Consider the following 60,948-nt stretch of genomic DNA (forward strand, 5'->3'; position numbering starts at 1 on the left):
GATTGTCTTTTCTAGTGAATCACGTCTTCTCATTATGTGTTCAAAGTAGGATAACCTCAGTTTCATCATTTTAGCTTCTAGTGACAGTTCTGGTTTAATTTGTTCTAACACCCAATTATTGGTCTTTTTTGCAGTCCATGGTATGTGCAAAGCTCTCATCCAACACCACATTTCAAATTAGTTTATTTTTCTCTTATCCCCTTTTTTCTCTGTCCAACTTTCACATCCATACATAGAGATTGGGAATCTCTGTTATCTTATCGGGGCCTATTGAAGACCTTTCTCTTTCAACAAGCCTTTTAAGTTGAGACCTTATCCCAGTCTGTGTCTGTGTTGGAATTGGTTTTTAATGTTGTTAAACCTTTTTTTTTAAAAAAAATAGATGTTTGTTTCGCTCGAAAATGCTTGGAAGTTGTTTAAAAACACTATATTAGAAGCTCAACTGGAGTGCATACCGCAGATCAGAAAAGGTACTGCCAGGGCCAAGAAGATGCCAGCATGGTTAATGAGCAAAGTCAAGGAAGCTCTTAGAGGCAAAAAGTCTTCCTTCAGAAAATGGAAGTCTTGTCCCAATGAAGAAAATAAAAAAGAACACAAACTCTGGCAAAAGAAATGCAAGAAGACAATAAGAGATGCTAAAAAAGAATTTGAGGAGCACATTGCTAAGAACATAAAAACCAACAACAAAAAATTCTATAAATACATTCAAAGCAGGAGACCATCTAGGGAGGCGATTGGACCCTTGGATGATAAGGGAGTCAAAGGTGTACTAAAGAACAATAAGGAGATTGCAGAGAAGCTAAATGAATTTTTTGCATCTGTCTTCACAGTGGAAGACATAGGGCAGATCCCTGAACCTGAACTAACATTTGCAGGAAGGGATTCTGAGGAACTGAGACAAATAGTGGTAACGAGAGAAGAAGTTCTAGGCTTAATGGACAATATAAAAACTGACAAATCACCGGGCCCGGATGGCATCCACCCGAGAGTTCTCAAAGAACTCAAATGTGAAATTGCTGATCTGCTAACTAAAATATGTAACTTGTCCCTCAGGTCCTTCTCCGTGCCTGAGGACTGGAAAGTGGCAAATGTAACGCCAATCTTCAAAAAGGGATCCAGAGGGGATCCTGGAAATTACAGGCCAGTTAGCTTAACTTCTGTCCCTGGAAAACTGGTAGAAAGTATTATTAAAGCTAGATTAACGAAGCACATAGAAGAACAAGCCTTGCTGAAGCAGAGCCAGCATGGCTTCTGCAAGGGAAAGTCCTGTCTCAGTAACCTATTAGAATTCTTTGAGAGTGTCAACAAGCATATAGATAGAGGTGATCCAGTGGACATAGTGTACTTAGACTTTCAAAAAGCGTCTGACAAGGTACCTCACCAAAGACTTCTGAGGAAGCTTAGCAGTCATGGAATAAGAGGAGAGGTCCTCTTGTGGATAAGGAATTGGTTAAGAAGCAGAAAGCAGAGAGTAGGAATAAACGGACAGTTCTCCCAATGGAGGGCTGTAGAAAGTGGAGTCCCTCAAGGATCGGTATTGGGACCTGTACTTTTCAACTTGTTCATTAATGACCTAGAATTAGGAGTGAGCAGTGAAGTGGCCAAGTTTGCTGACGACACTAAATTGTTCAGGGTTGTTAAAACAAAAAGGGATTGTGAAGAGCTCCAAAAAGACTTCTCCAAACTGAGTGAATGGGCGGAAAAATGGCAAATGCAATTCAATATAAACAAGTGTAAAATTATGCATATCGGAGCAAAAAATCTTCATTTCACATATACGCTCATGGGGTCTGAACTGGCAGTGACCGACCAGGAGAGAGACCTCGGGGTTGTAGTGGACAGCACGATGAAAATATCGACCCAGTGTGCGGCAGCTGTAAAAAAGGCAAATTCCATGCTAGCGATAATTAGGAAAGGTATTGAAAATAAAACAGCCGATATCATAATGCCGTTGTATAAATCTATGGTGCGGCCGCATTTGGAATACTGTGTACAGTTCTGGTCGCCTCATCTCAAAAAGGATATTATAGAGTTGGAAAAGGTTCAGAAGAGGGCAACCAGAATGATCAAGGGGATGCAGCGACTCCCTTACGAGGAAAGGTTGCAGCATTTGGGGCTTTTTAGTTTAGAGAAAAGGCGGGTCAGAGGAGACATGATAGAAGTGTATAAAATTATGCATGGCATTGAGAAAGTGGATAGAGAAAAGTTCTTCTCCCTCTCTCATAATACTAGAACTCGTGGACATTCAAAGAAGCTGAATGTTGGAAGATTCAGGACAGACAAAAGGAAGTACTTCTTTACTCAGCGCATAGTTAAACTATGGAATTTGCTCCCACAAGATGCAGTAATGGCCACCAGCTTGGACGGCTTTAAAAGAAGATTAGACAAATTCATGGAGGACAGGGCTATCAATGGCTACTAGCCGTGATGGCTGTGCTGTGCCACCCTAGTCAGAGGCAGCATGTTTCTGAAAACCAGTTGCCGGAAGCCTCAGGAGGGGAGAGTATTCTTGCACTCGGGTCCTGCTTGCGGGCTTCCCCCAGGCACCTGGTTGGCCACTGTGAGAACAGGATGCTGGACTAGATGGGCCACTGGCCTGATCCAGCAGGCTCTTCTTATGTTCTTATGTTAAAAATGTTTTAAAAGATGTTTTGTTTTAATATATTTTAAAGTCTGTTTTTATGATGACTTAAAGTGTTTTTAGTGCTTTTGTTTTCCGCCCTGGGCTCCTACTGGGAGGAAGGGCAGGATATAAATCAAATAATAAAGAAATAATAAAGAAATACTATATGGGTCTATTGTCTGACTTGGTACAAAGTAGCTAGAAAGAAATTTAGGACAGCCTAGCAAAGGAGCCTGCTCTATGAGCTAGAGGGAACCCCAGCCAAGAAGAATGAAACCAGCAAGATATTCTCTTTCTTGTGAATATACAGGATCAAGGGTTCTTACGTTCTCCCCTTTGTCTGTTGGGTATTCAGATTCCTAATATGTCAGACTTAGTGCTCACCTCAGCTTGCAGATTTCCCAACAGCAGTTGTCTGAATAGGCAGACTAATGGTTGGGGATTCCACCCAAGAATTCTTGGGTCTTGGAATATATCAGGAAAATAATGGGAGTTCAACAGTAGAGTATCTTTTTATTTCTTAAACATTTAAACACGTCTCAACATCTTAACACAAAGTTTTACATGAACAGATATAGCTGGTCCCAGGCTATGGTCTGAAGTCACATGAGGCCACCATGTGCTGAAGCTAAGTAGGTCTGGGTCTGGTCAGTGCCTGGATGGGAGACCATCTGGGAACCATATTTATGCTGGCTTGGGTTCCATAGTGAAAGAAAGGCGGGGTATAAATGTAACAAAATGAATAAATAAATAAAAAGTCAGAATCAAACAAGTTACATTACAATATATCTTAAGTCTTCTATTCTATTACCTTTATAAGTAGCTATAATTCTGATCAAGTAAATGAACAAAAATCTCACCCACCACTTGAGAGTCAAGCCTTGGACTGTCGACAGCAGCTGCAGCATCTTTGACCGGGCAAATGAGCACTGGTAGCTTGCTGTACAAACTCCTCTCCTTTTATATGCTTTATTATCAATGACCCAACCTTGCTTATCAGGGTCATCAGCCCAACTGCCTTCTCTGGGAGATGGTGTCTGGTCTGCCTTCTGTGACAGACAGCAAGAGAGAACTAGCTCTAACTAACTAGTTTACCTATGCAGGTGTCAAAGACTACATTTCCTGAGTCTCCATATAAGACAGTTTCTCCAAGAGGCTTCCAGACAATGTTGAGTCTTTCCTCACTTTGTTTACCTAAAAGTGGCCAGGCTGGCAGACTGCTCAGAACTCAACTTCAGGCCAGGGAACCAAGGGGGAGAAAATGCCCAAGTGTTTTAACACTAGACAGCATGCTAATGATTATTGATGCATTAATACATAGGAGGGCTTGTGGGGATAATACCATGTAAAATAATGGGGGCAGCCCATGGCAAAGTGTCTCTGCCCCAGCACAAAATGTCAAGGTGAATTTAGCAGCAGAGAGACTTCAGCAAAACCCAGGCTTTAAATAAAGTAACTCGATAAACTACCCCCGCCCCCCAAAAAATGCAGGTAGGAAGCCTGCAGGGGCAGAACACTTTCAGATGTTTTGCACTGTTCATTACCTGTACGACTATCTGCCTATTGGACAGAAGTCATGGATGTGCCCTCAGTGTAAGGATCTCCTAGCTCTCTAGGAACGAGTTTGTTTCCTGTAGGCCAAGGTAGCTTATCTGGGGAAGCTGAAAGAGGCAGAGAGGTTGGTGGATGAGGTCTTTGGCGATGTTATAGCTGTGTCTCATTCTTAGGATGCTAGCTTCCTTGCTGTAATGGAGAACAAGGGCCTCAAGGAAAAAAGCATAGCTCTGAGGAAGGGGGAAATGATCCCTTAGAAGGGTCCCATTCTTTGAGGGATGAACAGATATCCTCTCATCCCAGGGATTCTTATCCAGGGGGTGGTGGAATCCTGGTAGGGGTTATTTGATCATTAGGAATATAGTTGGGTGTGTGATGGGTGTGATTTGCCTGCCTGGCCCTGGCATGAAGGTTGCAGATGTAGCCTGTTGTCTAGATAGCCTGGTAGATAGTGCTGGGGAGGGGTCAGTGGTTGTGGTGCACATTGGCACCAATGACATGGGGAAATGTTGTGATGAGGTCCTAGAAGCAAAATTTAGGTTGCTAAGCAGGATGCTGAAAGCTGTTGTGCATTAGCAGAGAATTTAACTATGATGCAGCCAAATTAAGGTAAGTGTGCTGTGTGATATATCTGAAAGGAGCAGGCTTTTACCCTGCATTCAAATAATTGAGACTTTAGACTTTGTAAAACAAGAAAAACTACTTTATTTATAGATATACATAGTTGATAGAAAAGGCATAACTAGTTCTAGTGAACTAACTATGTTGGAGGCACAATGGCCAGGCTTGGACATTCACCCCATGCTAGAGGAGAGGAGCAAAGACAAAGATGTCTCCTCTCTTTGACTGGATGGAGACGAAGAAGAGTTTGGAAGGAGTGGTCAGCTTCCCTAGTGGTATCTGTTTACAAAGATAGGTGCACAGGTAAAGACAAACAGCCTAGCCATCTGGAGGAGTCTCTCTCCTCAGGCATGCAAAGACACCAAATGGGAGTTACTCTTGCCATGCTTCCAACAGGAAAGGCATCCCAGGAATTCCCCTTCTTCAATCTGAGGATTGTTGAGATTTGTGAGGTGGAAAGTCCCACAGGTTTCTATTCTGCTTCCCAGTTGCCTTGGCTTGCTCTTCCTCCTGCCCAGAATATCCCAAGAGATGGGAAAATGCTCCATTTTCACAGCCCTCTAGGTTGGATTTCATGTGTCTGTTGTGGAAGCACCTTGTTCTTGTTTTGCCACTAAAGGAAGCACTGAAGGTTAAGCAAAGGTTAATGATGAAGGACAAGGCCCTCCAGGATGTGGAGTTTACCTTTGCTTCTGTCAAGTCACTTCATCCTTGTCTTTCTTACCTTACCCTGCATGTTCCTTCCACAAGAAACCAGTTAACCTCTAAGGTGCCCCAGCACTCCCCACCCACCCTAGTTACAAAGAAGTAGATGAAGTGCCGGATGCCTGGAGGAGAGCTAATGTTGTCCCTATCTTCAAAAAGGGCAAGAAGGAGGAACCAGGGAACTACAGACCAGTCAGCCTAACATCAATCCCTGGAAAAATTCTGGAGCAGATTATAAAGCAGTCAGTCTGTAAGGACCTTGAAAGCAATGCAGTGATTACTAGGAGCCAACACGGATTTATGAAGAACAAATCCTGCCAAACTAATCTCATCTCAGTTTTTGATCGGGTAACCTCCATTGTAGACTGTGGGGATGCTGTGGACATAATATATCTCAACTTCAGCAAAGCTTTTGACAAAGTGCCTCATGATATTCTGATTAGCAAGCTAGCTAAATGTGGGCTGGATGGAACAACTATTAGATGGATCCACAGTTGTCTCCAGAATCATACTCAAAGAGTGCTTATCAATGGTTCCTTCTCAAACTGGGCGGAAGTAACAAGTGGGGTGCCACAGGGCTCGGTCCTGGGCCCAATGCTCTTTAACATTTTTATTAATGACTTGGATGAGGAGGTACAAAGCATGCTTATCAAATTTGCAGATGATACAAAATTGGGGGGCATAGCTAATACCGTGGAAGACAGAAACAAAATTCAAAGAGATCTTGATAGGCTGGAGCATTGGGCTGAAAACAACAGAATGAAATTCAACAGGGATAAATGCAAAGTTCTACACTTAGGAAAAAGGAACCAAATGCACAGTTATAAGATGGAGGATACTTGGCTCAGCAGTACGACATGTGAAAAGGATCTTGGAATTGTCGTTGATCACAAGCTGAATATGAGGCAACAGTGTGATGTGGCTGCAAAAAAGGCAAATGCTATTAACAGAAATATAGTTTCCAAATCGTGTGAAGTACTAGTTCCCCTCTATTCAGCACTGGTTAGGCCTCATCTTGAATACTGTGTCCAGTTCTGGTCTCCGCACTTCAAGAAGGATGCAGACAAACTGGAACGGGTTCAGAGGAGGGCAACAAAGATGATCAGGGGACTGGAAACCAAGCCCTATGAGAAGAGACTGAAAGAACTGGGCATGTTTAGCCTGGAGAAGAGAAGACTGAGGGGAGATATGATAGCACTCTTCAAGTACATGAAAGGTTGTCACATAGAGGAGGGCCGGGATCTCTTCTTGATCGTCCCAGAGTGCAGAACACGGAATAATGGGCTCAAGTTGCAGCAAGACAGATTTCGACTGGATATCAGGAAAAACCTACCTGTTAGAGTCATACGGCAATGGAACCAATTACCTAGAGAAGTAGTGGGATCTCCAACACTGGAGGCATTCAAGAGGCGGCAGGACAGCCATCTGTCGGGAATGCTTTGATTTGGATTCCTGCATTGAGCAGGGGGTTGGACTCGATGGCCTTGTAGGCCCCTTCCAACTCTACTATTCTATGATTCTATGAAGTATATTTACTGAACTGCTAGCACAAGACATAAGACTGACCTGAAATATTTTCAGTCCAAAGGCTTCCAAGACAGCTAAAGACACAAGACAGTAAAGACAATAAAAATAGAAAAAGCAGTCATAAGAACAGTTGAAAACCAGAATTAAAGAGACTGAAATTTTTAAAATGCAAAGCCACATAGCTGATAAAGGAGCAAGCAGCATGAGTCTCAGTTGTCACAATGCCCTAAAAACTCATCAAAACAGCTGCTGCATTTTGAACCTCCTGTAGGTTATGGACATTTTTAAAAAGTAACTCCAGGCAAATAACATTAGGTGGTATTCAATGTTTGTCCTGCTCTGAAGTTAACAGACATGACTAGCCTAGTTTCATTAATTTCAACTGGTCTACTCTGAGTAGGACAGTTTAATACAGCCCCTAATCTAGATTTTACTAAGCCAGCAGTATGAATGAGCATGGCCGGATCTGTCATTACCAAGAGAAGCAACAAATAGTCTTGTGGCACCTTAAACATGAACTCATTTATAATGGCATACACTTTTGTGGCCCAAAGACCAATTTGTCAAATGAAATCTTAGTGGGCAGGTGTACATACGTAGGAGAAAAATGCAAGGTGGGAGTTGAATGGCAAAGAGATACAAAAAGTATAGTAAGTGACAGATTGGAGACAATTGACTCAGCATTGCTTGTTGTATGACCACTTGCAGTAGGGCAGGAAACTATTGTTTCTATACAGACCCAGATAAATTGTAATGAACTTTTTGTAGTGCTTTATTTCAGCTGTTTTACTGGAGCCTCTCTTTGAAGCTATGAGTTTGGCCACTTTAAGGTCAGTAACAGAGTGGCCTGGTAAGTTGAAATGTTCTCCTACTAGCTTCTGAATATTGCTATTTCTGAGGTCAGTTCTGTATGCGCTTATTCTTTTGTATAGGGAATGGCTAGAGTGCGGACGCCATTGCTGGCAAATGATCACACATATCGCACTGGCAGAGAAGCAGGGAATGAACTGCTGATGACATTATTAGGCCCAGTGATAGAGTTGCCTGAGTAGAGAGAGGAGTTCAGATGGCATCTGGGTTTGTTGCAGGGGCTGGTCCCTGCATCTGTTTCTCTGCTATGGGGCTGGTGGTGGTGGTGAGAAGCTGCTTTAGGTTGGGCGAGGGACTGTGTCCAGAAAGTGAACCTGTAGCATGGACTGGTCTAGGCTCAGGTTGATGGGGGATGGGGGAGGGGTGGGTGAAATTTGCTGAAGTCCAGGTGGAACTTCCCAGGTGCCTCTTGTCTGCATGCCCAGAAGCTAATTATGCCACCTCCAGATCTCAGGCAGAAGAAATGCTTCGGCGTGGGCGGGGAGGTGGGGAAGTGCTATTCCAAGTCAGCCATGAAGATGTTGGCACACTGTGACTATCCAGGGCTGTGCCCTTGATCTGAAGGGACATGTTCTCCCCAAAGCTGAAGTAATTGTGGGGAAGAACAAAGGGGCAGAGTGTGGTAGTTAAAAGAGTCTCCTCTCCATCCACTGAGGACAGAAGAGAGATAAGGCTTTCCTTTTCATGCACTGCCTTCCCCATGTGGATCCCCCACAATGACTGCAATTATGTAAAACAAATAAACAGAAGCAGACATGAGCATCTAGTCACTGATTTGAGGAGGAGGGATATGGCGGTTGGGGAGAGGGGCCTCCTATGGAATTGGTGGTTGATTGCAAGGCACCAAATGGGCATTAGGTGGCGCTGTATCACTGAAAGGAGCCAGGCAGCAGCTCCTGCTGTTTCTCTGTTTACTGCCCCTTGTTCTTCCAGGCTCCCCCTCTGATGTTAGAGTTTGCTGCACTTCAAAGGGCAGCTAGAATGAGGAACTGCGGGACTGGAATACATTTAAAAACCAGCCCAGCCAGCTGAAAAGCTAACCAGTGTGGCTAAAAAATCTCAAGGAAGATCAGACACAGATTGTTTCCTTATTGGCTTTTAAAAATGATCTGACTGTAATACACACGACACTCACCATGCATGCAGGGGCAGCTTTGGAGAGGCTGCATTAGAAAACAGCCCTGGTGTGTTTTGTCTGTTTTTCTTGCTGCTTATGTCCTTATGGACATTTTGCTGTATGATGCAGAATCTGTACTTGTATTTCTCTTCTTTTATGTTATTGGTTATTGTAGAAATATAAAAATTAAATAATTTTTAATTTTTAAAAACCCAACCCAGTGTTTCTCTGGGTTTGAATAAGAGCTATGGATGATTTTGCCTAATTCCCTTATAAAGCCATGTAAGCAAGAGTCTGTTGGGTTTTGTGACATAAAACACTCTTATAGTTCTGTCTCTAGCAGAGTGTAAATGGCAAAAATGGAACAAGCCTGCCCACCCACCCCCTCACACAGACTAGCTGAATAAAGCAAACAAGTCTTCTTTAGTAAAAATATACATAAAGCAGTTTACTCATGACCTTTCATATGTTTGGGAAATGCAGGCTTTCCCTTGGAGAGAAAAAGGAAGGAATAGTTTATTTATTTATTTATTTATTAAATTTATTAGTCGCCCATCTGGCTGGTTGTCCAGCCACTCTGGGCGACGTACAAGATAAAAAACAAATGTTAAAATTTAAAACCATAACAGTAAAAACCTAACCCACCCCAAAAGCCTGCCTGAAGAGCCAGTAAGATAGTAAGTTTAGTTCATGATTAATAAGTGTTCTGTTAGAACAGCCTTCATGGCTGTTCTCCCCTGTGGCTAATGGAGGACAAGCAAAAAGGCAATAAGAAAAGAGTAGGAAGAGAAGGGGGTAAAACAGGAAGTTCTATCACTGCAGGTTGGGGCAGAAAACCTTGCACTGTGTGAAGAAGGACTTTCTACTGACTGTCCTGAATCTTCTGCTGATCATTTTCCATGGGTGATTCCAGTTTCTTGTTTTATTTGGGGAGAGGGGAGAGAAAGTTCTTTCTATCCATTTTTTGCACCATGTATTATTTGGTAAACCTTTATTGCAGCTGTCTCTCCTCCTCCTAAATGAAAAGCCCTAAATGTGCTACTCTTTCTTCATGAAGAAAGGGCTCCTGCCAGGAGAAAGGGCGGGATATAAATCAAATAATAAATAAATAAATAAGGGAGGTACCACAGCTCCTTTACTTGTTTTAATGGCTTTTTCTGCACCCTTTTCAGCAATTTGATATCCATTTTGAAATGCAATGACCAGAACTGTACAAAAGGTTGTATTCAACTATCTTGAATACAGTTCAACAGTTACTTGAATAAAACCCAATGTGGCCACACCATAGATTTGTATACATTTATATATATCAACCATTGTTGCATATCACTAGGAAATGGGAACATTCCCAGCCCTTTGTATTCTGAATACAAAGGGCATGCTCTAGCACTGGGCTATGACCTTTCCCCAATCAATAAATCATTTGACTTCCACCATCATGGTTGCTGCTGCTAGCACAGACTAACACAGTGAGCAGCTCACAGTTGAGCCCAAGGCTTATGCACCTACACTTTAGGGCATAGCCTTGAGTTCACCTACAAACCAATCACTTTAGGGCTTTTGGGGATTTCTCTGTCGGGGGAAGCAGAATCACTGTCACGCCGTCTGGGCACTAATTTCTCACCTAGGCTGAGTCCTTCCTGCCATCCTCCTAGATGAGCTCCCCCCCAGCTGATTCACACGGCCCATCTGGTAGTGGAAGGCTGTGGCCTCCCCATTTGTGTCTTCCACTATGGGAACTCCTGGATGCCTGGCTCAGGACTAAGTTCAATGTATGGCCACCTAATCCATCCAGCACAGCTGGAGGGGCTCCGCCTTGCCCAGACCTGCAGGCCAGGAAGATGCATGACTAGAAGTCCCAGGGCCGTGGGTGGGGCTGCACAGCAGATCTAACTCTCACCCAAGAGCGCCCCCTCCCTCATACAAGGAAATGAGACCAGTGGGGGGGGGAGTTGCCCAGGGAGGATGTGGAATCTCCTTATAAATATCAGCAGGCTTACTTTATTTATTTATTTATTTATTTATTTATTTAAAGCAATTTGTATACTGCTTGAATATAAAGACCTCTAAGCGGTTTACAAAACATCAATAAAACAGTTAAAAACAAGTAATTAAAAGATATTTAAATCAATTAAAACAGCTGCTAAAAGGATTAAAACAGGTCAACATTTACGTATCTGGGTAGGCTTAGCCTCCTTGGATCCTAGTGAGAGAGAGTTGGCTGACCCCTTCAAAGTCCCATGGAAATTTGGAAAAGATCCCATTAGAAGTCAGTACCTGCTGCAGTGACCCTTCCTTCCTACCCACTCTAACAATCATTCCTAAGCTCCCCCACAAGATATTTGTGGGCCAAAAAGCCTCTCCTCCCACAGTTTACCCATAGAACTCCCCCCCTTTTCCTTGCAGACAGAGGCTGATTTGCATGGCACCAGCTTGCGCTAATAAACCCTGTAGCCTCAGGGTAGCCAAGCTGCCCAACAGCTGCTCCCTTCATCTGGAAGGGGGGGGGAGGAGGCTGGACTTGGAGAACCCTTTTCCTTTTCTGCTGATGCTCTGTGCCCCTCCCCCCACCTTACCCAGCTTCCCACCAACCAACCCTGCCAGATGGTTCTCTCTCTCAGTCTGTGCAATGGGGCAACCACCAGTGGCTCAAATGTGGTTGCATGTCAGAAACTTCTGCTCAGTACAAAAAAAATAGCACACTAGAAGCCCCCACCCCATTTTTCAAAGACGTGGAACTCATTATGCCTTTTTTGCTGACAGTAATTCAAAGGTAAAGATGCACTCCCTGTCCTGCCAGTTCCAGTGTGTCTCCACCTGTCTCTTCTGAAAACGGGGGCACATGACAACGCTAGTCAAATCCTGCCCCTTTTTACTGGAAAACCTGGTGGGAGCCACTCGAGTGAGTATAGATTTTGCAACTGATTGGCAGATCGACCTGTTCCCCCTTCAGGTGTGGTCGGTGGAAACGCTCTTCGGCAGGCAACTAGTGTGTTCACAGCCTTGATTTGATCTTTTCTCTCCTCTCCACCTTAAGAAATTAGAATAAGCACACACACACACACACACACAGAGGGGTGTAGTCATCCAGGGTCTTAGGGGAGTCTTAGACCCTTTACTTTTTTGGGAGCAGGGTCCCAGAAGGGTCCCTATGCCTCCATCAAGCCAATCAGCATGAAATGGGAGTGTGGCGGACACTGATAAGAGTCTTCTAACATGTTTCCTTGTCTTTTCCTGCAGATTTGAGGCAATCAGAGTGAAAGGAGGTGAGTTAGCCACTGAGAGGACTCTTCTCAGTAGCCAACACTGCTCTTTTATACTTATTGGATCCTAGGGATGTCTGTTATTGTGGGAGAAGGCATTAACAAGGATCTCATTCTGAACCATGCAGCAAAAAATGTGTGTGGGGGGAGGGGGTGGCTGTCACTAACTAAAAGGAACCCTGCACTTCTGAATTTGTCACTACAGTATTGTCTGTCTGTCTATCTAAATAATTCTAATCGTGAACAGAGAAGGCAATCTGAGAGCCAAACCTGTTTGCAACAAGCTGTGCAGCTCTAAGGATAACAAAAGAAGTCACCCACCCTCAGCCCTTTGGGAACAGTTGCACGCATCCGTCCCATTGATAGGAGACTCCAGGATCCAGGCCCGTTATCTCTGCGATGTCTGTGTGACTCTGGGAGGGGGTCTTTTTCTCATCCAAGAATGATGCAGATTGCCCTTTCCAGGAAAGCTTTGATATTGTGCTTTCCTTTTGGTCATGCAACTTTTAGAAAAGGACGGGGGACCTTTTACAGCCTGAGGGCCACTTTCCCTTGCGGGTAACCTTCTGAGGGCCAAATACCAGTGGTGGGTGGAGACAGAGGCAAAGGCAGGCAGAGCAGCCACTTTAAATGTTCAGGGACTCATTCTGGCCAGGCAAAACAAAAGCACTCGGGCTGTGAAGCAGAGCCAGTGAGGGGTGTGGTCTGGGAACAGAGGGCGTGGCCTGGGGAGAATTCCGAGGGCCACATAGGGAGGCCCAGAGGGCTGCATTCAGCCCCCAGGGGTGGCCTGAGCTCTCACCCCCACTTTAATAGGTAGGGGACCATAAGCAGGACCACGGTGAGAGGGGCAAGTCCCCCCCCCAAATGTGAGTTGCCTCCAACTGCTGGACCACCTGGGGAAATGATAACAGTTTATAAATGGATAATAAACTGGATTTTTTTATTTAAAAAAAGTTGTGATCCTGAGCATGCTAATTGGAGGGCATGGTAACTCTCTCAAAACTCAACTGGACTCAGGGCCAAATGAGACATAGTTTTAAATGCATAAGGACAACAAAGGTGGACACTTTGTAAATACCGCCTGAAGGGGGGTTTGAGTAGTGTTGGGGCCACAGAGGAGGGGAGAAAGAATGTAACTTTTTCTCCCCCTGCCTTGGTTTTGACAAATTTCACCTCTCCACCCATCCCAAAGCTGCTACCTGCGCTGGGACGGGAGGAAGCCCCCAAGGGTGCCAGTAGAGGCTTTGCAGAGGACTAAACCCTCCCCCCGCCCTGCAACCCTGACGCTATTGACATTATTACCGTATACAGGAAGGCTTTGAGATTGCATTTTGCGCTCCCTTCTTTGTCCTGCGCATTGGACTACCACAAGCGGTGTCAAATCTCTGGTGCTAAATATTCACCAAACAGCCAGGAAGATCCTGTTATGACCAATTACTGCTTGGTGAATGGTCAGTTTCTTCTAAGCCAGGGGTGGACAGGCTGGCTGGGGCTGATGATGGGAGCTGGAGACCAACATCATCTGGAGGGTCCCACACCCATTCTGAAGTTTTGACCAGAAATGTCACAGGCCCTAAAATGCCACATATATGTTGTGGGGTTTTGACCTCATAGGTTTTGTATGCATATGTGTAATATCTGTCTATCTGTCTATCCGTCCGTCCGTCATCCATCAGTAGGAGCAACCCGTGCCAGGGAATTATTTTCCTTTTCCTTTGGTTGGTTTATGACATCTGAACCTGTTGGACTCAGTACAAAGCCAGCCAACCTGCCAGCCTCTTGCCATTAAGTTAACCTGATTTTAGCATCTCCTCCGAGCTGCTGCTGCTGCTGCTTTGCAAAGGACAGAGGTCCTGAGAGGTCTTGGCCCCTTTGCTCTCCTGGAGTTACAACAACCAGGCAAGGCCTAACACATTTCTCTTTCACCGGCAAAGTAAAGCCCCTTTTGTGTGCTTGGTAAAACAGTCTGCTGCTGTTGGGTCCCTTGTGAAGATCAGGAATCGGTTCAGGATCAACCATGCCCCCCAGAACTGGGAGGGCCGCAGCTGCAGTGCTCTCCATTGGGGCACCTGCCTGCCTGGCCTCTGTGGGAAAGAGAGTGCTGGTCTAGATGGGCCCCCTTGGGCCTGATCCAGGCTCTTCTTCTGTTCTTATGACTAGGATGCAGAGATCCTGCCAGTGATCTCTGCTCCGTCCCAACAGTAGTCCAGGGGCAAATTCAGCTGCAGGGTCCCTTCATGATAGTCAGAGCAACATCCTCTTTTTTTGCTGTTGGCTGAGAATGAGATCCTTCTTAATGCCTTCTCCCACAACAACAGACGTTCCTAGGAGCCTATCAGCATGAGAGAACATTAGCTACTGAGAAGAGTCTTCTCAGTGGCTGACTCACCTCCTTTCACTCTGATTGGCTCCAAGGGAAGGAACAAGGAGCATGTTAGAAAACTCCTCTAAGTGGCTAACACACTCCCCTTTCATGCTGATTGGTTCCTAGGATTCTGGAGCCAAAGGGGGCCTGCTGGGACCCTGCCTCCAGGAAAGTAGGGAGACTAAGACCCCCAAGACCTCGGAGGACCCGCCCCCCAGGAAAAGATGCTCTCCTACCTGCTGAGGTAAAGGCGGGAGCGCCCGAAATCTTTTAGGATCGTCTCTGTTTGATTCTGGCTCCTCCACCAGGCCCCTTGGCCGTAAGGGGACCGCTTGGGCGTGGCGGAAGGCTTTCATGGGGGGGGGGAGGCTCGGGCTGCCACCCCGAGGAAGAAACCGTCACGGGCGTGGCTTGCCCTTCTCCTAAAGTTCGCCCCCGGTCCAGCCACCCCTGAGTGGCAAGCGAAGCCTCCTCCTTCCAACCCCTTCCCTCTCCAGCAGGCCCTCAGCGGTCCTGCCCGAGGGATCCGAGGGGGAAAGCGGGCGGCACCTTCTTCTCAGCCTTGCCAGGCGAAGCCCTCCCGTCCCCCCGGACCGGCTTGGGTAATTTGCTAAGGGGGGAGAGGAAGGCAACTGTACGGTCCAGAAGAGGGCGGCGGCGGCGGCGGCGGAGAGGCGAACGGCCCACCTGCCTCGTCCCTTGCGCCGGGGTGGGGTGGGCTGCTCTCCTTCGGCCGGCGAACTGGCCCTGCGCGGCTCTTTGTCGCCCGGGGCGGGGCGGGCCCCGGTTGCCGCTGCTGCCGCGGTGGGGGCGGCGGGCAGGGGGTCCGCGGGAGCTTCATGCGGTTACGAAGTGTCTGATTGAGGCAGGAGGCGCCAGCCACTCCCCCGGGAGCGCAAGGACCCAGCACAGGCCGGCCTAATGCAATCTGCGGCCGCCGCAATCCAATTAGCCCGGAATTAACCCAGCAAAGAGAGGAGCGCGCCCTGCCCCGCGCTTGCCCTGCGGCAGCGAAGGGAGCGGGGAACAATGAGAGTAGGAGCCGGGCGGCAGCGGGTGCAGGCAGCGGCGCTCTCTTCTGCGCCATGAGGACGCTCCGGGGCCACTGCCCGCCCGCTGGGAGCCTTTGTGCCCGGGGGCTGCTGCGGCCCGAGGGCTGCTGCGGCCCGGGGTCCGGAGGGGGGCGTGGAGGCCCCTCCCACCGCTGACCAGACAGGCAGCGACCCCTGGAAGCCTTAGCCACGCCCAAGTTTCAGGAGGTCCGTGTCCCCGTCCTCCCCAAACAAGTAGGGAGTGTGAGGAGACTCCGACCGTGGCCACGTGGCACGCCTAAGCTTCTCAAATGAAAAATAGGGCAAATGCACATGTAGTAAAGGGCGAAGAAGAAGGGCTTTTGGTATTGGAACTGCTCTGGGCTGGTTGAGGGTCAGATCGGGTGACCTCTAGGGAACCAGCTTCCCGGAGCAGATTTGATCTGCGATATCCAGCGATCTTGCTTGGTTGAGGCCAGGATAGGGTCAGGAGTTGTTACATGCCTTCAAGTCGATTTCGACTTATGGTTGTTGCGCTGTGTGTTTGTGTTGCTTAATTTCGTTTAAAAGCAGCACCACAGCAGCAGAGAGTAACAGCGGATGTTGAAATGCGAGTGTGCCAGCGTGTGTGCATGTTTGCCTAAGAAAGCAGGCTTTTACCCTTCATCAGCATCACTGAGACTTGAGACTTAGTAAAATAAGAAAAGCTACTTTATTTATAGAAATACATTGTAGATAGAAAAGGCACACCTAGTTCTAACTAACTAGCTAAGTTGGAGGCATAATGCCCAGGTGTGGGGGTTAGCCTCATGGCTTGGAGAGAGCAGAGACAAAGGGATGTCTCATCTCTCCTGGACAGTCTGAGAAGGAAAGGAGTGGAAAGGTCATCAGTATGCTGATGACACGCAGCTCTATTTCTCCTTTTCATCTTCTTCAGGTGAGGCTGTCAATGTGCTGAACCAGTGTCTGCCTGAGACAATAGACTGGATGAGGGCTAACAATCCAGACAAGACTGAGATGCTGCTAGTGCGTGGTTCTTCTGACCAGATGGTGGATGTCTAACTTGTCCTGGATGGGGTTGCACTTCCCCTGAAGGAGCAGGTTCGTAGCTTAGGGGTCTCCTAGAACCATCTCTGTCACTTGAGGCTCAGGTAGCCTCAGTGGCACGGAGTGCCTTCTACCAACTTTGGTTGGTGGCCCAGCTACGCCCCTATCTGGACAGGGATAACCTGGCTTCAGTTGTCCATGCTCTGGTAACCTCCAAGCTAGATTACTGCAATGCACTCTATGTGGGGCTGCCTTTGAGGATGGTTTGGAAACTGCAGCTTGTGCAAAATGCAGCGGCCAGATTGGTAACAGGGACCAGACAGTTTGAACATATAAAACCGATTCTGGCCCCCTTGCATTGGCTGCCTGTATGTTTCCGAGCTCAGTTCAAGGTGCTGGTTTTAACCTATAAAGCCTTACACGGCTTGGGACCACAATACCTGATGGAACGCCTCTGCCGACACGAACCCACCTGTACACTATGCTCAACATCCAAGGCCCTTCTCTGGGTGCCTACTCCGAGGGAAGCTGGGAGTCTGGCAACAAGGGAGAGGGCCTTCTTAGTGGTGGCCCCCAAATTATGGACTGATCTTTCTGACGAGGTGTGCCTGGTGCCAACACTGTTATCCTTTCGGTGCCAGGTCAAGACTTTCCTCTTCTCCCAGGCATTTTAGCATTTAAATTGCTTTTTTAAAATGTGTTTTTAAATTTGTATATTTGTTTTTAATTGTTTTAATTGTTGTAAACTGCCCAGACAACTTCGGCTATGGGGTGGTATAAAAATGCAATAAATGCAATAAACAAACAAATAAATTTGAAATGTGGTGTTGGAGGAGAGCTTTGCGCCTACCATGGACTGCGAAAAAGACAAATAACTGGGTGTTAGAACAAATTAAACCAGAACTATCACTAGAAGGTAAAATGATGAAACTGAGGTTATCCTACTTTGGACACATCACGAGAAGACATGATTCATTACAAATGACAATAATGCTGTGAAAAACAGCAGGGAGCAGAAAAAGAGGAAGGCCAAACAAGAGATGGATTGATTGCATAAAGGAAGCCACAGACCTGAACTTCCAAGATCTGAACAGGGTGGTTAACGACAGATGCTCTTGGAGGTCACTGATTCATAGGGTCGCCATTGTTGGAAGTGGGGCAAGAGCAACTCCTGTTTTGTTCTTTTGTTTGTGCTCCAGAAGGGAGATAGAGCGAGGGTCCTCCAGATGGACAGGCTTGTTTACCTTTACCTGTGATGCTCTGACTGACTTCCTTCTGTCGCTAGACTGTTACTGCACCTCCTCCTTCCGCCCAGTCCATTCCTTTCTTCTCTGACTGTCCAGGAGAGAGGAGACACCCCTTTGTCTCTGCTGTCTCTCCTACCATGAGGTTAACCCCCGCACCTGGGCATTATGCCTCCAGCTTAGCTAGTTAATTAGACCTAGGTGTGCCTTTCCTATCTACTATGTATTTCTATAAATAAAGTAGCTTTTCTTATTTTACTAAGTCTCAAGTCTCAGTGATGCTGATGCAGGGTAAAAGCCTGCTCTCTTAGGTAAACGCACGCACACGCTGGCACACTCGCATTTCAACATCCACTGTTACTCTGCTGCTGATGTGCTGCTTTAAACTAAATTAAGCACACACACACACACAGCAACAAGAACTGACCCCTGTGGAACCCTATACTGGAGAGTCCAAGGTGCCAAGCAATGTTCCCCAAGCACCACCTTCTGGAGCCGACCCGCCAAGTAGGAGCGGAACCACCACCATGCAGTCCCTCCCATTCCCACCTCTGCCAGTCTTCCCAGAAGTATACCATGGTCGATGGTATCAAAAGCTGCTGAGAGATGAAGGAGAATCAACAGAGTCACACTCCCCTGTCTCTCTCCCCACAGAGGTCATCATACAGGGCAACCAAGGCTGTTTCCCTGCCAAAACCAGGCCTGAAAGCAGACTGAAATGGAACCAAATGTGTTGATTTTTCTCTTACCCCCTTTTTTCACTGTTCAACTTTTATATCCAAATATAGAGATGGGGTATACCACGGTCTGAATGATCCTGACTTTAGTGTTCAATGATACATCTTTGCATTTGAGGACCTTTTCTAGTTCTCTCATAGCTGCCCTCCCCAGTCCTAGCCTTCTTCTGATTTCTTGACTATTGTCTCCATTTTGGTTAATGCTTTTGCCAAAGTATTGATAATCCTTGACACGTTCAATGACCTCATGGTCAACTTTAAAGTGACATAAATCTTTTGGAATATACTGTTGGAATATATGGTTCAACTCCAACTTGTGGGTAGAGGCTGCATGGGATTAAAAAGGGTAGCTAGAAAGGAGACCTCCTGGTTGCTAGACTAATTCCTATCCCTTTGATCTCCTGCTGTCTCTCCCTTCCTGCTAGACTGATATGCAGCGGATGTTGACCACATCTCCTTTCCTCCTTCCTTCTTCTTTCTCTTGAGAGGGAGAGCAGACATCTTCTCTTTGTCTCTCCCTCTCCTCCAAGCATGAGGACAAACACTAGGCTTAGTGTTTGCATCTCCAACTTAGCTAGTTAGCTAGATGTAGAACTCTTTCCTATCAAGTATGTGCTTCCAGAATAAAGTAGTTATTTCTTATTTTAAAGCTTAAAGTCTCTGTCTGACTAATTTTCAGGGAAGGTGTAATCTTTAGCAAAGATTCAAACACATAAGGGCTCACTCAGTCTCTCCATTCCCAGTTTCACCACTCTGGACAATTACTTTAGTCTTTTTGACATTCAGCTGTAGTCCTGCTTTTGCACTTTCCTCTTTAACTTTCATCAGCTTTGGTTTCAAACCATTACTGGTTTCTGCCTATTGCGTAAGTTGTCCTTTTGCAACTGTGTACATCAGCCTCTGGGCTTCCTTTTGCTTTGACCCTGCTGCGTCATTAGTCACAGCGCTACTCTTGCTTGTCCTTTGTTCTTCCCCAGTAGCTCCGTGAGTGCCTTCTGACCTGGGGGTCTCATCTTCCAGCACTATCTCATGTTGCATTTTGGATACTTTATCCATAGGGTTTTCGTGGTAAGAGGTATTCAGAGGTGGTTTACCATTGCCTCCCTCTGAATTTGGATGCATCTTAGTCTGGTGTCTCAGCTGTGACCATTCTGCCTTGGGTGCCCCTGCTAGGAGTCTAGCCTCTTGGTCTAGACTCCTGACGGCATTGCTCTCAGCTTCTTCAGCACTCTCAAACCCCCTCACCACGTTAGGGGCAGAAAAAAAAAGCCAAGGGCCTATTTTGGGGATCAACTTGTTATTAGGAGGGGGTGTCTTTAGCCTGCGTCAGTGCCCCCTCCTGTCCAAGCGACCGCAGTTACCTCCCCCCCCTTTACAGCGAAAAACAAGCGGAACGGCGGAGACGGGAGTAATTCTAGCAGCAGCCTGATTGCAGACTCGTTCAACAGATAAAGTCACACTCAAATGAGGCAGATCGCTCCGGGCAACCCTTGTAACCCGAAGCTGAAGTTTCGGAAAGAGCAATCAAACTTGCCAATGCGCTGCTGTCCGGATGTGCGATTGTTGACCCGAAAGAGTGAATAAACCCTTAACCACGTTTAACGCCTTGTTAAATAGGAATTTCAGCTCTGGATTCCTGGAATCTCCCGGCAGAAACACCAATGGGCGCCCCTCCCCGGCAGCAGGAGCACCCCGCGCCCTTGGAGTCCCTCTTGAGAAGCCGCTGCCACCCCCGCGAAACTCGCTGGAGATGTACAATATGGAAAACGCGATTAATTAATTCATTAAAAATAGCATCCAGCTTAGTCTACGGAAGAGGAAACGCGGGCATCACCCTCGCCTGTCCGATCGTTTTTGCGGGGTGAGGTGGAATATGTGCCAAGTTTCCATTTTGCAGCGAACCGTGAGCGAAATTGAATTAGACCCCCGATGTTAGGTTTTTGCCGAGGGTCTGAGGTGTTGCTTGCTGTCGGAGCTTCCTTCCGGGAATCCGGGAGATTTCCCGCGTGCGTCCGGGGAGGGAGAGCGCCTCTGAATCCCGTGTCCCGTTCGTAAGCAGGGGCCTTCCCAAAGGTCCCAGCGGGCGGCCCTTTCCTGCCTGGGCAGAGGGACCCTCGCGCCCTTGGCCCCCAAACCCCCGCACTTCCTCTCACCGGCGCTGCTGTGGCAAAAGAGGCCGATGAACAAAACAAACCTCGCCTGCACCCCCTCCGCGTTTTTCAGGCCCCTCTCCTGGTAGTCGTTCGTTTCAACAGGCACCAACATTAAGGCAGCAGCCTTTAATCGAGACCTGAGTTAGAAGAATCTATTAAAATTGTAATCGAATAAAAGCTACCCGATTAATCACGCAGCAGATTTTTAAAATATAAATATAAATGATGGTACTCACCCAAAGAACCATTGCAAATGCACCGTCTTCAGAAGAGGAATTCCTTCCCTTCTGACCCGGGAGGACTCCGTCCTTCCTCAACAAGACGCTTGTGCATCCTCTAACAAGAACAGCGGGCTTCTGGCTTCAGAAATAGCGCTCTTATTAATATTTGCAAATGTGCACAAGTTTAAATCGATTGATGTATCAAAACCAATTTACTAAAAATCAATTACATTTTTTAAACGGGGCTGGAGACCTCAGTCATGTGGTGTAATATAGCTTATTGCTTACCAAACTCAGCGTAACAGCCCAAAACTTCTTTCTAGAAAATAAGAGCCGCATTTCCCAGGACGCTGCATTCTGCCACCCAGCGGGTCCCGCCGCCTGGCCTGTTCGGGATTTCAGACTCACCCCGCGCAGTTCGCTTGCGCCGCCATTGGCGGCGAAGGTCCGGTCAGTCGCTGCTCCGCGCAGGGCCCTGATCCGCCTCCGGCTCCTCGGCGCTCCCGCTTGTCGCCGCGGCGCCTCCTCAGCACCGTGAGGAAGATGCTGGCGTGACAGACACGCGGCGGCCGGGATGCCCAAGCCCCGCCTCGGTGCGTGGCCTCGTTCCCCTCCATCCCGCAGGCCTAGCCCTTGGAAGCCGCAAGGAACGTGGGGCCCGCCGCCCGCTTCCGCTTCAGGTAAGGCAGCCCAGCCAGGAAATGGCCCGTTCTGAACACCAACAAGTCACCAAAGAATGATCTGCCGTAGAGAAAAGGGCCCTTGAGTAAGTGGAAAGTTTGCATTTACAAACATTAAAAAAAGGATAGTGACAGACTTGAAATAAATACACACAGATCTTTGCCATTTGCCAAAATTTCCCATTTTGTCTTTCAAATTTTTAAATTTGAATGTGAAATGTTTTGCTAAAACCTGCTATTCAAATGGATAAAAATTGTTGTTAGTACTCCTCCAGTCAGTTTCTGAGGCCCTAGGGGGGAAGGGGGAGCCCTTTCCAGTCTTGGCCCTGTGACTCTGGAACAGCCTTAGGAGAGAGAAGTGCCCCTCAGAATGGGCTAAGGGGGGTCTGCTTCTGCACTGACACCATTGTTAAGCATTAGCAGAGAATTTAACTAAGATGCAGCTCAGTTAAGTTACCTGTGCTTATCTGAAAGAAGCAGATTTTTCCCCCTGCATTCAAATCACTGAGACTTTAGACTTTGTAAAATAAGGAAAGCTACTTAATTTATAGAAAGGCATGAAAATGAAAAAATGATTTTTTTTCCATTTTCCATGTTCGCTTATTGATTGATTGATTTATTATATTTGTATGCCGCTTTTCATCACCAGGCGACCTCAAAGCGGCTTCCATAGCAAGAACAAAATAATATGAGAAAAACAAGTCAGAAATAATAAAAACTACAACAGTATCCATAAATAATACTTAATTTATATAAAGGCATAGTTGCTAGGAAAGGCATAACTAGTTCTAAGTAACTGCATTGGAGGTGCCGTGGCCATGTTCACTGTCCTCCTGCTACAGCAGACAGACAAAAACAAGATTTCTCCTCTCCCTCGGTTGGATGGAGAAAAAGGAAGTAGAGTCTGGAGGCGAGGGCACCTTCCTGAGAGTATCAGTTTACAACTGAAGGCATGAAGGTAGAGGACCCTCAGGTAAAGATAGGTGGCCTGGCCAGCTGGAGGACCCTCCCTCTGTCTCAGGCATGCAAAGAGTTGTGTCCCAGTTTCAGGGTGGTCTTTCTGATTTATGGATGCTGCTAGAATCTGGAGATTGTTGCATTGTTTTATTGTATCTTAAATTGCTCCTGGAGTACCTTGGGAACATAAATGCTGCATATTAAATGATGTAATCAAACAGTAACATGCCAACTAACAAATGCCATATATTATCGTATATCAACTCTCACTATCAAATATCGAAACCAGTCAGCATAAACCACCACAGGGCCGAGCAACAACCTCCAAGAACTTTGCTTCTGGGACTGGATATCCAGGAAGGGTTCGGTCAAACACATCAAAAGCCACTGAAAGATTCAGAGGAAGGAGCAGGATTCTACTCCCCTGCCCTGCCCTAGATCAAGGCAATGAAGGCAGTTTGTGACAAAACCAGGCCTGGAATCAGGTTGAAATGGCTCCAGTTCCCAAAGTATCTGGAAAATGCATTGCAGCCCCTGTGAGAAATGGCCTGTTAGCACAATACCAGTATTACCTTTTGTGCGACACAAACACATTGTAGCCTCACAGACTGGAAAGCAGCTGTACAACCAGTTATGAGGAGGGAGAAAAACATCCTCCTCACCTGTCACACCAGAGCCAATGATGATGACGTCACCTCCCAGGGCACTATTTGTCAGCCCTGTGCATGCCAAATAAACTGACTTTTCTCAGACAGAAAACAACCAAATAAGCTCAGCAGAGGAAGAGAGGCAGGTTACATCAGCATGCAGGAGTAAGGGTTAAACTGCTGCTTTTATTTTGAAAGAAACACACCCCAAATCCCTTGCTTAGGACCAATCAAAATGTCACCTAATGAGCAGGCTTTTGAGCCATTCAGCTGCTATGGAGGGAGCAGTTGGGGACAGGAGGGGACAAGCTCTGACATGAACTTGGCAATGATGGTTTATAGATGGGGAATGAGTATCACTGTTGTCATAGTTAAAATCCGAATAAAGAAAGTTAGAAAAGAAAAAGAAGAAACTCTTCATCAAGCTGGATGCTCAGCAAAGTGGGAGGGGAGTGGAAGGAGAAGATAGACGCCACAATGATGTCTGCTTCCTCTTTCAACAAGCCTTTTAAGTTGAGACCTATCCCAGTCTGCATCTGTGTCAGAATTGTTTAATATGTTTTAATTATGTTTTTAACCCTTTTGTAAGGTTGTTTTTTAAAATGTTTTTAATGCTGTTTTGTTTTAATATATTTTAAGATTTGTTTTTATGACATTTTAAAGTGTTTTAGTGCTTTGTTTGCTGCCCTGGGCTCCTGCTGGGAGGAAAGGCAGGATACAAATTGAGTAAATAAATAAATAAATAAATTTATTTGAGCGAGCGAGCGAGAGAGAGAGTTGTATGGTCCTAGAAGGTTCATGGTTGTAGGGGCTGCCATGAGGGGCTCCTGCACTTCAGAGTTCACCAACACACAGGTGATCTAAAAGCAGCTCAACCATGGAAAGGGGCATTGAACATGAAACAAATGGTTGCAATAGCCAGAGGCATCCATTTTGCTAATTGTGCACCATGTGTCTGTCAGTAGAGATCTGAAGCATCTGTGATGCTCTCTGAAGCTGCATTGTCTGCCCTGAAGACATCTGGGACAAGCTATGGAGTCTAGTTACCACTATGCAGACAGTTATGCCAGTCTAAATAGGAGAGCAGACCCCCCCCCAATCCAGTTTGCTGTAAGCAGTAAAAATGTACCTTGGAGTTCAAAACCCTCATGGACTGGTGGCTGCCTGTGTCACCCAGCTCACGCAGGGCCTGCCCAACACTTATGGTGGTGGTCCCTGTAGATGCTCTGCCCTTTGCCATATGGTCACTTGAAGATTGCTCAAGGTCTCTCTGTCTACCACCATGTCCAGGAGGAGAGGCCATGTCATTCCCATTAAGTTGCCAAGAGGCATACACTGAGAAAAGACTGCTGTCCAGTGCTTTGACAGCCCACCTTCCAACTTTTCCAAAGGTGTTAAGCTCCTGCCCTGATGTATGTGGCTGTCCTGCGATTGGCTGGGCTTGTTATGCCTTAGCAGAGATTTTAAGATGCAGCAGATTTAAGCTAAATGTGTGCCAGTGTGATTTACCTTAAAGGAGCAGGCTTTTATCCTGCATTCAAATCACTGAAACGTTAAACTTTGTAAAATAAGGAAAGCTACTTAATTTATAGAAATACATAGTATATAGGAAAGGCACAACTGGTTCTAACAAACTAAGCTGGAGGCGCATGGCCAGGCTTGGTCATTCACCCTATGCCAGAGGAGAGGAACAAAGTCATAATATCTCCTCTTGGCTGCATGGAGAAAAAGGAAGAAAGGAGAGTTCGGAAGTGAGGTCAGCTCTCTGAGAGTATCAGTTCACCAGGGAAGGCAGTCAGGTAGAAGAGTGTCAGGTAAAGATAGGTAGCCTGGCCAGCTGTGTTATGGAAATACGTATATGTGCAGAGCTTCTCAATGGTCTGAGCTGCGTGTGTGCCAGTGTGTGTATTGCCTAAGTAGCAGGCTTTTACCCTGCATTGAGATCATTGAGACTCTTCTCTACCTAACTTCCTTCCCTTGTAAACTGATATGCTCAGGGAAGCTGACCTGCCCCTCCTTCCTTTGTCTCCTTCTCCTTCTACTGTCAGAGAGAGAGGAGACACCTTTGTCTTTGCTCTCTCTCCTGAGCCATGAGGGCAAGGCCCACATCTGGGCATTGCACCTCCAACTTAGTTAGTTAGAACTAAGTATGCCTTTCCTATCTACTATGTGTTTCTATAAATAAATTAGCTTTTCGTATTTTACTAAGTCTCAGTGATTTAAATGCAGGGTGAAAGCCTGCCACTTAGGTAAATACACATACTGGCATACACACAGCTCAGACTGTTGAATCACTTTACATAAATATTTCCATAACAAGAAGTGAGGGCAGGGTCTATTGTGCGATGGAGAGAAGCCAGCCGGCAACCCAAAATATTTGCCCTGGCATGCATCTGGCAGTGAGCTGTGTACTTGGCACATCACCTTCTCTGACACAAACAAGTTCTCTAGGGCATGGATTGGAGCCACTCCATCCTCCCCATACCTGTATTCCCCCCAGGCTCCATCCCCAGCCACTAATCCATCTCCCCAGAACCAGCATTTGACCCTTCAGGTGCTTCGCAGCAGCTGCCACTTGTGCTCTCATTTTGCTGCATCAACCTGCCAAGGAGTGGAATGCCGCCGCCTCTTCCACAACTGCCCCCCAGCCCTAAATCTGGATTCAGAGGAGGCACCAAGTGGTCTGTTCTGGCTGGCTGGCTAGCTGTTTTCCTCCCTCACTGGGTGTCAGACACTGCCTCTTGGGGAACGCCACAGACAGGGTCAGAGCCAAGGGTCCCCTGGGCTCTAAAGATGCTTTTTTTGTGTGCCTCTGCCTCCACTTCAAGCTGATTCAAGTGACACCATATTGATATATATACTGCTAAATTGACTGGGGTAGGGTGTAGCATCTTCAGTGAAGTGGTTACTAGTTAAAAGCTGAGTCTCCCACCAGAAATGTTTTCTGTGCAAGCCTCACGGAAATGCTTGGGGCTGAGGAAGCACAAATCCCACCCATTCATTCCAATGGGAACATGCAGAGGTTATGACCAAATAGGGCCACCCAACCAGCACTCTTCTAATGCCCAGAAGATTCCAGTAGGTCAGCAACACTTTCACTCTCTTGCAGCAAAAACAGGGAAGAGTCTTGTAGCACTTTACATTGTATTTATTTATTTGCTTGTTTATTAAATTTTTATTTGTTTTTCTGCACACATATACACACTCAAAGTGACTTACAGTTAATTAAAAAATAAAGTAAAAATAAAGTAAAAGATTAAAATATATTAAAAAGTTAAAAACAAAGGCAGTGGGAAAACCCTTCTTAGGAAGGCTATGCAACAGAAGCCCTCCAAGAGCCTTCCAAAATTAAGAACCAAATTCCTGGGAGAAGATAAATGTTTTCGCTGCTGCAGAGTAGTGAAATTAGAGAGCGTCTGAGTGAGCTTGTGTGTTTGAATCCTTGCTAAATATTACACCTTCCCTGGAATTAGTCAGACTGAGACTTTAAGCTTTAAAATAAGACATAACTACTTTATTGTGGAATACTTGTTGTAAACCGCCCAGAGAGCTTCGGCTATGGGATGGTATACAAATGCAATAAATAAATAAATAAAATAGGAAAAAGTTCTACATCTAGCTAACTATCTAAGCTGGAGATGCAAACACTATGCCTAGTGTTTGCCCTCATGCTGGGAGGAGAGACAGACAAAGAGAAGATGCCTGCTCGCCCTCTCAAGAGAATAAAGAAGAAGCTGGAAGATGTGGTCAACATCCTGAGAATATCAGTCTAGCAGGAAGGAAGAGTCAGCAGGAGATCAAAGGATAGGTATAACCTAGCAATCAGGTCTCCTCTCTAGCTACCCTTTTTAACCCCATGCAGCCCCAACCCACCAGTTCCACACCAGGTCACATTCCCCCTTTCTCTCTCCCGACATAGGTCATCATACAGGGCAACCAAAGCAGTTTCTGTGCCAAAACCGAGTCTGAATCCCAACTGAAATGGATCTAGAAGATTTAAAAATTAAAGATTTAAAAAAAATTGTGGTGGCAATAAATGTGGACTGAAAGTGCCTCAGCAGTAAAAGGCACAGCAAGGGCTGGTGGAGGTAGTTATTCCGCACTGATTGTCTCCACCTTATATATGGCCATCAGAGATATGCTGCCCCAGAATATGGAGGTTCTACTTCAAGCTCGCATCTAAGCTCCCATATCCAGCCCTCCCACTTAGCAGTGCTACCCCTTTGGGCCTTTAAAAGCCATTCGTGTAGAGTTGTTGTTGTCTTTTCTAGTGAATCATGTCTTCTCATGATGTGTCCAAAGTAGGATAACCTCAGTTTCATCATTTTAGCTTCTAGTGATAGTTCTGGTTTATTTTGTTGTAAAACCCAATTATTTGTCTTTTTCGCAGTCCACGGTATGTGCAAAGCTCTCCTTCATCACCACATTTCAATTGAGTTGATGTTTCTTTTATCCGCTTTTTTCACTGTCCAACTTTCACTACCAAACATAGAGATTGGGAATACTATGGTCTTGCTGTGTAAATTTGTATTGATATTAGCAGAGATCGTCAGTGGTCTGTGCTGTGTATGTGCCAGTGTGTGAGTTTACCTAAGAAAGCAGGCTTTTACCCTGCATTGAGATCACTGAGACTTAAGACTTAGTAAAATAAGAAAAGCTACTTTATTTATAGAAATACATAGTAGATAGGAAGGCATACCTAGTTCTAACTAACTAACTAAGGTGAGGCACAATGCCCATGCTTGGGAGTTGCCGTCATGGCTAGGAGAGAGAGAACAAAGACAAAGGTGTCTCCTCTCACTGGGACAGTTGAAGAAGAGAAGAGAGTAAAGGGAAGAAGGAGGGGCACATAAGCTTCCCTAAACATATCAGTCTAGCTACTGAAGGAAGTCAGTCAGAGCATCACAGGTAAAGGCAATCAAGCCTACCCATCTGGAGGACCCTAACTCTGTCTCCCTTCTGGAACATAAATAAAAGAACAAAACAGGAGTTGCTCTTGCCTCACTTCCAACAAGTCTGAATGACCCTGACTTTAGTGTTCAGTGATACATCTTTGCATTTGAGGACCTTTTCTAGTTCTCTCACAGCTGCCCTCCCCAGTCCTAGCCTTCTTCTGATTTCTTGACTATTGTCTCCATTTTGGTTAATGCTTTTGCCAAAGTATTGATAATCCTTGACATGTTCAATGTCCTCATGGTCAACTTTAAAGTTACATAAATCTTCTGTTGTCATTACTTTAGTCTTCTTGACGTTCAGCTGTAGTCCTGCTTTTGTGCTTTCCTCTTTACCTTTCATCAGCATTTGTTTCAGATCATTACTGGTTTCTGCTAGTAGTAGGGTATTGTCTGCATATATTAAATTAAATTATTGATATTTCTCCCTTCAGTTTTCACACCTTCATCTTGGTCCAATCCCACTTTCCGTATTTGTTCTGTGTATAGATAAACAAGTAGGGTGATAAAATACACCCATCTCACACCCTTTCTGATGGGGAACCAATCGGTTTCTCCATATTCTGTCCTTACAGTAGCCTCTTGTCCAGAGTATAGGTTGCACATCAGGACAATCAGATGCTGTGGCACCCCCATTTCTTTTAAAGCATTCCATAGTTTTTCATGATCTACACAGTCAAAGGCTTTGCTGTAGTCTATAAAGCACAGGGTGATTTTCTTCTGAAATTCCTTGCTCCGTTCCATTATCCAACGTATGTTTGCGATATGATCTCTGGTGCCTCTTCCCCTTCTAAATCCAGCTCGGACGTCTGGCATTTCTCACTCCATGTATGGCAAGAGCCTTTGTTGTAGAATCTTGAGCATCACTTTACTTGCATGTGGAGTGAAGAATATATTTTCTGGGCAGTTCCAGTTTAGATGCAGAAGGAAAGGGATCCCAGCAGAAGCAAGCACCAGCAAGCCCCAGTTCCTCACCGACATCATCTAAGCTCCCCGCGGGCTCTCCCATCTCAGGGTAAACTTGGAGGTGGGGCATCCAGGCCTTCTCCCGGTATCTTTTGGCTGCTAAATGAATGCCGAGGGCCGTTTTCCCATGGCCTGCCCTGCCTTCCTGCTGACACTCACTCCACAGGCTGCCCTCGACCAGCGCATGGACAGAAGGGGCACGATCCTTGCCCTCGGGGTGGCCTTCCTAGGCCTTCAGGGTGCCTTCCATCTCCAGAGGCAGAACCCTGGGAGGAGAGAAAACAGTCCCCGTGCTTCTCTCTGGTTCAGGACCCTTCCACCCTACATCCACTCAGCCCCCACCCCGCCCCCGCCCCCTGAAGCGGCGACCGGATCTCTTCAAGGGACCCTTGCCGCAGTTCGGCCCAGCACCATTGCCACCATTCCAAAGGATCCTGGGTTGACCCTCCCTGGAAACGGAAAATTGGGTGGGTTAACTTGCGGCGGTGGCGGGGATGGTGAGGGTGAGGTCTTTGCCCTTCATGAATGCGGACTCGGGCTGCATGACGCCATCATGCAAAGTGGAAGAAATATTTCACAGTTATTGTTGCACTGTTTGTAATTTGTGTGCTTAATTTAGTTTAAAGCAGCACATCAGCAGCAGAGTAACAGTGGATGTTGAAATGCGAGTGTGCCAGCGTGTGCGTGCGTTTACCTAAGAGAGCAGGCTTTTACCCTGCATCAGCATCACTGAGACTTGAGACTTAGTAAAATAAGAAAAGCTACTTTATTTATAGAAATACATAGTAGATAGGAAAGGCACACCTAGTTCTAACTAACTAGCTAAGCTGGAGGCATAATGCCCAGGTGCGGGGTTTAACCTCATGGTAGGAGAGAGAGCAGAGACAAAGGGTTGTCTCCTCTCTCCTGGACAGTCAGAGAAGAAAGGAATGGACAGGGCAGAAGGAGGAGGGGCAGTAAGAGTCTAGCGACAGAAGGAAGTCAGTCAGAGCATCACAGGTAAAGGTAAACAAGCCTGTCCATCTGGAGGACCCTCGCTCTATCTCCCTTCTGGAGCACAAACAAAAGAACAAAACAAGAGTTGCTCTTGCCCCACTTCCAACAGTTACGACCATTTCATTAGATTTTAAGAGCGTCCTTCAGTTAAAGTGGGCAATACTTACACCTTTCCTGCAGTTCTAGACAACTCTCCCGATGACTTTCCGCCCCTCCCTCTACATGTCCGGGTCGTTCCGGTCCTTAATGGATAATATCCTTTTTAGGCAGAACAAAATCGCCTCTGTTCAGTGATGAGGAGAAAAACACCAAATTGTAGAGGTTTTGGTGTGAAAGTACCCAGAGATGCACCTCTGCTTCATTCATTTCCAGGGAACGCAGCACCGCTATTTCCCCCCCAACTACAAACAGCAACTATTTACAAACTTCAAGCGGAGTCAGCTCTTAGAATTGCTGTAAAAACCCCAGCCTCAATATAAGGCTCGAGCAGACCACTTAGAGGTGGGGGGGGGTGTCCCGACGAGATGGTTTTTTTTCCAGCGTAAACAAGACAGCGCTGCCTTTGAGAGGCTGATCTCTTGGCGTGGGAAATGTTCAGGGGCTTCCGGCTGGGTTGTGAAGGGTCTGTGCCTGCAGCCTGCCTCTCGGGCTAGGGGCCCAAGGGACTGGCGAGGGGAGCGCTCTGACCCTAACCCTTCCCGCAGCACAGCCGCAAGGGCCAGGCCCAAAACTGCCTGGCGAAGAGGAGTTCCGCAGGCGCCCGCTCCTCGGGCACGTCCTTCCCCCTCCCCCGTCGAAGGGACTCTCGCAGGGGGAGCAGGTGCCCCCAGTCCGGCACTTCTGTTGCCTTGCTCGGCCTCTCCATGCCTGCGATTCAGCCATGGCCATTGGGGACCCACGGAGAGAAGAGGCCCCTTCCCAGGCCGAGAAGGAGGGCGCGCCTGGCCTGGCGCCCGGTCGGGGGACGGGATGAGTCCGATAGGCGGTGCCGTCCAGATTGGGAGGAAGGCCGAGGAGGGGTTCAAGGCCAGCAGCTGGGAGGGCGCCTGGCCAGACTGCCCCAGACTTGTTCCCGGGCGACTCCGGGCGACCCCCTCCTCCCAGCCTCCTGGACAGGGCCGGCGGCGGCGGGCTCGACTAGACCAGGCGGCCGCAATTCAGATCCTTCCCCCGCCGCCTTCTGCCCTCGCGACCCTTCCCGTTTCGTCGGCCGGCAGGGCGGTGCAGCCCCTTATGTTAAGAGGGACTGGGGGTTTCACAGGCTCTCCCTCTGCGTCTTCTTGCCGTCCTCGTCGGGCTGCCTTCAAAAGCGAATTGTGCATTTAAGCAGATTCCGGCTTCAGGAGGCTTCCAGCGGCACCACCACGTCTCTGTCCCGCCTTAGGCAGTCCGTTTGAATCCGGACCTGCCTGCGCTGCGGATCGTGGCCTCCCCCCCCTTTCTGCGTTTGGGGCTCATGTCCTTCCCTCGCTCCTCCCACCCCCCGCCGCTGGGTCTCCATTTTCTATTTACACGACCCTTGCATGTGGTTTGAATTGCCCGTGAACGGTTTGTGGACGAATTCCTGTCAATTTGGTTTAATTTTTTAAAGACAATTACATCAATGTTTTTTTTTTTTTTAAAAAACGAAGTGTATAAAATGTGTAGATTCCCGCGGCTTGGTGGCTTCAGTCAAATGCTTCTGGCTTTCTGGACTCGTCTGATTTTACAGCCTCTGCGGTTTGGATGTTGGAATAAAGTCTCACACACATACCATACTACTAGCAGAAACCAGTAATGATTTGAAACGAATGCGGATGAAAGTTAAAGAGGAAAGCACAAAAGCAGGACTACAGCTGAACGTCAAAAAGACTAAAGTAATGACAACAGAAGATTTATGTAAGTTCAAAGTTGACAATGAGGACATTGAACTTGTCAAGGATTATCAATACCTTGGCACAGTCATTAACCAAAATGGAGACAATAGTCAAGAAATCAGAAGAAGTCTAGGACTGGGGAGGGCAGCTGTGAGAGAACTAGAGAAGGTTCTCAAATGCAAAGATGTATCACTGAACACCAAAGTCAGGATCATTCAGACCACGGTATTCCCGATCTCTATGTATGGATGTGAAAGTTGGACGGTGAAATAAGAGGATAGGAGAAAAATCAGCTCATTTGAAATGTGGTGTTGGAGGAGAGCTTCGCGGATACCATGTATTGCGAAAAAGACCAATAATTGGGTGTTACAACAAATTAAACCAGAACTATCACTAGAAGCTAAAATGATGAAACTGAGGTTATCATACTTTGGATACATCATGATTCACTAGAAAAGACAATGATGTTGGGAAAAACAGAAGGGAGTAGAAAAAGAGGAAGGCCAAACGACAGATGGACTGATAAAGGAAGCCACACACATGAATTTACAAGATCTGAACAGGGCGGTTCAGAACAGATGCTGTTGGAGGTCGCTGATTCATAGGGTCGCCATAAGTCGTAATCGACTTGAAGGCACATAACAACAACAAAACACACTCTCTCAATCCGCGCTGCAGCTGCTGATCTAAAACCTAACACTGGTAACAATTGTTACGGCTGTTGCTGAAAGTATTTCTCTTTCTACAGAACCTCCTCGCCTGCCTGCCTGCATGGACGCCCGCGGTCGTGGTCCCCGGACTCGATTTAATCCACCGCGGGAAAACGCTCAGGGCTGGTTGCTGTAGATTTCCTTATATATATATAATTGTATATAAAATGTGCGCGATTTTATTACATAGATATAAATAAGAGATAGATATGTTGAGAGAGAGATGTTGCACATTGTATATGTGTATATATCTGAGATATATTTATATCTATCTCCCTGCACACAATTTTCCTGCCTTGCTTTCCCCGATTCTCGCGTCCCCCAGAGGCCCTGCTCCTACCAAACTTCATTTCGCGAACGACTTTTGCAGTGCAATTCCACACGCGACTACTCAGCAGTAAGCCCCTTTGGGTTAAATGGGACTTACTCCCAGCATAAGACTGCAGCCTTAAAGGACTATCTTGAGGATGTTTACTCAGGAGTAAGTCCCACTGAGTTCTCCTGAAAAGGTCAAACGGCCCACAACTATCTGCCTGGCGGGAACCTGCCTAGGGAACCGGCCTCTGCCCCAAACCATCCCGGTTTTTCTCGGCCTCGCAGCCGGCGCAGACAAGGGCGGCTTTAGCCCGGAGGAGAAGGAGGAGGAAGAGCCGACGGGAAGGGCTGCTGGCGGCGGCGCGCTCGGAGACGGGAGTTCAGCCGCAATAGCAAATGATTAAGAATAATGAGCTTCGAATCAACAAGTCGCGGTGTTTAAGTTTTGCGGGGAGAAATCTGTAGTCCAGCGGAGTATATGTGCATCACCGACACACACATGGAATTATGTATGCCACACACACGTGTGTGTGTGTGTGCGTGCGTGCGCGCGCATAATACATAATATATTGTCTCTGTCGCGTATCGCTGTTAACTGCTCTCCTTATATACTGGAGTGAGCCTGGGCAGAGGTGCCGCCGCCGCCCTCTGCAGTGGGGCGGAGAGACTCCCGGTGCCCCTCCGAGATCCAGGCAGCGTGGCGGACTTGCCAGCGTGTTAAACTCCGGATTTGCGTGGGTACAGTAGCTGAGGAAGGCCGCAGCGCCGCTAGGTCTCCCTTCCACCTCCGTTCCTCGCTCCTCCGGGCTCTGGGCCTAGCACTTGCCTGCTCTTACTCGGAGGTGACCCCGTCTGGTCTGGGGAATCGCCGCTGAAACCTCCCGCGGGACTCTTTCCGGGCCGCAATCCTAGATGCCTTAATTGGAAAATGCCTAGCTGTTCCCAGTGGAGAAACTCTCGGGCGGCGTTTCAGTTGTAGAGAGGTTTTAACACTTCCTTTTGGAAGCCATTTGACGCCATGACGCTGCCCCGTGACTGAAAGCCATAGCGGGCCCCAAAGACTGCGCGACCCGACGGAGGAACTGACCCGAACCTTGGAAGTGGAGATCGAAGCTTCTCGGACGAAAGCTAACCGGCGGAGGAAGGGGCGCGAATCAGGGCGGGAGAACCAGAGGGCAGCCCTTGCCATTGCCTCCCCACCCCCACCCCCGGAGGGAGCGTGCCTGGAGCCTGGCATTTCTGCACCCAGAGGGACGCTATTGCGCTGCGGGGGGGGGCGCCGAATTCCCCAAGAATTCACACAGCCACGCCCTCGGTCCGAGAGGAGGAGGAGGAAGTGAGCGACAGGGCCGTTTCTCCTTGAAATCACACCCCTCCCATCCGCCGCAGAGGACAGCCTGTCAATCACTGCCAGAGGCCGCCAATCAGATGGTTGGAGCCAGAGATTTTGGCAGGCGGAGATGCAAGGGTGGGAGAAAAGCGCCTGTAGCCTCGGCCCTCCTGCGCTCCCCTGCTATGTCCAGCCGCGGAGCTGAGACGGCAGCGCGCCCAACCTCACGGGAGAGCGCCAGAGGGGTCCTCCGACCGTCCGGCTGCCCCTCATGGGGCCACCGCGGGGCGATGCGGCCCCGCAGTGAGCTCTGGAAGGCCCGTGTGGGGAGCGTTCTCTGGGAAAGGTCTCCAGAAGCTGCAGAGAAGGCTGCGGGAGGCGAGGGGGGCCCCCGCCGGCATGCGGGAGCCACGCTGCTGCTGCTGAGGGGGTAGGATGGAGCCCTCTGGGCTGGGGCTGGAGGGCACCGTCCGCACACCGACGCCCCCGCACGAGCCCATCCGCTTCGGCATCGAGCAGATCCTGGGCGGCCCGCAGCAGCAACAGCAGCAGCTGCAAGCCGCTTGTCTGGGTGCCGTCGGGGCGCTCGGGGAGCCCGACCTGGCGGTTTACAGTGGGGGTTACGGAGCAGAATACAGCCCGGCCTGCTCGCTCGGTGCCTACGGCCTTCCCAGAGCCTCGGTGGGCGGCAGCAGAGTGATCCGAGTACCCGCACACAGACCGGTTCCCTCCGCGCCCGTCCATCCCCAGTCCGCGGGAGCCGGCCTCGCCTTTCCCTGGATGGAGAGCAACAGGCGGCTGAGCAAGGACCGGATCGCAGGTGAGAACCGCCTCCCGCCCGACACCCCGAACATCCCCCCTCCTGCCCCGACAGGCCGCTCGCTGCCTTGCCCCTTCGGACCTTCCCGCGGCTGCCGGAGCCCTTGCGCGCCTGACGGATGCCGCACCCCTCCTCCGCGGAGAAGGAGCGAGGCTGGGCAGCCAGCGGCTGCTTCCCTGTCCCGCAAGGGCAAGATGCCTCGCCAGGCTGGAGGTGCCTTCCCTGCGCGTGCCTGAAAGAGGAGGCGTCAGGCGCTGCAGCCGCGCAGCGGAAGCTCCCCTGCTCGGCCCTGCGGCTGAACTGCCCGTGCCTGAAACTGAGCGGGGCCTTCTGGGGTTCAGCCCCTCCCAAAACGGACCGAAGCCAGACAACTTCCCGCATTCTGGAACTCTGTCCCAAACCTTTATTCAGTGGGATTCTTTGGGAGGTGCTAGAGAAAAAGATGGCCATCTTCAGGGTTCCATAAGAACTTTCGCCAAGCAGAATGTGAGGGTGGGCCGTCAATTCCTAAGAGCAGGCCTGGCTTCGACGCCCTCCTCACTCTCCGAGGCCTCTGCCTTCCCCTCCTGGTGGCGCCATGAGCCCCCCTCGCGCCGCCGCCCCCCCCCGCCTTTTCTCACTCTGATCGCCTGCACACACAGCAAGCGAACAACAGATTCCGCAGCGTTCCTGTTCAAGGGTGGGCAGAGAAGTTCGTTTCCAGCTCCGTCTCCGGCCGTTCGCAGTTGCTGGGAGACCCCTCCTCCCTACCGCTATGTGGGGGGGCAGGGGGAGGTGAACCGGCTTTGGGGGCTTGGCCGTGCCGTCTCACCCAGAGATAAGAGGGCGGTAAAGCGATTGCTGCTTTCCTGGTCTGCCTTGCCAAGGACGCACATGCTCCGGGGAGCCGACAGGAGGGGCAGGACGCGCGCATCTCCTTGCTTCCTCGAGCTCAGGGTTGGAAATGCGCGCGGCGGTGCTTCTCTTTCCCACAGACTGAACTTCAGAAAGTTGGGAAGTGGGAGGAGGGAGGAGGAGGAGGGTCGCCCCGCTCTGCGCCTTCCAGGCTGCGAGGAGAGTCTGACAGAGAAGCTGGGCGACGCCTCCTCGCGCGCCCTTCTCTGGCACCGCTGGAGCAGCCGAGTCGGGCGGCTCCCCGGCCATCAGGCTCGGCGTGGAGGGATCTCCGCGGCTGCCCAGGACCTCTGGGCCGGCCGCCCTGACTTGTGCTCTGCGCTCTGCCCGCAGCCGCCCTGCCGCCCTTCTCCATAGCCCGGCGAATCGGACACCCCTACCAGAACCGCACGCCGCCCAAGCGCAAGAAGCCGCGCACGTCCTTCTCGCGGGCGCAGATCTGCGAGCTGGAGAAGCGATTCCACCGGCAGAAGTACCTGGCGTCTGCGGAGCGAGCCGCCTTGGCCAAAGCGCTGAAGATGACCGACGCCCAAGTCAAGACCTGGTTCCAGAACCGCCGCACCAAGTGGAGGTACAACGGCACCGGGGGTTGGGGAGAGAGGCAGGCCGCTGCGAGAGGGCGCCAGAGGCCGTGCAGCCCAGTAGGTGCAGGCTGTAGGCCGCGCAGGTCTCAACTCAGCCTTGAAATGGAAGGGTGGGTGGGGTGTGCTCAAGAGAGCCGCGGCCCCTCCCCGCCCTCCCGTGTTGGTAAAATGGGCACGAGAATAATTCCGACCCACCTCCCGTGCGCTGCCGCATCTATTCGTGGGTGAGGGTGTGGAGGAAGGGGACTTACAGAGAGACCCAGGCAAGGCAGGGGGCGCCAGGAAGGAGGAGGGAAACGGGCAAAGATTACCCCTGGCTTCAGTGAAGACACCCGCTGGCTCTGTGCTCTTCACTGCGACGATGAGCGAGAGCTTGCCCGTTAATCAAAGCTACGCCCAGTCCCAAACTGGAATCCAGAAGCCGCCCTGGGCTCCTGCTGCGAGGAAGGGTGGGATAGAAATCAATCAATCAATCAATCAGCAGCCCCTTCCCAATGACTGCCTGCCGCGTCCTCGGAGGCTGGCTGGGGCACTCCCAGCCGAGGGCAAGGGACAGCCACTCTGTACATGCCCAGAGGTGCTCCCATCCCCCGTTTGTCCCAGGGCTGCGCTGGGCCTTGCCTGGATTCAAACCCGCCGAGGCAGAACTTTCGCTCTGCGCCCACAGCCGCCCCTACTCCCTGCTAACGCCCGCCCACCTTGCTCTCCCTCCTTGCCCAGGCGGCAGACGGCCGAGGAGCGCGAGGCGGAGCGCCAGCAGGCCAACCGGCTGATGCTGCACCTCCAGCACGAGGCCATCCAGAAGAGCCTGGGGCAGCCGCTCCCGCAGGACCCTCTCTGCCTGCACAACTCCTCGCTCTTCGCCTTGCAGAACCTGCAGCCCTGGGCGGAGGAGCACAGGGTCACGTCGGTCTCGGGGGCAGCGGCTCTGGTGTGAGCGCCGAGGGAGGACCGGCACAGAGACTGACCCAGCAAGCGCGGGTGCGGGCGGGTGGGCGGGCGGTGGGAGCACGCAGTGAATCGCCACCTCTAACCGAGAAGCCCACGCCCCATGCAGGGAGCTGATCCGTGCTGTGGTCTGGGAGGGCCTCCCGAAGAGGCATCACCAGGCCGCCCCCCCTTTGCCTGCCGCTAATTTATAGTGACTGATTCTTTCATAAATAAAGTCTCAACGTCGCCATCTGGGATCCATCCAGGCCTCTCCTTCGCTGCGGAAAGGTTGTGGCTCGCGCAATGTGTTCCCCGCGCTGAATGACCTGCACCATGCATTTGGTTACAGCACCTCCGACCTGCACAGAGTGCCCCCTAGTGGAAAACTAAGACGTAAACACATTCACTCGCGCACCCCCGCGCATAAACGCGCGCGCGCGCGCGCGCAGAGCAGGTCAGGCGCGCTGAGCAGAGCAGGACAAAGTGGCCCAGGAACCGGGCCACAGGGAGGCTCCACGCGGGCCCCACTCCCTTCGTCCTCCGGCGCTGTCACGGGCCGCCCAAGCAAATCAGTCTGTGGAGGGATTTGCGGGAGGCAGCGACTCGACCTGGAACTTGGCCAGGATTCCGGCTCGGCGCCGCAGGACCTGTCCATAGTGCTGGAGGCTCCTCGGGGCCTACCGGAAGCCTCGGCCTCTGGCCCGCTCTAGTGGGCTTCAGAGGCGGAACAAGGGGGAATAAGCGGTAGCGAGAGAAAGCCAGCGACAGATGGCTACTCCAGGCAGGGAAGTCTCGCCGCTGAGGTCCGGCACCTCAAGCCAGTCAGGAGCCCGCTGCACATCTGGTGGTGCCTCCGGGCCGAAGGCGCCTCCTCTTCATTCACTTCCCCAAAGACTAGTAGGGCAGGGCCCCGGGGGCCCCGCTGGCCCCTATCTCTACCCATCCACTCCCACCCGGGACGCCAGTTTCTGTGGCACAAACAAAGCTGTTCTAGGCTACACGAGGCATTGCAGCGACCCTCTTATCGGGTGCCCCGCGCTTATTCCCACTAGCTAAAGATGTGAAAGGCACACCTCGCCCCCCTCATGGTTGGATCCGCAAAAGGGGGAGGGAAATTGGGTAATGGCGACAGTCCCCCCCGCCCATGGGCCCGGTAATCACCCAGTCAGGCATATTCATCACGTGGGTCAAGAGGCTTCCCAGGGAAGCAGCCACTTTACGAGCTCTGTCTGCGTCCTTCTAAGGCGGGGGTATTGTGGTGTCCACGTGATGAGTGAACGGGAGGGGGGCGTCGCGTCTGAGGCTGAAAGGAAGGCTCGTCCGCGGCTCAAGATCGACGCCCAGTGGCCCGGCGCCGCACTGCTTGCCGCAAGCTCTCTGCCTTGACGGCTGTGGCTCCCATCGCCCCCTGGCGCTCTCTCCGTTCCTCGGCAAGGGAGCCCAGCGCTCTTGTGGGCGCCGAATGAGCCGAGCCGTCTGGGCGTCCCTGCGCTGCTCGACGGAGACCTAACCTTCCCCCTTCCTACAACCTCGTGAGGGATCCGAGAAACCTTCCTTGCGCTTGAGAGTTCTCTGAGGGCGTGGAGCGGAGTCACACGGTCATCTCTGGCCTGCAGGTGTCCTATAAGGGGGCGGGGGGCGCTAAAAGACTTCCTGCTCCCCCTCGTTCCCCTCCCCGGCTCCGTAGCTCTGAAGAACGGCGAGTCCTCCTGCCCTTGCTGCAGCGCGCCCTGATTGGCTGCCCAGGCTGCCGCCGCCCGCATATAAAGGCGGCTCTCTGTCGCAGTTGCTGCACAGCTGGGCCAGAGGGCTTTCGTGGGGAGCGCGGCGGAGGCGACCCGAGCTCCGAACAGCCGCGCTGGGTGGGCGGTCCGGCGCCGTTCTTCCTCCTGGCGCCAGGATGGACTCCGAAGCCTTCAGCTGGCGGAGGCCCTGGGAGGAGGGCCGCGGCGGGGCGCGCTCGGTCCGGGTCAGCTTCGCCCCGCCGTTGCCCCGCCGATCGGCTCTCCTCTCCTCCACGCTTGGCCCCGTGGCTGATCTGGCGCAGGTGTGCAACCTGAACGCGGAGCTCCTCGGGCTGCGCGCCCGGGAGAAGGAGCAGCTGGTGGAGCTCAATGACCGCTTCGCCACCTACGTCGAGCGGGTGCGGGACCTGGAGCACCGGAACAGGTCGCTGCTGCTGGAGCTGGAGGCGCTGCGGCGGCAGCAACGGGCCCCGGCACGCCTGTGGCAGCTCTACGGGCAGGAGGCGCGCGGCCTGCGGGCCTTGCTGGACGCCGAGACCAGCGACAAGGTGCGCCTGGAGGCCGAGCGGGACAGCCTGCGCCAGACCCGCGGGCAGCTCCGCGAGCGCTGTGCCCAGGAGGCCCGGCGGCGCCTGGACGCCGAGAGGGCTCTGCGCCGCCTCCGCAAAGACGCTGCCCGCGCCGCGCTGGCCACCGGCGACGCAGACGGGGTGGCCGGCTGTCTGCGAGCAGAGCTGGCCTTTTTGCAGAAGCTCCTGGGCGAGGAGAGGGCTGAGCTAGTGTCCCAAGCCGAGCTGGCTGCAGCGACCAGGGCGGCAGTGGCGGAGGGCGGCCCGGCGGCGGGGACTGCCAGGCCGGACATCGCCGCCGCGCTGCGCGACATCCGCTGTCAGTACGAGAGCCTGGCGGCCAAGAACCTGCAGGCGGGAGAGGAGTGGTACCGCTCCAGGTTCGCCTCGGTGGCCGATCTCGCCAGCCGCAACCAGGAGGCCGTGCACAGCATCCGCCAGGAGACCGCAGAATACCGGCAACTCCTGCAGTCCCGCTCGGGAGAGATCGAGACCCTTTGCGGCGCCAACCACTCGCTCCACAAACAGCTCGAGAGCCTGGAGGAACAGCAGAGCGCCGAGCTGGCTCGCTGCCAGGTAAGGAGGGGAGGCGGGTCCCACTCTGCGCGTTGCCAGCGCTGAGGAGCCTCCCAGGGCTGCCTGCCAGAGCTGCCCCTATGGAGCGGCGCGAGGGGACGTCGGGGGGACCATCCGTCCTACCCCAGTACCCATTTTGGGGAGTGGCTGCTGGGCGGAGGTCCTCCCCTCCCAGTGGGAGAGGCAGCATTCTGGCTGCCTCTCTGCCAGGAAGGGGAGCCCTTTCTGGGCAGCCTATATGAGGGGGATGGCCACCATGGTGCCCTCCAGGTGTTGCTGCAGTACAATTCCCATGACCCTTGACCCTTGACCATGCTGGTTGCTGAGGATGCTGGGATTTGGACTCCACCAAACATCTGGAGGGCATCTTGTCAGTGTTGGAAGTGAGGCAAGAGCAACTCCTATTTTGTTCTTTTGTTTATGTTCCAGAAGGGAGATAGAGCGAGGGTCCTCCAGATGGATAGGCTTGATTGCCTTTACCTGTGATGCTCTGACTGACTTCCTTTCCTCGTTAGACTGATATGCTTAGGGAAGCTTATCTGCCCCTCCTCATTCTGCCCTTTCCTCTCTTCTCTTCTTCAACTGTCCGAGAGAGAGGACACACCTTTGTCTCTGCTCTCTTCCTCCTGAGCCACGAGGGCAACTCCCAAACCTGGGCCTTGCGCCTCCAACTTAGTTAGTTAGAACTAGGTATGCCTTTCTGTCTACGATGTATTTCTATAAATAAAGTAGCTTTTCTTATTTTACTAAGTCTCAAGTCTCAGTGATCTCAATGCAGAGTAAAAGCCTGCCTTCTTAGGTAAATGCACACACTGGCACACACGCATTTCAGACCGCTGTTGTTCTCTGCTAACACTTATACAAATTTACACAGCAGTCAGCAGTTCTGAAAGAGTCCTGAAATTTCACTGTTACATTTTGTTGTTGTTACATGCTTTCAAGTCTATAATGACTTATAGCGACCCTATGAATCATCAGCGACCTCAGTGACCTCCAATAGCATCTGTCATGAACCACCCTGTTCAGATCTTGTAAGTTCAGGTCTGTGGTTTCCTTTATGGAATCAATCCATCTCTTGTTTGGCCTTTCTCTTTTTCTACTCCCTTCTGTTTTTCCCAGCATTAAGCGCTTGGAATGTTATACATTTGTCCGCTTTGTCTTCATTCTCCTGCCTTCAGTTCCCTTCCCTGCAAATCTCCAGCCCACCAAACTCTGTTGGGCATTTTAAATATGTAGATGAATTGAAAAGTCAGGCTAAAATGGCTTCCACATCCTCAGTTCAGTGTGACCTGTGTAATGTACCATAATAACTCAGAAACCCTCTGCACTTCCAGGCTGCCAGTCTCTCTCTTTCTCTGTCTCTCCCCCCACCCGCATGCCCCCCGCTAGCAATCTCCTCCTGCTTTTGGTGTTTGTCCTTGTGTGACACACTTCAAAGTGGAGATGTGTTCCTGTCACCCTGGTACCCCTGGTCCCAGTCTCTGGTTCAGTGGGGGGTTTAAAGAAGTTTTCATTTTTTTCTTGGCAGTGTTATTACTGCCTCCCGCCCCATGCTGCATGATGGATAAGAAACAACACTCCTTTTCCTGCCTTCACCCTCATCATCTTGAAAAAAGCTGGCCCTGGTCCTGCCCTTGAGAGAGACTCAACAGGAGAATAGCCCTGCCCTTGTCGACTTACTTGTTCAGTGAGGAGAGCAAGGCTTGGCTTAGCTTAGCAGGGCTGCCAAGGAGGCACTTCACGTCCCTCTGTTATTGGTACGAAGGTTAATTTAATAATTAAAACATGCCAGGCTAAGCCTCCCAAGTGTAGTGTATAAATGGGTACTAAGTTAAATATTGGCTGGCTTTGAATGCCCCCCCCCGCCTGCTCTACTCTCGGTGCTCTCCTGTGGCCCTGGGGCCCTGGTTGTTGCAGAGTAGTGAAAAGCACCGGAGTGAGCTTTGTGTGTTTGGATCCTTGCTAAATATTACACCTTCCCTGGAATTAGTCACACTGAGACTTTAAGCTTCAAAATAAGAAAGAACTACTTTATTCTGTAAGTTCATACTTGATAGGAAAGAGTTCTACATCTAGCTAACTAGCTAAGTTGGAGATGCAAACACGAAGTTTGCCCTCATGCTGTGAGGAGAGAGACAGACAAAGAGATGTCTTCTCTCTCTGTCTCAAGAGAATGAAGAAGAAGCGGGAAGATGTGGTCAGCATTCTAAGAATAACAGTTTACACAGGAAGGAAAAGTCAACAGGAGATGAAAGGATAGGTATAGCCTAGGAATCAGGAGGTCTCCTCTCTTGTCTACCCTTTGAAACCCCATGCAGACCCAACCCACATATTCCAGTACTGGTCGACATTTTAATTGCTTGGTGTGAAGTTCCCAGCCAGGTGGGTCACTGCAGGAGAAATGAGAGGCTAGTTTGGCTGAGATTAAAACCTCCCACAGGGCCTGGAGGCAGGCAAGAATGAAGCGGCAGAGCTAAGAAATCAAAACCTGAGAACAGAAGGAATGCAAGACCAAGGATAAAAAGGGACTGGAGGTCTTGAGACAAAGGAAGGAGAGATACACTGCATGCTGGGAGGGAGGGGTTATATTATTTATTTATTATTTATTTATTTCCTGCCCTTCCTCCCAGCAGGAGTCCAGGACAGCAAACAAAAGCACTAAAAACACACTAAAACATCATAAAAACAGACTTTAAAATATATTAAAACAAAACGTACTTAAAAACATGTTAAAACAAAGCATCTTTAAAAACATTTTCTTAAAAAGCTGTAAAAACATCTTAAAAAGCAATTCCAACACAGACACAGAATTGTTGGAAAAGGAAGGTCTTCAGTAGGCACCAAAAAGATATTTAAGTTCTAATATTTAAGTTCCACAGGGTAGGTGCCGCTACACTAAAGGTCCGCTTCCTATGTTGTGCGGAACGGACTTCCTGATAAAATGTACCTGCAGGAGGCCCTCACCTTCAGAGCGCAGTGATTGACTGGGTATATAAGGGGTAAGGTGATCTTCCAGACAATGTCCTTGGTGGCATAGGCTGCGGAGGGAGGGGGGAGACAGGCCTCTAGCTAGCCTAAAAGTTCGGGGGGAACCAAAAAAGTGGGTGAGGGATTTTTTTCTGTAATAACTTTTAATTATTTTTATTTAAAAATGGGAGGAGAAAATTCTTAGGAGTGCTGTCCCCTAGACCCCCCTGGTAATGGGCCTGGGGGAAGGTGAGTCACTCTGCTGGGCTTAGGACACTGTTGCCTTGGCTCAAGGGTGAGAGGTGGGGTGCGATAGAAAAGCATCCAGATGCAAGATAGAGAAGCAGCCGCCCCTCCACAGAAACACACAAATGACTCTCCTTCTGGTTCCAGTTGTAGTTCAGGCGTGCGTGTGAGTGAGAGGGACAGAGGTGTTTGTGTGAGGAATCTTTGTGCTTTCGGGGGTTAATCTTTTGGGGTGATAAGATAAGCAATTGGACTCTGATCAGTTTTGGACCACAGTTTCCTCTTCTGCTTTGACCCCCAGGAGAGAGTGGCAGAACTGGAGCGAGGGATCTCAGACGCCAAGGAGGAAATGGCACGATACATGCATGAGTACCAGGAGCTGCTGAATGTCAAGATGGCACTGGACATCGAGATAGCTGCGTACAGGTAAGGACAGCAGCAGCATCTCACCACATACATGCTCACCTGATGTGCCCCTTGAGTCTGTCAGAGAGTCTCGATGCTGCGCTGCGGAATGGAGAGTTTTGAGCGAGCTTAGTGTGTGCGTGTGTTTGAATCTTTGCTAAGATTCTACCTTCCCTGCAAATTAGTCAGACAGAGACTTTAAGCTTTAAAATAAGAAATAGCTACTTTATTCTGGAAGTACATGCTTGATAGGAAAGAGTCCTTACATCTAGCTAACTAGCTATGCTGGAGCAGCCTGCACTGGTCCCAGTGCTAGCCCTCATGCTGGTTGAGAAGGAGAGACAAAGGAAAGATGTCTGCTCCCCTCTTGAGAAAGAAGAAAGACACTGGGAAGGCAGGAAGGAACTGAGATCAACATTCCTTGCATATCAGTCTAGCAGGAAGGGACAGCAGGAGATCAAAGGACAGGTGTAGCCTAGCAACCAAGAGGTCTCCTCTCTACCTGAACCTTTAGCCCCTTGCAGCCTCAACCCACAAGTTGGAGTTGAACCTCATACATTCCAACAGAGTCCACTCCATGTGTGCCATGTGCATTTGGTCCCAGGCTATGGTCTGAAGGCACATAAGGGCAGCTCAAGCAGGGTCAGGTCTGGTCAGTGTCTGGATGGGAGACCACCTGGGAACCATACGTAAGCCGCCTGGGGTTTCTATGATGAAAAGAAAGGTGGGGTATAAATGTAATAAATAAATTAATAATAATAAATAATTTGCCCAATTTCCAAAAGGATGAAGTTGGTTTTCAAGTTCCTTGTTTGTGCAAAAGTTTCAAGCAGACTTCAGTTATTATAGTGAAGTTCATTTCCCTCTGAACCACCAGAATAAGCTTTGGCCGACTTTGTGTCATATATCTTCATGACCAGGGGACTGTCCCTTTGAAGAGCTAAAATAAAACTTTTCAATTAAAACTGTTAATTTTTGTAATGGACATCAACATGTGATGACTCCAGATGACAATAACAAATAAGGAACTGGGGCGGGTGCTCCCCACAACATGATTTGGGCTACCCCAGATTATAACATCCACACCTCCAAGAGAGTTTCCTCCATGAAACAATGCAGGAAATGCTTAATATAAAAAAGGTGGGAGAAGAGCTTTTCAGCTGTCCTTTTAGCGCAAGCCATCAGGCGGTGGAGACCATAACCTGGTCTAGGATGACTCATCCATGGGATGGGGGTGAAAAATGTTTCTGATCATCCAGATAAGAGGTGGGGTAGAACAAGGCCATGAGTATATATACTTGGACACATCAGCTCATGAGAGAGCCATGTGGGAAAATGCGCATGACAGATGGAGCTGTGACAGAAGCTGTTGGTGTGCCAGTCTCTCATGTCTGCCCCATTAGGCACCTGCCACCACACTCTTCTTCCCTGTGAGGTTAGGCGGGAGTGTATCCTATAGTTGCACATTACTTATAGAGGGGGCAAGAGCGTATCCAGCTGATACCTCACCTGCCTGCAGGACAGGAAGCCGGGCTCACATTTCTCGGGATCCCTTCCTACTCATTCATGCAGCAGGAAATCAAGTAGGCTAGGAAGAGGCACTGGAGAGGTATGCAGCCCTGTCACAAACTCACATCAACCCCACAAGCCAATTTTGAGAATATTTATTCTGGCCTTTAATGTTGTGGCCCCTACCCTTTGGAATTCTCTTCCCTTAAATATCAGACAGGCACCCTTTCTGTTGTCCAACATGTCAGCCTGCTGCTGAAAGAATTGCACTGGCTGCCCATTTGCTACTGGGCCAAGTTCAAGGTTCTAGTTTTGGTGTACAAAGCCCTATTCAACTTGGGACCAGAATACCTGAAAGACCATCTTACCCCTTATACACCCAGTCGATCACTGCACTCTGCAGGTGAGGGCCTCCTGCAGATACCATCTTATCAGGAGGTCCGTTCCGCACAACATAGGAAATGGACCTTTAGTGTGGCGGCACCTACCCTGTGAAATTCCCTCCCCTTAAATACTAGACAGGTGCCATCTCTGTTATCTTTTCAGTGCGTATTGAAGACCTTCCTCTTGCAACAAGTAGAGACCTTATCCCAGTCTGCATCTGTGTTGGAATTACTTCTTAAGATGTTTTTAAAGAAGTTTTGTTTTAAAAATGTTTTTAGTGTTTTTGTTTGCCATGCTGGTCTCCTACTGGGAGGATGGGTGGGATATAAATTTAAATAATAACACAACATAAATATTATTATTGATGTTGCAAAGATAAAAGGCAGAAGAATGCTTTAAGAAAATAAAAGAATGTTACAAGTGCTGCTCGCTCTCCTCTGGAAATCCCCCTTGCACAGCTTCACACCCCCTCATGAATGAGCAATGCACAGCAGTGCTGATGGGTGTTGAGAGACCAGGACAACAGGCAATTCAGCCTATATTTGTGGGTTCCAAGTGCCCCAGGTCCCTGGCACTCAGCTAATGAGAGGAAAGTGCCCTTAAAACCTTTTGAGTGGTGAGAGGATTAAACAACCAAATTATTTCTCACTTGGTTATTTGTTGAATTTAAGCCCCACTCTTCCTCCCGAAGGAGCCCAGGGTGGCAAACATAAATTAAACCATCTAAAAGGAAAAAGAAAAACATACTAAAAATAGTTAAAACATTCCAAAACACAATTACAACCAAAAATGTTCTAAAACACAGTTAAAATTAAAAGTATTGTAAAACACAGCTTAAAACATTTTTCATCAGTGATTTTATTTATTTATTTATTATTACATTTGTTTACCACCCCATAGTCAAGGCTCTCTGGGTGGTTTACAACAATTTGTGATCTTCAGTGATCTTCAGGCTGCCAGGAACAGTCCCCTTCAGGCACCAAATACCTGGGTGAACAGGAATGTTTTCACATTCCTCCTGAACGGTGATATTGGTGGAGACAGACACACCTCTCTGGGAAGGACATGCCACCAACAGGGAGGCACCACCGCTGTCATGACTCAGCGCCAACTGGGCAGTGCTCAACGGCAGCACCACCAACAAGACCTCATGTGCCAATTGTAAGGTCTAAGATGGCTGAAACTGGGGAAGGCTCTCTTTTTGATACTTGGGTCCCAAGCCATTTACAGCTAGTACTAACACCTTGAATTGAGCCTGTTTCAGTGCTGGGAGCCAGTGCAGTGCTTTCAGGACTAGTGACACATGGCCCATAGGACTGCCCCACTTGCCAACCTAGCAGTTGCATTCTGTACTAACTGCAGTGTCCAGACGGTCTTCAAGGGCAGCCCCACATACAGTGCATTACAGTAGTCCAGATGGACAGTCTCCAGAGCATGAACAATTTAGGCCAGGCTATCCTGGTCCAGGAACAACTGTAACTGGTGAATCAGCCTCAGCTGGGCATTAGCACTCCTAGCCACAGAAGCCACTTTGAACTTCAGTGACAATTTGGAATCTAGGATTGCTCCCAGGCTACAAACCTGTTCCTTCAAGGAAAGTACAACCTCTCCCAGAATAGGTTGTACAAATCTATGTTGGCTTCTAGTAATGTAAGATGTAAGCACCTTGAAAACAATGCAATGATTGTTAGAAGCCAAAATGGATTTATCAAGAACAAATCCTGTCAGACTAATCTAACCGACTAATCATTTCTTGATTGGGTAATCTCCCTAGTAGACTGTGGGAACACTATGGACACAATATATCTTGTCTTCAAGAAAGCTTTTGACAAAGGGCCCCATGATATTCTGATTAGCAAGCTAGCTGAATGTGGGCTGGATGGAACAACTCTCAGGTGGATCCACAGTTGGCTACAGAATTGTATACAAGAGTGCTTATCAATGATTCCTTCTCAAACTGGGGGGAGGTAACTGGTGGGGGACGGCAGGGCTCGCTCTTCAATATTTTTATTAATGACTTGGGTGAGGGAGGTGGTGGGCTTTCCAACACTGGAGGCATTCAAGAGGCAGCTGGACAGCCATCTGTTGGGCATGCTTTAATTTGGATTCCTGCATTGAGCAGGGGGTTGGACTCAATGGCCTTATCGGACCCTTCCAACTCTACGATTCTATTATTCTAATCACTGTATTGTTTTGAAGGTGCTTACAGATTAACCACTTTATAATCTGCTCCAGAATTTGCCATAGATTGATGTCAGCCTGATTGGTCTGTAGTTCCCCAGTTCCTCCTTTTTGCCCTTTTTGAAGATAGGGACAACATTAGCTCTCCTCCAGTCATCCGGCACTTCACCAGTCCTCCATGATTTCACAAAGATAATAGACAGTGGTTCTGAGAGTTTTTCAGCCAGTTCCTTCAGTACTCTAGGATGCAGTTTATCGGCCTCTGCCGATTTGAACTCATTCAAAGTGATTAGGTATTCCTTGATCGTTTGTCTATCAATCTCAGGCTCCAATCCTGCCCCTTTTACTTCATGTTTCCTGGGAGGGTCTTAGGCCCTTTTTTGGGAGAAGACTGAGCCAAAGTAGGAATTGACCACTTCTGCCTTTTCTTTGTCATCTGTTATCATTTTGCCATCCTCATTGAGTAGCTGTGCCATCATTTCTTTTTCCTGTCTTTTACTATGCATGTACCTGAAGAAAGCTTTTTTGTTGCTTTTGGCATCTCTCACAAAGGCAATGGTAAACCCCCTCTGAATACCGCTTACCATGAAAACCCTATTCACAGAGTCGCCATATGTCAGGACTGACTTGAAGGCAGTCCATTTCCATTTCACTAACCTCAGCTCATTCTCAGCTTTAGCCTTTCTGACGCCATCCCTGCAATTCCGTGATACCTGCCTGTACTCTTCCTTTGTGGTGTGGCCTTCCTTCCACTTCCTGTATGTGTCCTTTTCTGTTTTCAGGTCATCTCTAAGCTTTTTGTGAAGCCACATTGGCTTCTTCTGCTGTCTTACTCCTTCTTTCCTTGATGGAATTGTTTGCCATTGTGCCTTTAGAATATCCTCTTTTAGAAACTCCCATCCATCTTGGACTCCTTTTCTCATTAGGGTTGCCTGCCATGGAACTTTACTTAACAATTGTTCTGAGTTTATTAAAATTGGCTTTCCTGAAGTCCAGGGTACACATATGGCTTCTCTCAGCTTTTGCTTCCTTAAAAATCAAGAACTCAAGCATAGTGTGGTCACTTTCCCCCAGAGTTCCCGTAACTGCCACTTCATCCACCAAGTCATCTCTGTTGGTTAGAATCAAGTTCAGGATAGCTGATCCTCTGGTTTCTTCCTCTACTTTCTGTAGAAGAAAGTTATCTCCAACATAAGTCAGGAATTTCTCGGAGGGACCGTGTTTGGCAGAATTTGTCTCCCAACAGATATCAGGGTAATTGAAGTCCCCCATTACTACTGCATCATGTCTCCTTGCAGAGCTTGGAAGTAACTCGTTAACAAGTAACAAATTACTTGTAATTCATTACTTTTCTGAGGACTGAGTGGGTAATTCCTTTACATTTTGTTTGTATTAGAACAAGGAGTAATTTTATTACTTTTGAGGAATAATTGTAATGTTTCCAGCATTATTTTTGGGCATTACTTGGGGGAGGAGCAGGGGAAGTCTTCTGCTTCTCTGATTTGTGGATGAAAATCATGTGCCTCAAACTGGGCTTCTGCGCAGCGTTGCTCTTCCCTCGTGCTCTGTGGGTGTTTTGGAGGAGATGAGGAAGGAGGTGGAGAGGGAGACGAGTGGAGCGGAGAAAACAATGGATGGTGGTGGAGACGAATGGAGTGGAGCAGGGCCAGATTATCCATTAGGCTTAGTAGGCTGAAGCCTAGGGGCCCGGAGCTCTTGGGGGCCTGCAATCCGTGGAAGCAGGACAGAAGCCGCAGATCACGGGACAAGAGCTTCTGAACCGCCCGCCATCCGCCCGCTTCACTTACCTTTTTCTCCACTGTTTTTTGTAGTTTGCCATCAATCAGGATGGTGGCTAAGATTTCCCTAAGGGGCTGAAGCCTCTGCCGCCATCTTGGTTGATGGCACGCATGCGTGCTACACGCGCGCATTGCTGCCATCAACCAAGATGGCGGCAGAGGCTTCAGCCCCTTAGGGAAACCTCGGCTGCCATCTTGATTTATGGCAAACCTGCAAGCGCAGTGCATGCAGCCGCAAAGAAAGCGGAAAGGTACGTGAAGTGGGGGGGATGGGATGGGACGGGACGGGATGGCAGGCGGCTCAGAATCAGCCTAGGGGCCCTCCTCAGCTTAATCCGGCCCTGGAGTGGAGGGAGAAAGGAGCCGGAGGGCAAGAACATGGATAAAGGAGGAGAAGGAGGCAGAAGCAGAATGGAGATAAAGAACTGTGGAGGTGAAAGATGCCAACGTGTCTGTGTGTGTGTTTGCACTTGGCACACAAAGTGGCCTCCACCACCCTCTTTGGCTACTGTGCTCCATTTGCAGTATTTTAACTTTTTTGCATCTCAGGGGAAAATGTTTGCTTGGGTGAGTGTCCCTTAGTTGGGGGCAGGGCAGGGTCTGGGGGGTGGTTAAGTGAGAGAGATTATGCTGGATGGCTGAGAGTGTGTGTGGGGGGGAGGTGCACTTGGTTTGATGTGCAAAGATCTGAGTAGCGGCCTCTGCCTCCCTTACCTGTGGAGAGACCACCACTGCTATCTTATCGATAAAAAGAATTATTCTACTACCTGTGTGTGTGTGTTTATTTTTAATGTTGTTTTAGGTGACTTAGTGTGCAGCAGCCAAGGCCAGCACCTTGTAGGCGCTCTAGTGTTTTTTTAAGTGACTCAAGTGTAATTGTTAACAAACAGAGTCGCTCCAAGGTACTGAGACAGAATGGAGGAGAGCAACCGGCAGTTGCTTGTCAGCCCACAGGAAATGAAATGGGAGAAGAGGGAGTGGGTGTGGAGAGGGGAACGATTGACAGATGCACCTAAAAGCATCTGAGCAAAGCATCTGCAAGGAGGAGCGCAGCGTAGTGGAGATGTTTTTCCCTCCACTTTTCATCTTAGCAGCAGATTGTGTTAGTACACATTTACGGGGGGAAACTGAATACCTTCTTTTTGCTGGCAACTTCATGTGAACTATGTGAATTAAAAAGAGATGTGAGTAGCACCAAACACACAGTAAACCACTGTGTAGATGAGCTCTGAGACTGAACTACAGTAACCCTCCCCCCTCTCCTTTTCAGGAAACTGCTGGAGGGGGAGGAGATGTGGTGGGCCTCTTCTTCCTTGCAGCTCCTGATGAAGTGATGGTGATTCCGCCTAGAGCAAAGGCACCTCCAAGATGGAGGATGATTCTTCCTCATTGTCATTTCTCCTCAAACCTTCCTTCCTCCACATCAAGTTGATTGCACCCCACCCCTCTTTCTCTGTGGGTGGGGTAGTGCTGGGAATCTCCCGTGGCTCTAGGGAGGGTGGAAGAGAGGATTCTCTATGTCAGCCCCTTCAAAGTTCACACTTTCTTGTAGCTGTGCCGTGAGGTGCCGTTGGTGGGTGTAGGGGCTGTGTCACCCTTATGGCTTTAGAGGCAGCTGCTGTCTTCAAGGCCAGAGAGATTCTTCCCCCTTTAGCCTAGGCCTTCTGGGGCTACCCTCACAACCCTGCCTGCCCAATCTCATTCTTTCTTCCCCCTCACATGTCCAGAAAAAGAAGAAGCAGAGAACGTGATGCGGGGTTGGATCTTATATGTATTGTGTTATTTAATTAATGTATTTTAACCCCCCTCTTCAGCAAGGCTGGCTTAAGGTCTGGGCTAACTGGGGTGCATCAGGGAGGGGGGCTGTGTCAGGGGACCATCAGCATTGTAGGCCCACTTGCAAAGTGCTAGCTAGAGAGGAAATGGTTTAACAAAGAATTGATGAATTGATGTCCAATTGATGGATTTAAGCTGCCTTCACCCATTGTTCTCCCAGAGTGGAAGGGGCGACAACTGCTGTCCCTGCCCTGAGCACTGTGTGGCTTCCCCAGCCCAGCCCAGTCCCCCCCCCCCGTGCCCACAGAAGCAGTGTGGGAGTCTGCAGGGTGGAAGCTTATATTATATAGTGTGAATGTCAGGAGCAGCACCAGGGACACTGCACAAAACTGGGGTCTGGACTAAGAGTGTGCCCCCCTGTACTTGAGGAGATGCTTTCATATCATTCATGCCTGAAGGAAGCTTGAGATGGGGTTTGCGTCCAGGGAAATAGGGGCATTTACTTATTTTGCATATTTCATGTGTGTGGGTTCAGTGTCTGGAGAGGATTATCCACCCCCCGGCCTGTTACCTGAGGGCCCATCAGAGCCTTAATCCAGCTCTGCTCTTTGGTCAAAAAGGCTCCCAGAGTAATTTACAGATCAATTTTTAAAAAAGACATTTTTAATTGAAAGCAGGTGCTTCCACTCCTGAATGTGGTAAATTAGGATATCCTGGGACTTCCCATCCTGCCCCCCCTTTGGAATAAACGGCACCACTTCTGCCCCCCCTCCTTCAAGAACAAGGAGGGGGAGGGATGACCCCTTTCTCCCCCTCACCTTCCTTAAGCACTGTGCCCTGGGAATTCAGAGCCACAACAACACATGCACTGCTGCCCCCTCCAGATCCTGGGGGGTGAAACAGCATGAGATGTCCCCCCTTAGCCCCCCCAGGCAATGCAGCTGGGGCTGAGGGCGTGCTGCAGCCAGCTCTCCAGAGCACTCTATAGGGGGCTGTGCCCATTGAAGCACCCCTATATCTGGTGCCTTATGGGAGGGCTGCCCCCCTGCACTTGGGACAAGACGGCTGCCCGAAAGTTCCCACTCGCCTCCTGGGCCAATGGACCAGGCCGCAGCCACCAAACACTGGGCGGGTGTTGCTTGGGGAGCCTGCGAGGGGCAGATCTCTCCTCCTCCCCTCTGCTTATGAGGGCAGCATGAGGAGATGCTGGCGTTGCCTCCTCCACTCCCAGGCTGGCCTTATACAGGGCCCAGATCACTGGGGAGGAATCTCACAAACCTGGGTGTAACCCCCCATCCCCTTCCTTTCCAAATGATGTGTGCCGGGGGGAAATTTGCAGTGGTCCTGGAGACCCTTGCCTCTTCCACTGCGACCCCTGCTGCAAAGCCCCAAACTCCCCCTCCTTATGGGCTGGGCTGCTTTGTCCCTGATGAGCCTCTTCTGCAAAGAAGCAGCCATGTTTTCTGCACAGACTCTCTCTTTCTCTCCCCCAACCCTGGCGGGCTTTGGGGGTTTGTTGCTGTTACAAAAATTGACTGGCCTTCAATGCCTGTTGTGGAGTTCCAAGCAAGGGACACTGAGGGTGGGTGAATTAAATGGTGGGGGCATTTGTAAGAGAAAACCTGTGGCAGGCAAGGTGGGGCTCGTTTTGGTCAGAGAGGGTGTGGCTAGGAAGGGCAACTCCACGCCTCCGCCCATGCACACACAGGCAGAGTCAGGCCAGCAGCATTCCTCACCAGCTCCTCCCGTTTTTTGTCTGTGACAGAATCAAATCAATAAATACTTATGAAATTAATGTGTGTCTGAGGTTCTTGCAACCAGGTGGGGATGTTGGAGGCTCCGGGGTGTGTAAGTGCTGCTGCTGGGCACCTCCCTCATTACCCTCCACAGCGAGGAGCTGAGGAAGCAACCTGGTATTGAGCCAGACCATTGGGCCATCTGCATCAGTGCTGTCTGCACTGAAGGGCAGCAGCGCTCCGGGGTTTTACACAGGAGCCTTTTCTGGACTTACCTGGAGAGGCAGCCAGGGATTGAGCCAGGATGTTCTGCATGACAGGCAGACGTCCTACCACTGAGCTACACAGCCCTTCGCCAGCAGGGGTGAACCTCCCCTTTACTGTCCCTTGGTGGACCAGAGCAGCCTCCTGGCTCTGGCTCAGAGATTTTATTTATTTATTTATTATTTCAATTTATATACCGCCCTTAGCAGAATAGCTCTCAGGGCGGTGAACAAACAAGATAAAATACAATATATCATAATAAAAATCATAAAAACATATACAAACAAACAACAAAAAACACTACAAAAACACAATACGACAAAAATTAAAAATACGGATTAAAAGATTAAAATGGTTAAGAAAATTAAAATGCCTGGGAGCATAAAAAGGTCTTTACCTGGCGCCGAAAAGATAAAAGTGTAGGCGCCAGGCGTACCTCTTCGGGGAGGCTGTTCCACAACTCAGGGGCCACCACAGAAAAGGCCCTAGATCTAGTAACCACCCTCCGGGCTTCCCGATGGGTTGGTACCCGGAGGAGGGCCTTAGATTCTGAACGAAGTGAACGGGTAGGTTCGTATCGAGAGAGGCGTTCCACAAGGTATTGAGGTCCCACACCGTGTAAGGCTTTATAGGTAAGAACCAGCACCTTGAATCTCGCCCGGAAGCAAATAGGAAGCCAGTGCAGACGCGCCAAGACAGGTGTTATATGCGAAGACCGACTGGTCCTCGTCAGTAGTCTGGCAGCTGCGTTCTGCACCAGCTGAAGCTTCCGAATTGTCTTCAGGGGCAGCCCTACGTAGAGCGCATTACAGTAATCCAATCTTGAAGTTACCAGAGCGTGAACAACGGAGGCGAGGTCGTCCCTGTCCAGATAGGGGCGTAGTTGGGCTACCAGACGAAGATGGTAAAACGCATTCCGTGCCACCGAGGCCACTTGGGCCTCGAGAGACAGGGAAGAGTCGAGAAGAACCCCCAAACTACGTACCCGTTCCTTCAGGGGGAGTGTAACCCCATCCAGAACAGGGTTAACATCCACCATCTGAGCAGGGAAGGCATTCACCAACAATGTCTCGGTCTTGTCTGGATTGAGTCTCAGTTTATTAGCTCTCATCCAGTCCATTATTGCGGTCAGGCAACGGTTCAGCACATCAACAGACTCACCTGAAGAAGATGAAAAGGAGAAATAGAGCTGCGTGTCATCAGCATACTGATGGCAACGCACTCCAAAACTCCTGATGACTGCACCCAGCGGCTGCATGTAGATGTTGAAAAGCATGGGGGACAAAACCGACCCCTGAGGGACTCCGCAATGGAGAGTCCATGGTGTCGAGTGATGTTCCCCAAGCACTACCTTCTGGTGACGATCCGCGAAGTAGGAGCGGAACCACTGCCAAGCAGTGCCCCCGACACCCAACTCCGCGAGTCTCCTCAGAAGGATACCATGGTCGATGGTATTAAACGCCGCTGAGAGATCAAGGAGGATCAACAGAGTCACACTCCCCCTGTCCCTCTCCCGACACAGGTCATCATACAGGGCGACCAAGGCTGTTTCGGTGCCAAAACCGGGCCTGAAACCGGATTGAAACGGATCTAGATAATCGGTTTCATCCAAGAGCGCCTGGAGTTGGCTGGCAACCACCCGCTCCAAAACCTTGCCCAGAAAAGGGACATTCGCCACCGGTCTATAGTTGTTTAAATTATCTGGGTCCAAGGAGGGTTTCTTTAAAAGAGGTCTCACTACTGCCTCCTTGAGGCTACCAGGGACCACTCCCTCCCTCAAGGAGGCATTAACCACCTCCTTGGCCCAACTGGTGGTTCCAGCCCTGCCAGCTTTCACTAGCCAAGATGGGCAAGGATCCAGAACAGACGTGGTCGCCCGAACCATTCCAAGCACCTTGTCCACTTCCTCGAGCTGCACCAACTGAAACTCATCCAATAAAGAAAGACAAGGCCGTGCTCCGGACACTTCAATGGATTCATCTGTCACAACATCAGAGTCAAGGTCCCTGCGGATACATGCAATCTTATCTTGAAAGTGTCCAGCAATTTCATTACAGCGGGTCTCAGATGTTTCCATAGTATCGTGGGGGCCAGAGTGTAAGAGCCCTCACACGACTTTAAAAAGCTCCGCTGGGCGGCTTAAAGATGATCTAATAGAGGCAGCAAAATAGAGCTTCTTTGCTGTCCTTACCACTTTTGTATACAACTTATTGGTGGCACTTACCAAGGCATGATTGTATCCACTGGGAGTTTTCCTCCATCTGCACTCCAGCCTCCTCCTCTCATGTTTCATCGCTCTCAGCTCCGGGGTATACCATGGAGCTGTATGAGCTCTACAGCGAAGGGGACGCGCGGGAGCGATCGTGTCAATAGCCCGGGTCATTTCTGTATTCCACAGTGCGACCAGGGCCTCGACAGGAGCACCAGTTCTATCAACCGGAAAATCTCCCAGAGCCCTCTGAAAACCTACAGGATCCATCCGGCTCCAGGAGCGGATCAACTTAATAGATCCTCCACCTTTGCAGAGGGAAAGAGCCGCTGTAAGTCTAAATCTCAGCAAGCGGTGATCTGTCCATGACAATGGGGTAGATGAAAAACACCCCACCATCAGATCACCATCTCCATGTCCAGTGGCGAAGATCAAATCGAGAGTATGTCCCGACACATGTGTTGGGCCAGTAGAAAATTGAGACAGCCCCATTGTTGTCATGGAGGCAATGAAGTCCTGAGCTGCGCCAGATAAGACAGCCTCGGCATGGATGTTGAAATCCCCCAGTACCAAAAGTCTAGGGGACCTCAAAAGGACCTCCGAGACTATCTCTGTCAGCTCAGCTAAGGAAGCTGTTGGGCAGCAAGGTGGACGGTACACCAACAGTATTCCTAGTCTGTCTCCCTGGCCCAACACAAGGTGGAGACATTCCAAACCAGTCGCCGTCTGGACAGGGTGCTTGGTGAGAGGAAAAGAACTCCTATAGACCACAGCGACCCCCCTTCCCCGGCCCTCAGATCTACCACAGTGCTGAACCAAATACCCGGGTGGGCAAAGCTGGGAAAGAACAACTCCTCCCTGATCAGCCACCCAGGTCTCGGTTATACATGCCAGGTCGGCACCCTCCTTCAGAATTAAATCATGGACAAGTGAGGTTTTATTATGTACCGACCTGGCATTTAAAAGCAGCACTTGGAGATCTGAGAGCTGGCTGATAGGACAACCAACAATCCTGTGGATATGAGGAGAACCGGAACAAGGCACAGACACAATTTGTCTGGGACGAGTTCCCCTTACCTGGCCTGTTCTCCTCCTAATGCCATAACTCCCATTACCCGTCACTACGTTAATCGGGGGCCCCGAGAGCCCTCCACGAAGGATGGAATCTTATCTCCCAGGCACATGTTAAAAATACACAAAACCACACAAACAAGCAAACATACCAATCATTCACCCCACATTAGCCCCCACACACACCCAAACAAACGTTAAAATGAGTTAATCCTCATCAAGCAGCGATGGCAGTCTCAAGTCCCATCCAAAGGCAAGCCGCAGCAAGGACACCAGGACAGCAACACAGCCCCAAGGAGCAACAGAAGTGCCACACGCGAGCAAGAGAGCGGCGAGGTGGCAAAGATATACGCCGCAGTGATAGTGTCCTGGGCAACGGCACGGCCCTCAGCGATGATGAAGACGCCCGCAACCAGCGGCGGCGATGGCAGCAACACAGTCCGCAACAGCGAAGTCCACCGGCAGCAACGCGGCACCTCGGCGAAGATGACAACGCCCCGCGCGTAAGCGGGCAGGCAGCAGCAATGGCGGTAGCATGGACCACAGCAACGGAGTCTCCAGCTGCGATATCTCTTGAGGCCTGAATCTGTAATGGTTAGCCGGTATCAGCTGAAGCAGAAGAAGAGCAGGTTTTCCACAGAATCTCATTGATATAATCCAGCCAAGCAATGGCCGGAGTAAAGCAACGCAGCTGTCCTGTGTCGGTTCTCTTGTTGGGTGATATTAAGTTGGCTTCCTCTTCCACTCAAAGTTGCTGAGTCATAGATGATAAAATATAGGCTTACAGAAAAGTTTCTCACAGATATTTTCTCACAGATATTCACCGGCAATGTTTACTTCACAGGACAGGAATAGTCCAACAGTCAAAAGGTGGATAACAAACTTATATTGTCTTATTTCTCAAATGCTATGACTGTAGTTGTCGCTATGACTAATAGTCTTATCCCATCGCTTGAGATACTCCATATAATGCTCCTTTTGAATTGCGTTCAGTTGCAATTGCTTTTCAGTTGCAAACACAGCTCTAAGCTGCTTTGATTTGCGAGCAAGTTGAAACTCAAATCCCCGGCTGCAATATGATCTTCAAGGCCACTCGATAGCGTTCTCACAATTACGTCCAAAACAGAGTGCAATTAAGATAAAATTCCCAACTTACACTCTCCTCAGATGATACTCACAAAGTTGATAATTTATAGCAGCAAGGCAGCAGAACAACACACAGCAAAAAAAAGCAGCAGAGGCACCAAAAGGTGGTAGATTGTGGAGCCTCCAAACAACACGTCCTTCTCTTCCTCTCCTCCTGCTGATGCCGCTCCTGCTGTTGAGTCTGGTGGGCAAGTGGCCAAGAGCCAGCTGTTCTCTACTGATGGTGTTGACGATGTTGGCAACAGCCACGTCTCTCCCCAGATCTGAACTGAGGTGATAAATAGCACTGGAGACAAGATGGGGCCTTCAGGATACCTCCTGTGGCTGCTATCTGGGTAAGGGTGCTTCCCCAGCCACAGTGCCACAGCAGCTTAACCTTGAAGGCTGGTGAGATTAGCTGTGGTGCAGCATCAGCAGTGGAACTGTGAGAGCTCGCATGTATTGGTAAAATTAGCAGAGCTTAGCTGAGTGGGGCTCGCTCAGCATTTCTGTGCAGAGTGTGTGGTTTACTTGAAGGAAAGCAAGCTTTCCCCTTGCTTTGAATCACAGAGACTTTACACTTAATAAAATAAGGAAAGCTACTTTATTAAAAGAAATACATAGTTGATAGGAAAGGCTCATTGTCCCCACGTTAGAGGAGAGAGACAAAGGGAAGATGTCTGCTCTCTCTTGGCTGGTCCGAGAAGAAAAGAGGGTTTGGAAGAGAAGTCACCTGCTGAGAGTATCACTTTGCAACAGAAAGAAGACAGGCAGAAGAGCGTCAGGAAAGGACAGACCGTCTAGCCAGCTGGAGGACCCTCTTGCTATCTCTCCTTAGGGATGCAAGGTGAACCAAAATAGGCCACATTTCCAGCATGATTCACCTGTAACGGAGCAAGCTGGCTACCTGCTGTAAATCACTGAGACTTCAGACTTGGTTAAAATAAGAAAAAAATACTTTGTTTATAGAAATGCATAATTGAGACGAAAGGCAGAATTAGTTTTAACAAAGTTGGAGGTGCAATGGCCAGGCTTGGTCATTTGCCCCGTGCTAAAGGAGAGATGTCTCCTCTTTCCACGGTGGTCAGAGAAGAATGAAAGTTTGGAAGGAGTGGTCAGCTTCCCTAAGATGTATTAGTTTACATGGAAGGAAGGAAAGAAGGAGGGAGGGAGGGAGGGAGGTAGATGAGCACTGGTCAGAGGAACAGCCTAACCCTCTTGGAGGACTGTCTCTCTATTTCTCCTCTGGCAGGCAGACGTCAATCCCCAGATCTGCGTTGCAACTTCCACACTTCCAACAAAGGCTAAGAAGGACCTGGAGGTGTGCAGGTTGGCTGCCCTAGACACTCTGTTGCCCTCAAGATCTCTCCTGCTCCTGCAAGCAGACCTTGCAAAGGGTGGTAGGAGACACCTTTGGTCAGGGTTGGCTCACAAAGGCTACTAGCCACGATGGATGTGCTGTGCCACCATAATCACAGGCAGTATGTTCTAAAAACCAGTTGCTGGAAACCGCAGGAGGAGGAGAGGGCTCTTGCCCTCAAGTCATGCTTGCGGGCTTCCCATGGGCATCTGGTTGGCCACTGTGAGAACAGGGTGCTGGACTAGATGGGCCACTGGCCTGAGCCAGCAGGCTCTTCTTGTTTTCTTAAATTAAGCCTCCTTTCCCCCTACCTGTAAGCAGGTACATGGTTATCCAAGGCCAGCCAAGCTATTTTGGCACCTAAGGTAGAATAGTCCCAAGTGCCTGTCCCTGTTAGTAAAAATACAAAATAATAAATTAAATGCCTAAGCACTGGCTGCTCTTTCAGGGCACCGAAAACTGACTGCTTGCGGTGGCCCCCTCATTGCCCCTGGCTGAAATGTGTGGACTTGTTCTTCTCCCTCCTGGCAGATTTCTGTCATTGCATCTGGTCACTATGGGCTGGTTCACATATGAGCCAAGATCCACATTAAAAATGCTGCTTTTCCCATTGCGATTGATTTTGATAGTTCACGTACTTCTGCCCTCACTACGAATAAATTGGCTGTTTTTCTTTTTAGCATTCACACACGTGTGCATTTATTACTATCAGCGTTTCCTTGTTGCTGTGCCCACACATGAGCATGTTAATTGCGGAGGCAGGGAAGGGGCGGTGTTTCCCTAAACGAAGGAATAGGCGCTTGAAAGAAAGGGAATTGCTCCCACCCATGGCTGTTAGGCTGTACCTGTGCAAGATTGGTGTGCCTTTGGCACCTCCGGACAAGCCTCAGCATGCATTCTGGGAAACATAAAAAAAACCCAAACAATTATCTTTAGGGAGACATTAATAGCAGCTACTAAAGGAAGCATTGACCGTTTAATATTATCGCTTTCTGTGAGTGGGATGAGTGGAGCAGATGAGACGCCAAGGCAAATCCCCTTTCCCCTGCACTTTTGGGCACTTATAAATTACCCCAGCAGCGCCTTCACCAGCCTCCTCTCGCTGTGGCTGCGCACGCTCCAAGCCTGGGTGTCGCTCCAGCAAGCGGCACGTAGCAGTTTTTGGATACCCCCCCCCCCGCAGCTCAAGCGAGAGAGCCGGCCAAGGCTGAAGGGGACTCTCTCTGGCAGTCAGGAAGGAATTTTCCCAGCTCCAGCTCTTCCCTGCTACCCTTGGGGAGTTGTTGGTGTCACTGCAGAAGACAGAAA

At 49.5% G+C, this 60,948-nt stretch overlaps 2 protein-coding genes across 2 annotated transcripts; both read left to right on the forward strand.

The window, feature by feature from the left end:
• The first annotated feature begins 34,925 nt into the window (after nt 1-34,925).
• TLX2 (T cell leukemia homeobox 2) lies at nt 34,926-37,732 on the forward strand. Its single transcript, XM_061582970.1, has 3 exons — nt 34,926-35,310; nt 36,538-36,775; nt 37,509-37,732. Exons 1-3 carry the CDS (start codon nt 34,926-34,928, stop codon nt 37,723-37,725), a joined length of 840 nt encoding a protein of 279 aa, XP_061438954.1. The 3' UTR covers nt 37,726-37,732.
• Nucleotides 37,733-39,146: 1,414 nt separating this feature from the next.
• On the forward strand, nt 39,147-53,670 carry LOC133363961 (alpha-internexin-like). Its single transcript, XM_061583777.1, has 3 exons — nt 39,147-40,608; nt 44,123-44,247; nt 51,370-53,670. The coding sequence occupies exons 1-3, from the start codon at nt 39,619-39,621 to the stop codon at nt 51,431-51,433; spliced, it is 1,179 nt and encodes a 392-aa protein (XP_061439761.1). The 5' UTR covers nt 39,147-39,618; the 3' UTR covers nt 51,434-53,670.
• Nucleotides 53,671-60,948: the final 7,278 nt, after the last annotated feature.

This window comes from Rhineura floridana, chromosome 9 (assembly GCF_030035675.1).
Source record: "Rhineura floridana isolate rRhiFlo1 chromosome 9, rRhiFlo1.hap2, whole genome shotgun sequence".
Classification (NCBI taxonomy): domain Eukaryota; kingdom Metazoa; phylum Chordata; class Lepidosauria; order Squamata; family Rhineuridae; genus Rhineura; species Rhineura floridana.

Coding starts and splice junctions, on each gene's coding strand:
- LOC133363961 (XM_061583777.1), top strand. CDS start 39,619: ATGGACTCCGAAGCCTTCAGCTGGCGGAGGCCCTGGGAGGAGGGCCGC. Junction 40,609..44,122: donor CCGAGCTGGCTCGCTGCCAG/GTAAGGAGGGGA, acceptor TTTGACCCCCAG/GAGAGAGTGGCAGAACTGGA. Junction 44,248..51,369: donor ATCGAGATAGCTGCGTACAG/GTAAGGACAGCA, acceptor TCTCCTTTTCAG/GAAACTGCTGGAGGGGGAGG.
- TLX2 (XM_061582970.1), top strand. CDS start 34,926: ATGGAGCCCTCTGGGCTGGGGCTGGAGGGCACCGTCCGCACACCGACG. Junction 35,311..36,537: donor GAGCAAGGACCGGATCGCAG/GTGAGAACCGCC, acceptor CTCTGCCCGCAG/CCGCCCTGCCGCCCTTCTCC. Junction 36,776..37,508: donor AACCGCCGCACCAAGTGGAG/GTACAACGGCAC, acceptor CTCCTTGCCCAG/GCGGCAGACGGCCGAGGAGC.